This window comes from Gouania willdenowi, chromosome 10, assembly GCF_900634775.1.
Source record: "Gouania willdenowi chromosome 10, fGouWil2.1, whole genome shotgun sequence".
Lineage (NCBI taxonomy): Eukaryota > Metazoa > Chordata > Actinopteri > Blenniiformes > Gobiesocidae > Gouania > Gouania willdenowi.
In genome coordinates, this window is record NC_041053.1 from 9,970,878 (window position 1) to 10,042,966 (window position 72,089).

At 38.7% G+C, this 72,089-nt stretch overlaps 4 protein-coding genes across 6 annotated transcripts in view; all 4 read right to left on the reverse strand.

Moving 5' to 3' along the window:
* Positions 1–23,830, reverse strand: part of pola2 (polymerase (DNA directed), alpha 2) — a 24,210-nt gene extending 380 nt beyond the window's left edge. The window contains exons 1-17 of the mRNA XM_028460252.1: positions 23,628–23,830; positions 21,936–22,060; positions 21,773–21,858; positions 19,090–19,147; positions 18,912–19,021; positions 15,449–15,648; positions 14,595–14,683; positions 14,316–14,468; positions 13,277–13,339; positions 11,453–11,504; positions 11,259–11,377; positions 11,139–11,177; positions 10,986–11,059; positions 8,890–8,998; positions 8,712–8,818; positions 7,024–7,080; positions 6,177–6,303 (exon numbers count right to left, since the gene is read on the reverse strand). Coding sequence (XP_028316053.1) covers positions 6,177–6,303; positions 7,024–7,080; positions 8,712–8,818; positions 8,890–8,998; positions 10,986–11,059; positions 11,139–11,177; positions 11,259–11,377; positions 11,453–11,504; positions 13,277–13,339; positions 14,316–14,468; positions 14,595–14,683; positions 15,449–15,648; positions 18,912–19,021; positions 19,090–19,147; positions 21,773–21,858; positions 21,936–22,060; positions 23,628–23,712 — 1,653 coding nt within the window. The 5' untranslated portion in view covers positions 23,713–23,830. The remainder of the gene's footprint in view (positions 1–6,176; positions 6,304–7,023; positions 7,081–8,711; positions 8,819–8,889; positions 8,999–10,985; positions 11,060–11,138; positions 11,178–11,258; positions 11,378–11,452; positions 11,505–13,276; positions 13,340–14,315; positions 14,469–14,594; positions 14,684–15,448; positions 15,649–18,911; positions 19,022–19,089; positions 19,148–21,772; positions 21,859–21,935; positions 22,061–23,627) is intronic.
* A 2,018-nt stretch (positions 23,831–25,848) lies between these two features.
* top6bl (TOP6B like initiator of meiotic double strand breaks) lies at positions 25,849–45,890 on the reverse strand. Of its 3 annotated transcripts, XM_028460253.1 has the most exons (14): positions 45,816–45,890; positions 45,543–45,645; positions 41,247–41,300; positions 41,055–41,170; positions 40,756–40,839; positions 39,223–39,278; positions 39,058–39,129; positions 37,496–37,691; positions 33,561–33,681; positions 31,562–31,717; positions 31,359–31,480; positions 31,160–31,270; positions 26,626–26,724; positions 25,849–26,552 (listed from the first exon to the last, which is right to left on the reverse strand). In XM_028460253.1, exons 1-14 carry the CDS (start codon positions 45,834–45,836, stop codon positions 26,505–26,507), a joined length of 1,359 nt encoding a protein of 452 aa, XP_028316054.1. In that variant the 5' UTR covers positions 45,837–45,890; the 3' UTR covers positions 25,849–26,504. The 3 variants fall into 3 exon arrangements, with proteins under 3 accessions (XP_028316054.1, XP_028316055.1, XP_028316057.1); XM_028460254.1 differs by lacking the exon at positions 40,756–40,839; XM_028460256.1 differs by lacking the exons at positions 39,058–39,129; positions 39,223–39,278; positions 40,756–40,839 and having other exon boundaries at positions 41,089–41,170.
* A 3,613-nt stretch (positions 45,891–49,503) lies between these two features.
* Positions 49,504–52,538, reverse strand: LOC114471445 (thiosulfate:glutathione sulfurtransferase-like). The gene is made up of 4 exons (XM_028460257.1): positions 52,421–52,538; positions 50,266–50,394; positions 49,910–50,072; positions 49,504–49,709 (listed from the first exon to the last, which is right to left on the reverse strand). The coding sequence occupies exons 1-4, from the start codon at positions 52,431–52,433 to the stop codon at positions 49,655–49,657; spliced, it is 360 nt and encodes a 119-aa protein (XP_028316058.1). The 5' UTR covers positions 52,434–52,538; the 3' UTR covers positions 49,504–49,654.
* Positions 52,539–55,097: 2,559 nt separating this feature from the next.
* Positions 55,098–58,526, reverse strand: LOC114471293 (leucine-rich repeat neuronal protein 4). The gene is made up of 2 exons (XM_028460002.1): positions 58,392–58,526; positions 55,098–56,216 (listed from the first exon to the last, which is right to left on the reverse strand). Exon 2 carries the CDS (start codon positions 56,212–56,214, stop codon positions 55,429–55,431), a length of 786 nt encoding a protein of 261 aa, XP_028315803.1. The 5' UTR covers positions 56,215–56,216; positions 58,392–58,526; the 3' UTR covers positions 55,098–55,428.
* Positions 58,527–72,089: the final 13,563 nt, after the last annotated feature.

Consider the following 72,089-nt stretch of genomic DNA (forward strand, 5'->3'; position numbering starts at 1 on the left):
ACACAAGAAACACAAAAACAACTTCTATTTAGGGGTGTTAAAAAAAATTGATTTCACAATATATTGCGATTTTTTTGGTGCTGATTTTAAAAAAAAAGTTTAATTTAAAAAATTGTTTTTTTTTATATTTAATCAATATTTTTGTGTATTTTTCATATAATCTGTTCAGATCAGTGTTTAAACTGACACAATGGGGTAAATTATATTTTTTTTCTCATTTTTGTGCATTATCAGTAACTCAGGGTGATTTATCCTTAATGTTCTCACTTACAGTTGTTACAATGCTGTCATTATGTTGTCATGGTTACTTTGAGACACAGTTGTTTCAGTGAAAAGAAACTTGTTGCACTTTATTTTATGATGGCAGTGTGTAACACTGCATTTTCTTTTTTTTCAGTGAAAATGTGCAAAAACACTAATAATAAATAATAAATAGGATGTTTTGAAGCAAATAGTTTTGACTCAATTTATCCTCTGAATGATCAATATCTTCTGATGAACATATACTTGATTTTTCATTTCTACGTTTAATTTCGATTAACTGGGTAGAATATTGCAGTATATCGAGATAATATCGTATCGTGACCCAAGTATCGCAATAGGTATCGTATTGCAACGTCCTTGCCAATACTCAGCCCTACTATTTAGTTGGATTTACTCTTTGGACCCAGTGGTTCCCAACCTTTTTGTGTTTGTTGTACTTTGTAGCCAGTATTAGTGCAGAATATGCAAAAGGCTCAGAATTTTTACACTGCATTTTATTTTAATGAGCTAATATCACAGGAGAGGTCGTGCTGTTGTCCTGAAATATCAGCACTGGTGTGATTTGGTCCTAGATAATCACACCAGTGCTGATATTTCAGTACAACAGCATGACCTCTCGTGTGACACTGCTTTTATACAACAGTTCTACATGTGCATTTTATTAGCCAACAGTAATAAATGACAAGAAATGATGATTTGTTTGTTGAACTCATTGAGTGCCATTCATGTCTATTGTGTTTTTTTTCGGCTGTGGTTGCTAGGAGACAGTGTGACGAAGCTCTCCGGTGAATATCTAACATGTACAATGATGTAGTGACCAACTGGTGACATGTAGGTGGCAGCAGCGCACCTTTGGATGAGAGATGACCTGTGATGGTCAGAGCTCAGAGGGAGAGGAAAGGAGTTTACGAGACAGAAAATGGCGCTACGAGAGTTGATGCTGCAGTTCCCACCAGCTCACACTCAACCACAGCATGTGTGGAACTAAGTGGACTATACACTTTTTTGCGGTGACATCATCATCCGGGACATTTGCTTTAGCAACGCCCTTTGCCATTTTAAGAGGGGTTTACATTTGCCTGACAACCGCTATTTACACTATTTACCTCGGCCGACACGAAGGTTTTACTCAATGTTGTACGAATATTTCAGCAGATTAGAGCCAAAGGCCAAGCAGCGACATGAAGGGAAGTTACATCTGGTTGGTTTGGAATCATGTCCATATGAAACACCTCAAGGTTCATAAAAAAACAACCTGACAACATGGCCAGATCTCCAATGGTCTGATATTTATGAGTAGCTCATTAACAGTCCTGGCGTCTACACAATGGAGAAGATGAGGACTTACAAAAGCTTGGATGCATATATTTTCTTGAAGGTAGACTTATATATGTGTTGTTTGTGTCTATATAGGCCTGTGTCATCATGATAAATGGCTCGTTACGTGATGTGGCTATGCTCGGCTAGTGCCGCTAATAATATAATAATAATACAGCCTAAAATAAAACATAAATGGGTATATTAAGCACATTTGTTTATTTAATATACAAGTCAACTTGTTGCATTTTTCTGTTAATTTCACGTTGCTTGTCTTCAAGTTAAACATACGAGCCATAAACATTTCTTTGTAAAATAAGTTGTGAGAAAATCGTATTGAGAACCCTGTATCGTGAATTGAATCGTATCGGGAGTTGAGTGAATCGTTATATACCTCGTCATTATAACTCACAACCTTTTCCTAAATGTCCTAAATCTGAGAACTTAGATGTACACAAGAAAATATTCTCACATCAGAATATAAAATGACTAACTATCTTAAACTGTTCGTAAGAAAAGCTGTCCCCTTTAAAGATACCTCAAACAGAGTAAAAGAAAAACAAAACAAGGTTAAGAACTCCAGAAAGAATAATTATGCACTTCTCATTTTCTAACTCCATCAAGGTATTGATACCCTGAAGCCACACACTGAATTTGGTTATTGTATCTTAAACAGCTTCTGAGAAAAACTGTCCTCTTTAACTCGGACGGACGCATGGAGCTCAAACCTACTGTAAATCCCCCCTTCACACTTTGTGGCGGGATAATAAATAAGAACATTAAATAGATTTTAAATGAATATGAACATTAAACGAGAAGTAAAATCATTATAAATCTCCCTCTCAGTCATACGCAGTAGAGAAAAAGAAACACCTTTAACCTGGATTGAAAAGTGCTCTGGTGCAGTTTGTTCCACGTCTTTGTATTAAAATACAAAAATAATATTGAAACAGTAATGCTTAAAAACTGAGTTTGATTAAAATATTTTTTTTAAAAATACAGTGAAAACATGTTTTTTTTGAAAATGCAAAGCACCAAACACAGCTGCTCACTTCAGTAAAGACAATAAAAAGCAGATGTAGCGATGCTAGTCAGTAGCACACAGAATATTTCAGGGTTTGTGGCTCACATTGTTCTTTAGAAGAACTTCCACACGTACAGTAGGTTGTTCTGAAGATGCTGATAATAAATGTACATGGTCAGGTCAGTGGGTGGAGGAGGGTCTTCTACTTATTATTAGAGGTTGTAAATGAACAGATTAGATCGACACAAAATGCCTCCGCAATCGAAGTATTGTGCACCCCTGCCTTGAAGGATTTGTATATTGATAAACAATTTACAAAGCTTCAAAATGAAGTATTTATTCCCTCTACACACTTTTTCTGATATCTACAAATAACACACTACATCTGGCAATCCATGCCTAATTTTGAAACTTCCTGAAGAAAAAAAAAAAAGATTTACAGTGTTTTGCTGGGTTCGCCTGCCTCAAAAAATGTAATTTCAGGCTTTAAAAAAGTCAATTTTTCCACTTTCCATTTGAAAAGAACCAGGGAGGAGGATCTGGGGAGTATTACAGAGGACATATGGGAGGAAAACCTTAGCTCCATTAATACCAGGGTTCCAACAGCTTTAGTCAAATTAAATTCAATACTTTTTAATACCATTTGAAGTTAAATTTTAGACCTAACATTATTGGGGAAAAAACAGTAATCACACAAAAAATAATCAAAATCCCTCCAAAAACACAAGATGAGTAAAAAAAATAGTCAGAAATCCATAAAAGAACAAAAATATAAAAATAAAAACCATTAAGAAAATTCTTTGTTCAACAGACAATTTTCATTTTTATACATTTTTTTTTTAAAACAAATGTTACCATTTATTTTAAAAAGTGACACTAATTACAATCATACTTATTATATGTTAAGACTTTTGAAACACTGAAATAAGACATTTTAATGACAATTAAAGGCCTTATTTTTAGATTTATGAATTTAATGCCTTTTAAGACTTTAAGGATGCGTGGGAACCCTGAATACCAGGCATCAGTTTTTTTTATTTTACACAGACTTCTTTATTCTAAATCTAAACTTCACAGGATTCTTCCTTCTACTTCTTTATGTGATCTAGTGAAACGACTGAGGGCTCATGGGAACACCTTTCTGTTGGACATGTCCACAGCTGTATAATATTTGGTGTGATAAATTCAACTGGTTTTCTGGAGTGTATGGCTGTGTTTTCAACCCTGACTAGGAGGGTGACGGTATCTCGATACGGCGATATATAGTGATATTTTTTTGCACGATCGATTATCGATATGCTCGCGCTGTCGATTTAAAAAATCTTTTTTTTTTTTATTTTAGATTTATTTTATCATTTTCAAAACTTTTTCTGCTTTTTCACTAAAATGTGCAGGTAGGTTTTTCACAGAAATGTTATCACTGTTTGTTGAAGGAACCAATATATTGTTTACTGGAATATTGCACAATAATGGTGTCGCTTGTAAGAATGACCCCTTTTTTGTTTACAGAAAGCACTATTGGAGATACTCTTTTGTTTACATTGGTATGTTGACACTTATTTACAGAAATATTGCACTAAAATATTGTCACTGTTCATAGGACACTTTTTCAATTTATTGTCTTTCAGAGATATAAAATAAAAATTGTATTTTTTCACTTAATCTTTTTTTTTCTTGTTATGTTATAGATTATCGTAGATTGATTTCTGACCAATATATCAATAATCACAGTATCGTATTGTATGGTGAGGTACCCACCCCTAACCAAGAGAGAGCATTGTTTGGTTATTCCTCATCGTGTCTCACTGACCTCACCAGTGAAATGCACATGGAGAGGATCCCATACGTCATTATGGGCTGTCGTGATACTACGGCTGCCAACTTTGGTCGTTTAGTCGACTAATTGGTCGATGCTGGTCGACCAGCAATGGTATCAGATTCAATACCGTAAAAAAAAAATAAAAAATGCAATGCACTCATATAGGTGCTAAGGATTAAATATCAATATAATGTATTTAATGTCTAAACATGATTCTATGTCCAGCAACAGCTGTGTGTGCTGCGCTGCAAAAAAAGAAAGAAAAAAAAGTTGTGTTTCAGCTGTCAGTGCGTAGAGTGCTGTCCTCAGATCAGATCAGATCAGATCAGAGAGGGAACAAATTAAAACACACAAGCATCCACTGTTAAATCAATCCTATTTCTGCACAAGAACATGGATTATTCTTATATTTGATACGTGGATTATGTAAATAGTTCCACTGCTGTATCTGGCGCTGCGGGCGCACTGCACACCTGTGTTTGATGTGTGTTTGTCTCCTTGTGCGCTGATCTGATGTTGACATCAATTGTTTATTAATAAAAGCAGACTTACCACTAGAACAAATGTAAATATGTCATTAGTATGAGGAAAAAAAGGTTTCAGGTCAGGCTCTGATATAAATACCGTATTTTTCCGACTATATGGTGCACTTAAAATCCTTTAATTTTCTCAAAAATCGACAGTGTGCCTTATAATCAGGTGCGCCTTATGTATGAAGTTAATATGTCAAAATGTTTAGTACAACTTTGGTAAACTTAATGTCTGTCGGAACTGTAGGTTTCACCTTTGCTTTGTCGGGTTCTGGTCAAAGCCTGAATAAGGTTTATATCATAAATGGTCTGTGTTTAAAAGCAAATCTGCACCACAAAAAGCCAAAACTAAATATTTGTCTGTTTTTTTCTCTGCACCTGATCATTCATTCTCTTTTTTTTTGGTCGACTAATCACTATGTGCGCCATAGTCTTGGTCGACCAACCATTTCCTTGGTTGACTACAGCCCTACTTGATACCTTTTCCAACATCTGGCAACCTTTCTTGGACTATCTTGCCCAAATTGATCCTATTTCTGGACAGTGAGACGTGTATACCGCTTACGTTTAAATGCTTGCATTGAGACATAATGTGCTAGTGATGCAGAGTAGTATATGATCTTGATTGTTAGCTCTTTTTTTGGTTTGTTTGTTATATTTGCTTCATGTCTATTGTATGTACTAAAATGTCTGAGCAAATTCAACAAAGATACCGTTTAAAAATAATATATATATATATTAGGGCTGCAAAGTTTATCAATATCAAATTGCAATTGAGGTTTTGACTACTGCAATAACTCTCTGGCGTTTGAGTGATGTTGACCAATCAGAATGGTGGAGCCTTGGGATCTCAGGTTCAGTTAAAACAGATAAAAAGGTCTGAGTTTCCATAAAGCAGATCCTAGTGTTTAAACAGACGCTCTGTGATTCTTCCAGAAGAGGGCGCTGCTCACATTGTTCTAATGTGGGGCACTTGAGCAAGAATATGTTTGACAGTTTACAAGTAACATTACTTCCGTTATTCATCATTTTAGTAGTTTATGCCTTTAAATGCATCAAATATAAAAATCGCAAATCAAATCGCAATATTGGTCCGAAAAAATGTCTATTAGATTTTTAGTCAAAATCGTGCAGCCCTAATATATATACGCACACGCGCACACACACACACACACAGTATATACATAAACAAAATGTCATTGTTCTATATGGTGAACAGCACCTTTACAAAGTATCTCAGCTCTGACGGGACGATGAGGACGTCGGGTGTGAACGGCATCCGACCAAACGACTGAAACTTCTCGTAGTCCATGTTCACATCGTCCACAGGTGGGTACAGAGGGTAGTAGCTGCACACACAGAATTTGAACTTCAACGTAAAACCAAATATGAAGTAAGAAACAACAGATACTGAGACACACATCATAGGCTCGACTTAAATGACTGAATCTATAGTAGGTATTACTGCTGTCAGAGAAAGCAGAACTATTTATATACAAACTCTAAACTAGAGCTGGGCGATATGGGCAAAACTCATATTTCAGTATTTTTTCTCAAAATGGTGCTATACAATATAAATCTTGATAATTTTAAATCAAGTCTGACAAAAAAGACAATTCTGGGTTAAATTTGCTGCTGAAAAATGCTAAACAGGCACATTTATTAACAACCTGCTGCACAATATGAGCCACTTTTGGCTTTTCTCCTATGAGGGACAGCACGTATGAGTGAGTTCTGTAGTGGGGCTTGTTTAGGAGAAGGTCTGGGTTAGAACGCACTCAGAAATCTATCTAACTGTGAAAGCAGCAACTCCTAAAACAAGTATTTTAACACAAAATGAGCTATAAATAATGTGTATATCAATATATCGCCCAGCCCTACTCTAAACATATCAAACAATAAGTGAGTTTACCTTGGTTTTGTTTTAACTTGGAAGAAAAGTAACTAATTACTGAGCTCGACAGACAGCACTGTTATTATCTAACTCTTTAGAACACTTATACTTTCAGCTTATGTACGTGTATGTGCATGTATGTATGGATGAACTTTGGTAGTGTTAGGTTCTCTACCTCCTTTGGGTCAACATGTGCTTCACGATGCGGGAGAACCTGACTGATCCGGTTCCACTGCAACACAGAGAGTGAAAAATCAACCACTAAGCAAGTTTATAATATAACACCTGCTCTGGAAAGTCACACCAAATAACTGTGTGCTGAAACGAAGGAAAGGTGGAGCCTATGATTCTACGGAAAACGCAGAATAGACATTCTGAAACGGAAAAAGTAATGTGAACTTTTTTTTGTCAAATTTAAATTTATTTATTCTTTAAATTGTAAAATGATAGAACTGACAGCTAAACTTGATTTTAAACATATTTGAATAATTATTAACTGTGTGTGTGTGTGCGTGTGTGTGTGTGAGCCATAGAACTCTAACATGGTTCCACAGTTTAATTACATTTTAAATGACAGTTTTTATAGAATTTTAATGCCAATTACGATTACAAAGCTAATTATCTGAACTCAAACACAATTCAATTTCGGTTGCAACAGCAACAATTTTTCCATCTACAATTACAGTTATAATTACATCATAATTGTAATAAAGATCCATTACTTGATTACAATGATAATTAACCCCAACCCTGACAAGGCTCTGGTACAAAGACAGGTTTAGTTGTTGGTGTAATAGTTCAACTGGTGATCATTTTATCTGGTGACTTGTCACAGTAGAAGCTTCTCTAATCACTGAGCGTAGTAATTCAAGGTTAAAGAATGTTTTGGGACCAAATCTCGTCTTTACATGAGATTTCTCCAGTAAAATGAAAATGTGGCGATCGCAGCGTGACACATAAAAATGTTAAATTAATAACTAGTCGACTATTATCCCTATTTAGCATGTGTGATTTTGGAAGTTTAACAGGCAGTAAAGTCATCTAGATCAGTGTTTCCCAACCAGGGGTACGCGTACCCCTGGGGGGAAGTGAGCACATTGCAGGGGGTACGTGGAAATTTAAGAATTAATAAAAAATATTCTCAGTCATTTCATAAGTCCATCAATAAAATGACTTGTTTTTAAAGTTTAAATGCCTGTTTAAAGGGGACATATTTAAACAAGCTTATTTTGTGGTAAATGTCATAAAAGTTATATAAAACACAGGCAGGTTAATTATTTGTTTTGTATATTTATATTACTTATTATTTTAATTTATTCTTATTTTTTTCTAATTTCAACTTTATTATTTTTCTTTAATAACAATATAATCATAATATATTAGTATTAATAATACAGTACTAATAATACAAATGTTTTCTATAATATTATTTCTTATATTTATCATTTTTATTGCCTTGAAGGCAACATAATTTGATGTTTAATTTGAGTTAAATAAGATAATTGCTGAATATTAATTGTTCAATTTAAGAAGATGAAATAAAATGACTTGTGTTGAATATTCAGTTGTTATGTTCTACTTTTGGAAAATCATGAACACGTATGAGTGAGGAGGTTCTCATGGAATGACAAAAAGGCTCAAGGGGTACACAAGACAAGAAAGGTTGGGAACCACTGGTCTAGGTAGAGAAACACAATGAAACGAACACTAAAAGGAACATTTTAAAGTGACGTGGACATTAGTAAACCCTGAAACGGATTTTGGTACATTTTGAAACAGAAAATCATAAATAAAATCAGAGGCTCTAGAGAGGGATACAGGACAAGCGTGTATAGAACATTCCTCCACATGTGAGGTCCTCACCAGCTGATCTCCTCTGCTCCTAAGTGGAACAGGATGTCAGTGGACGTCACACCGACGGTCACGCCGTTGATGAGCATGGTACAGGGATCAGGAGCCAGAGTGACTCTCTGAGCATGAGCAGAAGAAAAACACTCATTCAGCATTTTGTTTGCATGTCAGATGTTTGTAAGTGACTGACCTGGGCCTGGTCCTCGCTGAGGTTTGGTAAGGTGAAGGGTGGCTGTGGGTAGACGAAGTGATGGTGGACGTCTCTCTGTGAAGGCACAAACACCAGTCGACAGCCAACACTGGACAAAGAAAACACCAGGATTCAAACAAACACTCCTTCCTTCCTGCAAACACATGTGTGGGTCTGAAACTTTGATTGTTCACTTTTACACGTTCTAATCGTCTCCGCACAGACTTAAAAAAAAAGCACTGAACCAGAACCAGCAGAACTCAGTGAAAATGTTGTGTGAGCTTGGTGATGCAGTAAATCACTCTTAGAATTCAAACTTTGTTTAGTCTTAAATAGGGATGGGAATTTATAAGAATTTAGCAATTCCAATTCCATTATCGATACTGCTTATTGATTCCATTCCTTACCAACTCTCATTGGGTGAAGGAATTAAATAATACAAATGGATTTGTTTGCTTTAACTATTTATTAGATCATCTTTGTCTCTTTAATTTCCTGCAGGAATATCAACTGTCTTTTAATCCACCAGGTATAGATTGTTTTCACTGGTTAATAATAAATACAACATATGACACTTTGGCTACAAACATTAAAGAATATTTAACTTGATCCAAAACTAATTCATACATAAAACAAATATTTATTCTGTAAAGAAGAACATATTCATTAAAAGTACAGCTGCACTTATAGACTGTGGTAGATTAAGAAAACATCGCATGTTTGCCTTGTCAGGAAGGATATGAGATCATTCAGGGTGTTTCCAGCTGTGGAGAACACCCTTTCAGATGGTGTGGAGGATTCTTGGACACAGAGATATTTCTCAGTTAAAGCTGACACCACTGGCAGTGTGTCTCTCTACATCCACCACCAGAGGGTGGCGCTGTCTTTGATTGGGATGGAAGGAAGGTTTCTATATAGTGGGACTTCTTGATCCAGTCTTTGGACTATGTAGGACCCTATAAAATATCCACATTAACGGAATCGACCAATGAAAACAGAATTTACTGTTGAACACGGAAATGAACGGAATCGGCATGAAACTAGGGGTGAGTATTGGCAAGGATGTTGCAATACGATACTATCGCGATACTTGGGTCACAATACGATATTCTACCCAGTTAATATCAAAATGAAATGTAGAGATGAAAAATCAAATTGCTGTATATGTTCATCAGCAGATATTGATCATTCAGAGGACAAATTGAGTCATAACTATTTGCTTCAAAACATCCTATTTACTATTAGTTTTATTACACATTGAAAGCACTGTAATCACTGAAATATTGCACAAATACACAAAAATATTGAATAACTTACCCAATTCAATTAAAAATATCTTTTTAATTTTTTAAATAAAAAAAAAATCGAAACCCAAAAAAATCCCAATATATCGTGAAATCGCTTTTTTTTCACACCTATACATGAAACACTGTCACCGGAATGTTTTTTTATGGGAAAATAAACCTAAACTGCCAAAAACAACACAAATCATCACTGACTCCTAAATACGGAGCCACCAGTCTATGGTTTAAACGAAACGCTGCTTACGTGTGACGTCATCACGTATTTGCGACGTAAGAGGAACCGATAAGCGGAATTCACAGGCAAGCAAACAGTTCGGTTTCGATTCCCATTCCTAGTCTTAAAGCTGCAGTATGTAAGCTTTTCTTGTCTTCCATAATAATCCAGGTGTTTATATGCAAGTCTCACAATTTACTGCCTACTGCAGCTTTAATTTAAACCAGAGGTATCTAAACGCGGTTCTGGAGGGTCGGTAGTCCACCAGGTCTGCGTCTGAATAGTCCCTCCTATCTCCTTTCCTATCCACTTTTCCTTAACCTCATGGATAACGTCACAGAGTTAAGGAGAGGTGTTAGGAGACTTCCTATGAAATTGTTACATTTATGTATGATATAGGCCTACATAACGTTGTACACAAACACATGTACAACCGCACAAAGCATTCCTAGGTGGATTAAATATGTTTAATAAAATATACTGTGGCTAAAAAAGTCTCTTTTTCTGTGTGCACTGTTTTATGTCATCGTGGGTTCATGTGAACGCTCTGATGAGCGAGTCCCTAACACAAGCTGTACCTTTTGGTGCCGTCCACGATGCTTTTAATGCATCTGTTAAAAATGGCCTCAAACGTCTCGGTCACCTGCATTTTCTGTTTGATACACACATAACTTAATTAATCATACTGATCACATTCAAATCAAGATTTTGTTACGGTGTCGCATTCTTACCTCGATTTGTTCATGTTTGGAGTCCACGAACGGACCCAGCTGGTGTGAACAAAGCAAACACACACACACGTGAGTAGTGTCTGTGAGAGCTGCAGAGTGCAGAAAGGAGGCGGGGCTTACCAGCAGACAGACATCAGGACGGTCCCTGGTGATGACAGAGATGAGGTCGAGCAGAGGGTCAAAGGTCAGGCTGTCAGAGGGAGTGTACGGCCCACACGCCACCAGGACGTTCAGAGGTTCTGAGACGACAGCAGACGGTTAGAGCTTCACATGAACACAGGAGAACAGCAGAAAGGTGTGCTCTGTGCACGTACCTGCATCAGCATCTACTTCTACATCAGATGTGTAAAAAGGCAGAGGAACACCCTGGAGAGGAAAACAACAAGTTTTAACGTAAAAAATGAAGTGTAGGTTGTAGACAGGGTTGGGGTCTATTATGATTGAAATCACATAACTATTCATTAATCAAAATTATGGCATAATGATAATTGTAATTTTAAAAATCTGTTGCTGTCGTAATGAAATTATCATGAAAGTTCAATAAAAACTGTCAACTATAATTTAACGCGAAACTGGGGAACCATGTTACAGTTCTATGTACAGTTCTACACATATGTAGTTAATTATTAAAATATATTTCATATCAAGCTTTCACCACATTTTACCATTTAAAAAAATGGAAATCTAGGGGTATACTGACAAAAAAAAGACGCCCACACTAAAAATTTTAAAACCTATATTTTCATTGATTAGGAAGCCTAACTAGGAAACCAAGAGATAGGAAAGAAATTAGATGATAGATTCATGTTTTTAGCATATTTTACGGCTGATTTAGGTTATCATAAAACAGGGGTGTCAAACTCATTTTAATTTAGGGGCCAAATATGGAGCAGTTTCATCTCATAAGGGCCACAGATTTGCCCCAGTTTGCACTTGTACGTATACATAAATTAAATAATATATAATACAGTGACAAATATAAGTTCCAACACGGTCTTCACTTTAAATTTCCTAAATTTTGTGACCAATTTCTATTTAATTAAGGAAAATGTTATGTAATAATTTGAGGAAAATTAAAAGATTTTGTAAGAATTTTAAAGCTAGGGTAGGCGATTTCCTCCAGATACACTTTTTAAGTTATTGGTTGAAATTGTCTTTATGTCCTGACAGAAATTAAGATCTTATGTGCTCTGAAAAAGGAACAAAGTAAATCCATCATCTGTAGCAGCTGTAAACCTGTAATAACCAATCATGTCTCTCTGTCTCCCTGCTCGTTCTCAATCCCTCACATACACGAGCTCACACTGAAAGCGTGTCACCGCTGACAGAGTTAAAACAGAGTTTTTGGTCACGTTTTTTAACATATATAATGGTAAAGTTTATTGTTTACTTACTGCTGAATGAGACATGAGACAACGACGTTTCTACACAATACAAACAATGAGCTGAGCTCCTCTTCAGCAGCAGCTGTGCGCGTGCATGTGAGTGAGACGGAGCACAGAGGGGAGGGGCAAGGGGGGTAAAGGCGGAGCCATCAGGGAGGCTACATTCAAATTCATGCTAGCTTTTGAAAATCGCCAACCCTATCTTTACGGTTTTTTTCAACAGTTTAACCATTAAAAATGACTGCCATCATTGTGTAAATGATGGCAGTCCTCGAGGGCCGGATTCCTCAGACTTTTAGATGTGTCCCTGCTCCAACACACCTGAATCAAATGAATGGCTCGTTATCATGCTTCTGCAGAGCTTGATCACAGCACATTGGTCTCCACCAGGAGACCCTCGAGGACGGGAGTTTGACACCCCTGATTTACACAATGATTCATGTTTTCTCTGTCATTTTTACTTTCTCATGTGGACCGAATTGGATGCTCCAAAAGACCAGATTTGGCCCCCGGGCCTTGAGTTTGACACAAGTCACAAGAGATGCTTACAGAAAGCTAAGCCAAGAAATTGGTAATTATATTTTAGTAATTGAGAACGTGATTGTAATTGACTTTCTGAGGATAAAAAACTCATTGTACTTTAATTGTAATGGGAAACAATGCTGGTCGCTGTAATTGTAATTGAACATGGGTAACTAAAAATGTAATTGACCCCGACCCTGGTGTGAGGAGGACGATGGACTCAAAGCTGACCTCATAGACTTTGGAGGCCATCAGTTTGTTTCCTGTCGTGTTCATCCCCTCCATCACCAACACCTGCAAACACAACAAAGGAGCTCCACATCAGATCCAAACAGGTTTCACCTCCTCCCTCAGAGGATTCTGCACTGACTGTCAGAGTTCTCGGTCAGACGCAGGCTCCGCCTCCAGCCGCATCCTTGGCACGCTCTGTTACTGTAGGTGGTCGCATAACCTGCAGCGCACGGACCTCAGCGCACAGGCAAAGGAGGAACCACCACACGCCACAACACCACCAACTTACAGACGCTTTCCACCAGGGGAGGAGTCAATTATAATTGTAATCGCGTAATTGGTTATTAATTACAATTATGATGTAATTAGAATTGTACTTGTATTTGAAAAAATCTGTTGCTGTTGTAATCGGAATTGAATTGTAATTGAGTTAAAATAATTGACTTTGTAATTGTAATTGGCATGGAAATTCTATAAAAACTACAACTTAATTAAAACACAAACCTGTGGAACCATGTTACAGTTCTATGGCTTATACATACAGTATGTAGTTAACAATTAATCAAATATGTTTCATGTCAAGTGTTTCCACTTCTTTAAAATAATAAATAAATAAATTCTAGGGGTATACTGACAGAAAAAAGGCTCAGACTCCCACACCAAAATATTAAGTCTAACAAGGTAAACCAATAGATGAAAAACAAATTAGATGATAGATAATATTGTTAGTGTATTTTACAGCTGATTTAATACATGGGTCAAACTGACCTGTTATCAACAAGAGATGCTAACAGAAAGCTAACACAAGAGGAAGGTTGTTTTATAGTGCTGATTTATTAAAGGCTCAGTGATTGTAATCAATTGTAATTGAACTTTAGTCATTGAGAAGGTAATTGTAATTGACTTCCAGGGAAAAATAAGATTTGTAATTTTAATTGTAATTGGAAAGATTTCAGGTACTCGTGAGTTGAAAATGAACATGGGTAATTGAAGACGTAATTGTAATTGACCCCAACCCTGCTTTCCACACACAGCTCACCTGACCAGGAAACAGAGAATACTCGCTGAGCTCTGATAGGTTCACAGGCACCCGCTGAGCGCCTTGTGCAGGCCCCGCCTCCAGCAGGAGTGACTGTGCATTCAGTTTACCATTACCATCACAGCACACCTGACCCAGCACCGTGATGCTGTCCTGAAAGAGAGAGACCACAGGAAACCAGTTGTGGCTGATTTACACACTGTGTTATGACTCAGTTAGAGCAGGGATGGATGATGGATGGATGCAGGTGGATGGATGATGGATGGATGCTGTACCAACCTGTGCAGGCAGAGAGACTGGAGAAAACTCCTCAATGTTAAAGTGAGACCTGAGGCATTCTCCGAGCTCCTCCATCTTCTCTGTCAACACTGGGAGCAGCACAGAGATCAACTAATGTAACCAAGTCTAACAATACGTAATAAACAAAACAAAAAACTACTTTCACAGGATGGAGAACTAGTCTTTCAAAAACAAGTTTAATGCTAAAACATGAAAATAAAAGCAACTAAAACCAGGAACAGCCTGGAGGTAACAATAGCCTTTCTTATATAAATGTATTTCATTTCTATTTATTATTACTACTGTTGTAAATGAGTGTAACATTTCTAGTACGGTCAATTTAAAACTGGAAAAATTTCAGAATATTCAAAAAACTTTTCATGGTAATTATTTAGTGGAATCAAATAAAAATTGGGACCAATGTGAATCAACTAATGCTGATACTTTAGATGAGGTTAAACTATATTTAACATCCCTTTTAAAGGTCAACTTTTAATTGTGTAAATTCCTCATCAAAGTTTACAAATTTGAATAATCCTGATATTTTTCCACCCGAGTTGAACTGTTTTTAAATTGTATTATTGTTGCTTGGATGCAAATACTTGGTCGTTCTTGTTTTTATATGATATAGTTATTTAAAATCGAGTAAATTCCAATAAATAATTCTTAATAAATGATTTATTATTCCTGTGGAAACCCTAGTTATTATGATCCCATTTGTTATAAATCCATTTTCTAATGCGAGATTGTGACAAAGCTGTAAATCTGTTATTTCCTCTAGTTGGAGCAGATGTAAACATTTAAGAGGTCATGGATCAGAATGATTTTGTCTATGATAAGATCTGATCTCTAACCATTGCGGATGTCCCTCAGGCTCTGGAACATGTATTTGTAGCTGCTGTCCAGCGAGTCTTCGGGTTCTTCCAGGAACTCCAGCTGCAGCTGGGGGCGTGGGTCCTTCGGGCCCCGCCAACGCGCTTCCTGCACGTCTCCGTGCTTGACCACCACCTCCCCTTTGCCAAGTCGATGGCTGTACTTCTGAGACGGTGTCGCACTATTTGAAATAGATACAGATAATAATGATGTCACTGGGTCACACCTTTCTATTCCATCCAATGGTTTGAAGCAGTGGTGGAAAACTCTCTCCAATGACTGGTGCTGACATCAGTCAGCTGTGCAGAAAACAAACCAGCACCACAGTCAGGGAGAAGAAAGGCATTGGAAGAATAGAAATAACCCTCCGCTGGTTTAACCAGTGATATGTAGTCAGTGATGCTCAACATGTGTCTTTTTATGTCTTGATTTTAATTATTATTCCCCCAGAAAACCTTAAAAGGGGAAACTTTTTAACCCCTTTTTACCCGTTTCCTTTAGCAATTTAGCAACTTCCTTTGTCCCATTTTTACCCCTGACACTTCTTTCAGACTTTAGCTTCCTTTTGCAAATTATTTTTTCCCTTTTTTGCAAGTTCTTTTTGACACTTATCTAATTTTTGTCCTTTTTTTATTTTTTGGGGCCATTTTTCATCCAAATAAGTCAAATTTTGCCCAATAAATACCATTTGTTTCCTTTTACCCTACATTTTGCCTCTTTCAGTTGCACATTTTTGCCCTTTTTCACTATTGGTTGCAACATTTTGCTCATTTAAGCTACCCTTTGCCATTACATAGCACCTGGTTCCTCGTTATTTGCCCATTTTTTGGCCACTCGTGACTACTTTTTGCCCATTTAATTCACTTTTCATTCTTTTCTTGCCGTATGTCATATATAAATATTGCAATTAACCATGGTTGAATCACATGTATATCGTGCAATTACACGTAAATTAGCGGGTTCTCCTGAGTCCTTGCTACAACACATACATAGGGGATTGAAGGACAGATAGCACTGCAGTTACGCAGCGGTGCAGTTTCTGAGCAGATACGCATCCAGAGGAAATCCAGGGTTCGAGAGCAAAAAATGAGCATGCTTTTCCAGTGCACTAGTGTAACAGAGGTCTGACAGTGTGCCAGGGTTAGGAGCAAAAATGTGGCACAGGGAATGTAAGTTCTGTCCATAACTTATTTATCATATAGCAATATACAATGGAGCAATTGCCTTTGATACCCATTTTGCAATTTTTTTTAAAGGGGACATATCATGGTTTTAAATCCTTTCTTTTTAGATATAAATCATACAGTTGTGGTCTATAGAAAGCGGAACTGCAATGCTTGAGTCTGAATTCCTCATTATTATAGCTCCACCCCTTTTCTACCCCTCTTCTGATGTGCTTCAGAGAGCAACTCGTTTTGGTGCGGTCTCTTTAAATGCAAATGAGACACTTCATATCCCGCCCCCTCTTCAGGTGACACTCGGTTCAACTCCACCCTGTTCGGCCATTTTTGTAGTTTGATAGAAGAGATATGGCTATGTAGTGGCGCATAAACTCTTTATTCAGAGATTATTTACAAAATGTCAACAACAGAAGACTTGTCCATCCAGCCTTACATGTTCGAGCCAGAGTCTGACCCAGTGGAGCGAGATGAAAATGAAGATAATGAACCTGCAGAACCCTAACAAGTGAGCTAACACAAGCACCGAGCTAACGCTAGCGCCAAGCTAACGTCACAAAATGCATTTTAATACAGTCTTTTCAAAGACAAAAACGACAAAATGAAATGACTAATGAAAACTTTAGACTTAAATTAAATCACGTAGGCCACATCATCAAGAATCTAAAACGAGCACACAGCGCTAACATATGAAGACGGTGCAACTGCTAATGCTAACAAAACAATGACAGGGACGTCTTATCATCACACTTTTTAGCCTTATTTACAGCTTACCGAAGTGCTCTGTTCGTCGTCTCCAAAGATAGAAGGAATTGAACCCTCAATCAGACAAAGTCTTTTGGTAAATCCTTCTTTATACTGGCGGAGGTTGCTGAAGCAGACGTCCTTGAAGTGCTTCACGCACACAAAAATGACCTTACCCACAGATGTGGGTACATTTCCATAAAAAATAAAACTCAACCAGGCACTTTGAAAAGGTTCTGATGCTGGGAGACGGTGTAATGAAGCGTGTGGGTTACTACATCCAACAACTGAACATTTTGACTTGTCCTCTCGTAGCTTCGGCTTGCACTACAAAATCGCAGCGAGAAATAAAAATGGCGGATTGCTCGAAGTGAGTCGATGTCCTAATTTGGCAGTTCCGCTGCAAATACTGTGATGTAATAGTTCAAAAAACGTAATAGAGAATAGAAAAATCGAAACAGATTGAAAAATATGACCAAAACAGAATATAAAGATATCTACGGAGCACCTGAAGAAACTAATTTGATTTTTTCTGTACTTCTAAGCATTTAAGGGCTAAAAAAGTGGATTTAGCATGATATGTCCCCTTTAAATAACGATTGATCAGCTATTGAATGTAACATTAAAATACAACTAACTAAGTGCTACCATGTTTAATTATATGATTATAAGATTACAATTTAAATTTGCAGAAATGTATTAAAAATGATGTACAACACAGGGACTTGCTTAATGTTCCATCGTAATAGCAGATGTTGGATTTTAAACATTAAAATAAAATAAGCTATAATACAAAACAGTTAAAGGTATAGAGGAGGATTCTCCCCACGTTTAGAAAAGAAACACCCTCTCCACTTTTTTGAAAAAAAAAAATGCACATGCGCAACACTCTAACTGCTCCCAAGAGGGAACGCCTACGTGTGTGAGAGCACGTGCACGAGCCCAGTTTTCCTCGTAAATAGCTCAGTTTACAAGTTGGTGTCGGCATCTCTCATGAAAGCTCACTTTCCAAAAGAAGATTTGCACTTTTCCCACTATGTCAGACTCACCACCGGAAAGTGAAAATCTACGAGACACATAAACACTTCAAGTGCACATGCGCAGCAAGCAAAAACTAGCGAGGGACGTGCACGTACGACGGCCTTACGTAAACATATCACCAGAATGATTGACAATTAGGACCAATAGTTTTGATGATCCATCCGGCATTTGAAGCCAAAATAACATTTTCCACAATGCCTTTAAATTATTCCATGACTTTTCAAGACTGGAAAATCGGTTTTTCAAATTCCATTAACTTTTACAGGAATTTAATGACCATGGGGACCCTGGTAAAAACTTAAGAAAAAAAGGGAAGGTTTTGTGACATTTTTTACAATTTTTGTGTTAAACTGGTCTATCTGTGGCCACTGATCAGACAGTAGTTTAAAATCCCTTTGCAAAAGCACCAGGAAACATACATTAGTGCTACAGGCATGTAAAGACAGGCCTACATTGATGATCCACTGGTTACTGTCTGTACCTGGGAGAGAAGCTGGATGGAGACAGCAGCAGGCTGGGGCTGGACATCAGAGCTGCACTCCTCTTGGACTGGGGATGCTCTGGAGTGGTTAGTGCACGTTTCTGAGAGCCCTGTCACACAATCACAGGGTTTAGGATGCATGCTCATGCATCACACACAGGCTGAGGATGCTACTTGCCTTTGGTGGACTAGAATAAGAGTCCAGAAGATTCTCCTCCTCTTCCTCAGCTTTGATTCTGAGAAACTCTGTTAAAGTTTGTAATGCAGTATAAAGATCAACTCTGGATCTCATCAATAGTACTCTGGGTGTTCCCACCTTATACGTCGAGGTGCTATTGTACATATTATTAAGGGCAATACTTCCTGCATTTTTTTTATGATTTTTCCACAAAAAATACGTAAAACTATTGTGAAAATTTCTTCTACCTACAGTAATTTAAACCGGAATATGTCACAAAAAATACAAACCTTTACGCAAATAAAATACAAAGTGCAACTAAATATGCAACAAAACTTGTAACTATACAAACCTTTAACGTTTAAATTATAAAGTGCAACTGTAGCCCTAGAGATAAATATAAATATTTCTTAATTTAAACTGAACAGCATCCATCTCTACAAACTATAGCAACAATATAACGTCTGCCACACATTATAATATATATTAATGTTGTAGATCTACCTCATAGGAGACACATAACATCTGTAAATAAAAGAAACACATGAGCTTCTTGTAGATCCTTCACTGGATCCAACAAACTGCACCAAACTACTGATAATATGCAAAATGAACTCTGGACAATTCACAGATTCATTGCAAACCTGTGCAGTTTATGGTGCAAATGTTATTTTATTTTAACAGCTGGTAATTAGCTTAACCAGTGTGCTGTGTGAATTTAAAAACCACCTGCAGCCCAAAGGAGTTCATATTTAGCTTTTTATTGTTCCGTGTGTGCTTGTTGAACAAGTGGAGTAATAAATAACTTATTAACTATAAACACTATTTTTCACTCTTTTACTTATACGTGTACGACCTCCGTCTACAATATTTACACGACGAATTACTTGCTTTTGTTGGCTATTAACGACGTTACTTTTCCACTGTTAATGTTAAAATGCTTGTTTACAATATTCTCATCAACATTTGGCTCTAATTTGCCATTATTAACCAACATTAGGCTTTACAGCATTGTCAATGATCACATCGTATATGACAATATTGATTATAATAATTAAATTAAAGCCACACCGTGGGCTTTGTGACCTAAAGAGTTGACGCATGTGAGTTATTTTAAATGATTCCTCTTGAAATACCGCCCATGTAAGTTTGGAGAAGACGGGCCATCTTTGGCCATGTCATGTGACCTGGAGAACGTTTACGGCAGTCACGTGACCACAGGCTCTGATATACTCATGGAGCTAAGGCTTTTGCAACTATTTTTCACTAAGTGGTGCTTTTTGGTCACTCCATCACTTTATCGCTCCACTGACGCGATGACCAGGGAACAGTGTGTGTGTGGAGAGAGAGAGAGAGAGAGAGAGAGAGAGATCTGATCACTTCCTTTCCTTCTTCTACGGCCGTATGTTTACAGCACTTATCATAGACAGCTCCACTTTTACAGTTTAAATAATCCACTAACTAGTTACTAAAGGATGAGTTCACTCAGAATGTAGGCGTATTCAAGAAGGTAACCGCATTACTTTTGCCCTGATAAAATGAGGAAGTGTAGTACAGTCGCCTCCGCTCTACAGACAGCGAAGGATGTGAGAGTTATCTCTTGAAGTCACTTAAAAAGTTTAAATTTTTCAACTTTGAGCGACGAGGTCGTGCTTGACCTAGTCGCTCAAATCACGCAAGTCACGTCGCTTAAGGGGAGATAACTTGATGTTGTCCCCTTTACATTGATTTTAATGTAATCTAGTCGCTTCAGTCGCGTTGGGTGCGAACGCACTCAATCATTTTGAGATTCCTACTGACCTAATCATGAGTCGATGATCTCTCTTCAACCAACAGGTCAACTACTGTCTGCAAACACAAGCAAAAGACAAGGGAGGCTGGACCGACTGACTGACTGTTGATTTTTGCGACAGTGCTGCAACTCTTGTGGCCACTCGAGGCACTTGACGTGAAAGGTCTAGCGCCCCCAGTGGCCAAAAGTTACACAGCGTTGCTTTAAGTATTAAATCTCAGTGTTTTGTTGTATAGTAATTAGTCTTATTTAGAATAAGCTCCACAGCCTTGACTCTCTTGGACTTCACACTTAGAAACCCAAAGTATATTAATCAATTAATTAAAAAAAGTAGGTAATGAAGTTACTTTATTCACTGAGCAACTTAAAATCCTGCAGAACACCAGTGTACATTTTGAAATAGCTCCCCTAACGTTCATTCAAATCAGCATTTAAATAATGATCAATCTCAACATTTGTCATTTTTATATAGTTACGTTGTTTAATTTTGTGTGTATTTCTCTCATTTTACGTGTTTCAGGTGTCGACTTATGTTTCCTTCTCATTTTGTGTACTTTTGTTGAATTTTTTTTTAATTTTTTGTTATCATTTAGTGTATTTGCTCCCATTTTGTGTTCAAAATTTTGCGTGTGTGTATTTTTGTATATTTACTTTTGGGCGCGGCCAGTTACCCTTGTCTGGTATAGACTCTACCGTGGGCTCTTATTGTGAAGAGCTCAAAGTTAGTGATGGTGTTCCATTGGTTCAACTTGGATTTCCTTTTCTATCTTACATGCATTTATAAGAAGTAGCAGCTCCAGGAATTAGGAGGATATGACTGCATGTAAGTAATATTGATGATGATTAATGGCTACTGTTGCTGGGTCAGTGAATGGGTTTAGTTCAGGATACATATCTTGTATTGTGTGCACATCTCTGGTCTGTTGGAATTCTTCTTTTCTGAGGCTTTTTTTGGATTGAACCCTCTTGTTTAACATCTGTCATAGAAAAAAATGTGGTAAATATAAAAGCAGTGCAGTGATGGATAGAGTTTACTGTTAAATATTCCTGTTACCTCATGTTCAAAGTGCTCCAGGGCGTCCAAGGTGAGTTTCAGGTGGTTGTTGGAGACGCTGTAGGCGTACCACTCAGTCACCATCTCCCCTGCCAGCATCCTCTGACAAATGCACTGCTCCACCACTGAAGAGAAGATTTACTGAGTCAACAAAAGGTGTTATAGCACTGTAATGCACCGATTCAGATAGTTTTTTTTATACTGCATTTTATTTTAACTAGATTTATATTTAAGAAAGTGAAAGTATTGAAATAAAATAGTTTGAGATTGTGTGTGGTGTTTTAATTTGAAGAATAATTATTATTGATCTATGAGCTTTCTTCCTCTTCCTGCACTGTTCATCTATTTCTGTGATATTATGTATTGTTTTTTAATTGTGCAAAATAGATACATTTAAAAAAATATTGTTTTAGTTAGTAATTTTTTTTAAAATTTTGATTATTATTAGATGTTTCAGGAGACCCCAAGGTTGAAAAACCATGTCCTAGACTAGACCAGTGTTTCTCAAATGGGGGTACGCAACGGCACTAGAGGGGGTAGTTGAAAGAGACAGAGGGGAAAAAAGAAATGAAAGCATTAAAAATATGAGGTTTTATAATACTTAATTTTAGTTAAAGATGATGATACTAAATACTACTAGCAACTCACAAAAACACACAATGAGAGAAGAATATACTGATAATAAAAAGTATGATACTTTAGTACTATAATTTGTCCAAAAAAATACATTGCACAATATAATATCATGTTTGTACAATATATTAGGGATTTCCTGATACAACTTTTTCCTTTCCGATATGATACCGATATTGCAGCTTTGCGTATTGGCCGATACCGATATTAATCCGATATCAACATGAATCATACATTTATTTATTTAATAAAAAATAATAATTACTTATTTTGTTGTGTAGAATGTTAGAAAAGGTTCAATCAAGTGATGTTACTCAAACAGAAAACAATAGTCAGCAACAGTAGGTGTGAGGAAAACTGACTTAATTATTATTAACCAATTGGTTACATACATTTTAACCTTTAACATAATATCTACAGTATTCTACAAATGAATAAAATAAATTAAAAAATTAAATATATCGGTAAATCTGGATAATTTGCATCCGATACCTGATATTCGTTTTCAGGCTAATATCGGCCTGATATCAATATCGGATCGGGACACCCCTACAATATATACAATGTTTTTAAAAATATTATATTAATGAGTTTTTATTTTGTTTTCATTAGACATTTCAGGCAACCCCACTTTATTTCCAAGCGACCCCACATAGGGTCACGACCCCAAGATTGATCAACTTGGTCCTAGATCATTTTAGACATTAACTATGATGAAGCAGCTCTTTTTATCAGTTCTCCTAAGAATACACTAGTCCAGTAACACTGACATGTGATTATTACACAAAGATCAGCAGCAGGTGTTTTCAGCTCTTTTGTTTCTCCTGTTGCTCAGTCTGTGATAATGTCTATAGTTGAACCAGCAACAAGTTCACACTCTAATGTGGTCTACAATTATTAAAAAGCTATAATTTACGTACTCTGGACAAGTCTTGGCTTCCACAATAAACACATTAAGAGCAGATGGTTTGGTTTAATAAAGAGTAGCGACAGTGACGATAAGACAAACCCAGCTCAGCAGATTTCTAGTAAAAATTAAGCTCAGCTAGTTTCACTCACATTTGTCCAGCACTTGGTCTTCATCACAGACGATGTCAAAGAGTTCTAGTTCATACCTGACGCTCTCTGCCGTTACTGTAGCCATTGTGCTAACTTAGCGCAAAGCTCCAGCAGTGGAGTTCATCTGAAGGTTCTAACTACTACTGCTGGTCTTTCTGCGGCCATTCCATTTTACCGCGAAAACAACAAGCAGCGGCGTTGATGGCGCCCGGAAAATGCGTCACATCCGGGTCCGTGGGCGGAGATTCAGCAGCAGTAGCAGTACTACAAAATAAGAGCAGCTTGCTTCTTTAATGTTGCACAAAAAACAAATGCTTAAAAGTTTTATAACGTGGCAGAAAAAAATAACGCATATTACATTTATTTATTTAATTTCACTTTACCCTATATGTTTTGTTTTTCCCCCCTAACGATTACCTTAATGTTCAGGTGTAAAGAGTACTGATATATTACTCAAGTAGAAGTACTGTTACTGTACTTGATTGAAATTGTACTCAAATACAAGTAAGTCATGCATAAACTCAAGTACAAGTAAAAAATAGCTCAATTAAATAGTACTCAAAGTAAAAGTTACTCTTTACTTTCACCCCCCACGTTTTTGGTAATAAATCTTGCCAAGGTTCCCTTCATGCATACAGTAAACATCTCACATATAAACTTAAACAAGAAGAGACCAAATCTTGAACAATTTGGAACTTGAAAACATGATCAAAACGTACAAAAATAAAATAACACCAATAATTAGTTAATATATATATATATATATATATATATATATATATATATATATATATATATATATATATATATATATATGTCATATATGTCATGCTCTAAGTCAGCGGTTCTCAAACGTTTATGGCTCTGGTACCCCTCTTTTGTCTGACTACAACCCTTTGCTCAGAATTCTCTGAAAAAACAACTATAGATCTAATGATGGAGCGATTAAATTAAAACGAACATTTAAAAAATGAAATTTTTGTAAACAAGAGAATGAAACAGTATTTAGTTCATCCAGAATAGATTTATATAGTTTTTTTTTTTATCATTTCCGGTCATCTCCCTCCTGCTGTGAGACCAAGACTGACACTTGTATTTTTAGTTCATGTCTTAATCAAGATCATTTACATCATATCATTGTGATTATGATTTTTAACTAAAAATATATTTTTGAATGCTTTCATTTGTTAAATTTTCCACTCTCACTCTTTCTCAAGTAGCCCCTGTAGTGCCATTACTTACCCCTAGAAGTACACGTACCCCAATTTGAGAAATACTGCTATTAGCTATATTAATGAACTCTAAAACTGAGATAATAAAGTCCTGTTAATCTGATATGTTGGCGTGATGCATTTGATTGTTGTCTGGTTATTTCATTTTTTGTTTCACAATGTCCCTTGATGATTTAAAAAAAACAAAAAAATAAAATAACTCATTAATAGTTTGGTGTAGAAATTTAACTAGTTACTTTACTTAATTTAAAACATACTTACAGTAAGTACAAAAAAATTACTTATTTAGATTTAGAAATAAACTCAAAAAAGTACAAGTACCCATAAAAGCAACTGAAATACAGTAATGCGAGTACTTGTAATCCATTAATTTCATCTCTGCTCATGTTGTTTATTATTATCCTTGCAGTGCCATTTGTGATTGTATAAACATTCTATATTTTCAACTCTTCATTCTGAAGCTTAAATTAAGTTATATATAAATATAATACAAAAAAGATTAAAGGATTCATTCATCCAAAAAAATTAAATAAAACCCTTTACTGCTGCACTTCCACCATCTACTGGAGTGATTTAACTCTGATTTTTGCAGAGGTCGAGGCTGATATGAGAATATGAGCCACTGGAAAACATCAAACACTGCAGAATTTTATTCATTGACAAATAAAGTTAAAGCGGTGCATTTCAAAACTATAAATCATATTTATTTGTTCAAAAAACAAACAATCAAAACAACATTCTGTACATTATGTGAAAAGGAAATAGAATCCATAACTATATAAATATTTTGTCACTACTCCTTCACTAACATTGTCTGCAAGGACACAGAAAAGTACTAAAAAACCAGCAAAAAAGACATTTAGGGAAATCAACCATCTTTGGACCATTGTTTTGTAGGAAAACTGCAGACAAACCACAGGAGAAGCAGCCATAGATGCTCTGACCAAGTAAACAGTCACAACAATGTACTTATCAAACAAAATGTACTTCTTTAATAAGAAATGTTTTTCTAAAGCCAACTTGAACAAAATGTGCTGCCAATAAAGGTGTTCTCCCCTTAATAGTTTAAAGGCCCATTTGTGTCTGAAACACACTGTGTTAAAGGTCAAATATATGAAAACAGCATGTTACCACCATCACTGATACTTTTACAAACTTAAGAACAGCTTCAAACGGCAAGATCAGAAAAATAGAGAAGACTAAATAATCATTTGTGCAAAAATGTTTCATCATAAATGGGATCGTAACAATTTAAGACGCTAAAATAAAACCCTGTCTACACGCTGCTATACATCACATGCAATGACAAAATAATAACTACTACATTTCCTGTAAAGTAAAAAAGCCATCAAACAACAGCATAAATCAGTTCAAGTTCCCCACTTATCTTCTGTTTCTGTTTAATGCTCACAAAGACAATATCAGCCTCATTATTACCATTCAACTAATAACTTGGGCTTTTTTAAGTATTACATTTTGCCAGATATACAAAAACATTTCTTAAATTATTTTGAATCAGGAGTTTAAACCTTTTTTTTCTTTTTTTTAACATGTATGAGAAATAAAGGAGTGTGGTTTCAACACCTTAAATCACAAACACACATTTCGATGTTAGGATTCTGTCTGACAACAACGTGAGAAACATCTACATCTCTGCTCTGATCAGATCATCACACTCTGAATGTTCTTTCATCTGTTGAAAAGTGGAAATGACAACATATTAGTACTAAACCCGACACATGGCGATAAGCAAACATCCCTCTCACCTTAGCAGAATAGCAACTGTGTCTGGGGACACATTTCCATGACGTCACCCTCCTCAGAGATTCCCCAAACGCTGCTGATAATTCCTGTGTGTCTCGCACCTGACAATCAACACACAAACCTCTGCCCCATTAATTCTGTTTACAAAACTTGTTATACATTCAGAGCACATACAGTATGTCAAACTCAAGGCCCGGGGGCCACATGCGACCCTCGGTCTAGTATTGTGCGGCACGCCAACGTAAAATACACAAAACGATGGGAATTCACCCAAATGAGAAAGCACCTTGTCCTCCCTCCCGCAGCATCTTGCTGGTCTCTGTAGATCCTCTCCCTCCAGAGTCTCCCGTGCACCTTGTCCTCCAGCAGTGCCTGATAAGCCATTGTGTGTCTTTACGCATTGTGGACGTGTTCCTTTTATAACAGCTACAGGTGTTGCGGCCAATTGATCAGCAGTTTTGCACAATGTTCATGTGATTTTAATTAATTATTATTATAAAACTGAATTTGTAGGTGCGCGCACATCACCTGCAGTATAATTTTTTCTTCCTTCATTTTTGCAAATATATCCTTCATATATATGTGTTATGAAACGAGCAATGTTCGATTATTTCACACAAATGTCATCAGAGAGCTGTCATTAATATCATTCTTCTCCTGTTGGGGGCGGAGTTTCCCGTTTCGCATGATGTTGTGCGTACGGCAGGGTCAGAGCTGCTGTGGAGGTGCGCACATTATCAAGTCCCAAACGTTGCTTATAAATGAGGCCCCTGAAGAACGGTTCTGTTACTTGTAAATGTCTGCACTGACACAAGCACTATGAGCTCTCATAATTTCATTAAGCCTTTTTTTGAAGGTTTTCTTTGATGTTTATGCACAATTTATGCATAATCAATGGAATCTGTTCATTAGACAGTTTGTTTTAAATGCATAGATGCATACAAAGTTTTAGACATTCCACCTAGAATATTTTATAGGCTTTATATAACATACTGTATGCATTTCTTGCTTTCAGAGGTGTTTTATTGGATTCTCTGACACATTGAATGTATTGACACAAGCACTTACCTCATAGAATTGACATCCTTGATTTTTATTTTATTTACCCAGGTTAGCCACCACATCTTGTTGTCATGCACATTACTTTGAAATGGTGCTCTTTAATAATAATAATACTAATAAAAAAAGAACCTAGTTTCATCTTTATACAGGTTTTTGTACTTTTTTATTGCATGGCAGAGATGCCCCCCCCAAGTAACTTTTACTCTGAGTACATTTTAAGTGATCTACTTTTTACTTTTACTCGAGTAGATTTTTTACACTACTTTACTTCTACTTACTTATACTCCTTCCACCCCTGTGTGTTGGGCATTCTGCCTGATAATTTGTTTGATAAAGATTGCAGCAACTTGGTAGCAAAAACAGACAATCACAGCTTCATGGATGAATCCACAACCCTCCAGTATAATACAATGGAGACACTGAATCATAAAGCTAAGCTAAGCATCATGGAAAAGATTACAACAAGACTGCAATTGAAGATAAGAAAATTTGAGAAAATGTGGGAACAAATTTTGCTAAAACTTCTATTTAGATGTTTTTTTGTTTTTAAATGTATGCTATCTATAATTCCATTAATCTGTTCTGTTTTGAATAAACATAAAGATTTTCAAAAAATAATTAAAAAAATTGCTTGTTTTCCCTCCTAAAACCAAAGCTCGACATCAAACTGGTCCGTATTTGGTCCCTGAAATGAGTATGATAGCCTGACTCAGATCCTTATCTAATGTAGCTGTAAAGCATTGAGCATGTTTCAGACAGCAGTGGCGTTTAGGGGCCAGAGGGGCTTGGCCCCACCAGATGTCGCTGTTGTGCAGAGGAGAATTATGCTCATATGAATTAGACGATCATGTTGTTCAGCAAAACTCAAGTTAGCAAACTGAACTTTGTTCACCAAATAAAACGTTAAAAGATTTAATTTGCAGTGTATTTCTTGTCTAGACTTGTTTGTAATGTTGTTCATGTTTCCTCTCTATAGTGACACAACAGAGCTGGCCCTCCCTGCAGCACTCAACGCATTGGGGCCATTGGGGGCTCAGAGCCAGGACCCCAGACGCTTTCCTATTGGTCCATTTGGTGTGAGGCGGGCGCTAGGCATTGCTAGCTTGTGCTCCTATGGACCCCTTAAAGGAGACATATCATGCTTTTAAATCCTTTTCACATATAAATCATACAGTTGTGGTCTATATAAAGCGGAACTGCAATGCTTGGGTCTGAATTCCTCATTATTATAGCTCCACCCCTTTTCTACCCCTTTTCTGATGTGCTTCTGAGAGCAACTCGTTTTGGTGAGGTCTCTTTAAATGCAAATGAGACACTTCATACCCCGCCCCCTCTCCAGGTTACAGAGGTGACACTTGGTTCAACTCCACCTTGTTCGGCCATTTTTGTAGTTTGATAGAAGAGATACGATTATTTAGCGGCGCAGAAAATGTTTATTCACACGTTATTTACAAAATGTCAACAACAGAAGACTTGTCCATCCAGCCTTACATGTTTGAGCCAGAGTCTGACCCAGCGGAGCGAGATGAAAATTAAGATGATGAACCTGCAGAACCCTAACAAGTGAGCTAACACAAGCACCGAGCTAACGCTAGCGCCAAGCTAACATCACGAAATGCATTTTAATACAGTCTTTTCGGAGACAAAAACAGAAAAATGAAATGACTAATGAAAACTTTAGACTTTAATTAAATCACGTAGGTCATATCATCAAGGATCTAAAACGAGCACACAGCGCTAACATATGAAGACGGTGCAACTGCTAATGCTAACAAAACAATGACAGGGACGTCTTATCATCACACTTTTTAGCGTTATTTACAGCTTACCGAAGTGCTCTGTTCATCGTCTCCAAAGATAGAAGGAATTGAACCCTCAATCAGACAAAGTCTTTCGGTAAATCTTTCTTTATACTGGCGGAGGTTGCTGAAGCAGTCGTCCTTGAAGTGCTTCGCGCACACAAAAATGACCTTACCCACAGATGTGGGTACATTTCCGTGAAAAATAAAACTCAACCAGGCGCTTTGAAAAGGTTCTGATGCTGGGAGACGGTGTAATGAAGCGTGTGGGTTACTACATTCAACAACTGAACATTTTGACTTATCCTCTCGTAACTTCGGTGTCCTTGAGCTTGGACTACAAAATAAAAGCGAGAAATAAAAATGATGGATTGCTCAAAGTGTTGGGCCTGGAGTCGTACTAATTTGGCAGTTCCGCTGCAAATACTGTGACGTTATTGTTCAAAAAACATTATAGAGAATAAAAAAATCGAAACAGATTGAAAAATATGACCAAAACAGAATATAAAGATATCAACGGAGCACCTGAAGAGACTAATTTGAACTTTTGTGTAATTCTAAACACTCTAAATATACAACAAAATGCATTTAAGGGCTAAAAAAAGTGGATTTAGCATGATATGTCCCCTTTAATGGCCAACATCACAAGCTAGAGGCAAAAACAGGAAACACCACTGGCTCAAGCATAGATATATATAAACACTAGATGACGCAAGCGGGATTCACCAGCATAGCTCAACGGTGGCCATCTTACCTCAGACAAGTGACGTTCTGACATGCTCTACAATAGCTAGTAGTTAAGGGTATTTAGACAAAAATATCCTTAACTCAATGAAATCTTGAGAAATTTACACACTGTTTGCCGTATTACAAAGCTTATTATACGTAGGCATGACATAGGATGCTTGTACATGTTCGCTTGCCATTTGAAAATTGAGCAAGTTAGGGCGGCCGCTACGTCGCTCCCCATTGTCTAACAGTGTGGGTAAGTCATCTAGTGTTTATATATATCTCCTACAGGCTAAGCCCCGCCCAACAAAATACGTCACAATGTTTACAAACAATCAAAGGGTCTATTGGCTGTGTGCTGTTTACTCCTCTACATTGAGTCGTTATCATCACGTTGTTGTTTGATTATTGATTATTTGACCTTTCATTTGCTTTAACAGTACCACTGTTATATGTTGGTGGTGTAAATATGGTAATAGGCTATTATTAGGTCTGATGGTTATGTGATTCTACGGCATTACAGAGCTGGGATTTTATCATCAAATGTGTTGTGATCTTCTCTCTTACTGCACTTTATGTGTTTTGACGATAACATTTACCCATCCACTCATATATGCCGGTTTCCTGTTTTTTTTTTTTTTTTTTTTACTGTTCTTTCTTTTTTCTGATTTGTATTTTTTTGTTTTCTTCCCTGTATTTGCTGTTGTTGCTGTTTTACTGTAACTTGTAAAAGTGTCTTAGAATTTCTAGAAAAGAGCTTTTAAATAAAATGTGTTTATTATTATTAGGATTATTATATAGAATGATAATATGTTTGGAATGCACCAGATTTTCTTGCATCAATATAGTGAGGCCTTACCAGAAATTCCAAACCATAAACGCCACTGTCAGACAGAATGTGAGGAGGATTAAAATGTGAAAAAGTGCACGTGATCTTGTTCCGCACCTTCATCCGGTTGAGACAGTCTCGTCTGAAGTCCAGGTTGCTGCTGCAGCTCACAATGCTGATGGATGAGCTGAGAATCACCTCAGCAGCCGAATTCAGCTTCTCTTTAATCTACAGAAACACTCATTACTACAACATCTCTTTAACCTGGTAACAATGATCTAACTGTACAGAAATAACTCAGATCGTGCACGCTTGCCTTTTTCCTGCAGTTGTGAGCTTTCAGGGTGTTTCTCAGCTCAGACTGCAGAGCGACAGTCATTGCGTGCCGATTATTGTTTAAGATATCCTCCAGGTGGCGCTCTATCAACACTTCTGTAGCTTTGATTGGATCACAAACATTTAAACACAATTTAAACATATTCAACTCATCAGATAAGAGAGAAGAGAAGCTGTTCTAACCCATGACATCAGTGAGCTGAGAGGTGAAAGGATCCGTGAGCTGCAGGAAGAGGAAAACCAGTACACGCTGCCACACTGCACTGGTTTCCTGCTGTGGACCAGAGCAGCTGGGAGGCTCTGATGTGTAGGTGGAGGTTCCACACAGCTGCTGCACATCTGTTACAGCAAAACAAATAAACAAGAGGCTTACTATCAAAACATCTACCTACCTCAGGGGTGTCAAACTCGTTTTAGTTCAGGGGCCAAATACGGAGCAGTTTGATCTCAATTGGGCCACAGATTTTATACATGAAAACATTATTGTGCCCTAGTTTGCACTTCTATGTATGCATAAAATATAAAATATGTAAGAAACAGAAAATATCCAAGCAAAGAGTGACAAATATCAGTCACAACAGGATCTTTACTTTAAATTTCCTAGATTTTGTGACCAATTTCTATTCAATTAAGCGAAATGTTACGTAATAATTTGAGGAAAATTAAAGGATACTGTAAGAATTTATTTTATTTCTACTTTCTCCTGCGGGCTGAATTGAATGATCCAAAGGTCTTGAGTTTGACACATATGGTCTACCTAATATTGGTGAAGACACACCTTTAGTTACAGTCAATACTTCTTTATAGTTTTGGTCTGGGTTGGGGTCAATCACCATATAATTGTGATCACGTAATTGATAATTAATTACCATTATGACGTATAATATAATTGTTTTTTTTAAAAATCTGTTGAGTGTCATAATCATAATTAATATGTAATTGTAACTGCCATGAAAATTCTATAAAAACTGTCAATTATGATTTAAAGAGTAACTAAACCCCAAACCCACTTATTTGTGTATTAAGTAGTGATTATTTAGAGCAACCAAAAGCTGCACAAACAGGCTTTTTTACTGAAAAAGCTGCTAAATGATCTAAAAATCAGACTATGAGATGTTTAAAGGCAGTGGGGCCGTGTGACATCATCAATCATGTGATTTCAAGATGGCCCATTTTTAAAAGTTAATAAAATGAATATGGTGCAAAGGAATGGGTTTAATTAGTCATAGATCTTCTAATAAATACATTTTAAAGGTTTTAGGCAACATTTGTAAAAACAGCAGACGAGGATTCCTTTAAAGACAATTTCCATCCAAAATCTCTATTGATAAAATATTCTCTAATGGAATGGTTCTTAAACTTTTTTGTTATGCCCTCCTTCCCACTCCACCCTCTTTATAAAATGAAAATACCATTTCAAATACATTTCAACAAAAAAGGTCAAAAAATGTCCCCTCTATTAAAAAAGTAAATATTGTGAATATTCTTGTTCTTTAGATAAGATGGAATGGAATGTCTTCATTACACATATAATTAAAGCGAATTTCAGACCTTAGGATAAAAGCCTTTGAAAGAATAAAAAGAAATAAAAACAGGGGAATAAATTAAACAAAACTCTAAGATATAATATTTGACTTCTTTCATCCCTACTATCAGATGGTATTGGACCAGCTAACACTAGTATAACAAGCATTCAATAACTGAGCTTGGCTGCCTGTTGAAAAAGTAAATAAATCTCCATAAATGCCTGTGGTGCATTCTATCCCCATGTGCGCTCACTTAAGATAATTTGTTACACTGTTGTCTCGCTTTTTGTTTTTGAGTTTTATTACCTCTGCTTACAATTTGAGGCTTGTCATTTCCCATAAAGGCTTTATCAGCAGCTTCGTGCTGGGGCGATGAGCACATCCTCTCACAAACACTCACAGCTGCTACAAATTAGTTTAGATTAACTAAAACCAAGCAAAACAAGAGGAAACCAACCCAGGAACAGTTTGTTTTCTTTTAAACACAGGATTAAGGATCTCTGTCATCAACAGTCACCAGGTTGACTTCATCATCAGTGAAAAATAAAGAACAACAAAAAGACGTAAACTTTGTCATGTTTGTCCATTTAAACACAGGTTTAGTGCTACTGCTCCGACAGAAGGACACGCTGGGTTTCACTGTGGTTGTTTTCTACCTTTAGAGGAGCAGTGAAGTGTGTCCACGCCCAGGTCCTCAAAGTCCAGAAAAGCCGGGAGAGTTTGAAAGAATCTGGGAACCTTGAGGACCGGAACTCTGCTTGGGTTGAACACCATCAGCTGGACGTTACGTGTCAAGGCAGGGCAAAGAAAATCTCAATTTTACTTGACATTAAATCGTAAAAGTTAGCCTTTGACATCTCCTTTAGTAAGGCTATCTGCCCCAGTCCAGAGCTAAGGTCCAACATTTCCAGTAAAACATTATGTTAAGTTCAAACTTAAAGCTGCAGTATGTAGAACAAAGGACAAGAACTGGATAAAACAATATATATCATGCGTTAAATCATGAATTAAACCACACCGTACAATGATCGCAACCTTCCTAATGTGACTGAGTGACGCACACACCACTACATGCATGCGAGAGAGAGGGAGGGAGGGAGAGTGACCTAAAAATCTTGTTTTCAGATATATAGAATAATTGTGCATTTATCAGTAGTTTTAAAGGGGACATATGCTAAATCCACTTTTTTTAGCCCTTAAATGCATTTTGTTGTATATTTAGAGTGTTTAGAAGTACAGAAAAGTTCAAATTAGTCTCTTCAGGTGCTCCGTAGATATCTTTATATTCTGTTTTGGTCATATTTTTCAATCTGTTTTGATTTTTCTATTCTCTATTACGTTTTTTGAACAATAACGTCATAGTATTTGCAGCGGAACTGCCAAATTAGGACATCGACTCCAGGCCCAACACTTCGAGCAATCCGCCATTTTTATTTCTCGCTTTTATTTTGTAGTCCAAGCTCAAGGATGCTGAAGTTATGAGAGGATAAGTCAAAATGTTGGGTTGTTGGATGTAGTAACCCACACGCTTCATTACACCGTCTCCCAGCATCAGAACCTTTTCAAAGTGCCTGGTGGAGTTTTATTTTTTATGGAAATGTACCCACATCTGTGGGTAAGGTCATTTTTGTGTGCGCGAAGCACTTCAAGGATGACTGCTTCAGCAACCTCCACCAGTATAAAGAAGGATTTGCCGAAAGACTTTGTCTGATTGAGGGTTCAATTCCTTCTATCTTTGGAGACGATGAACAGAACACTTCGGTAAGCTGTAAATAACGCTAAAAAGTGTGATAAGACGTCCCTGTCATTGTTTTGTTAGCATTAGCAGTTGCACCGTCTTCATATGTTAGCGCTGTGTGCTCGTTTTAGATACTTGATGATATGGCCTACGTGATTTAATTTAAGTCTAAAGTTTTCATTAGTCATTTCATTTTGCCGTTTTTGTCTCTGAAAAAAATTATTAAAATGCATTTTGTGACGTTAGCTTGGCGCTAGTGTTAGCTCGGCGCTTGTGTTAGCTCACTTGTTAACATCCATATGAAAACGTTGTTCTGCAGGTTCATCTTCATTTTCATCTCGCTCCGCCGGGTCCGACTCTGGCTCGAACATGTAAGGCTGGATGGATAAGTCTTCTGTTGTTGACATTTTGTAAATGACGTGTGAATAAAAAGTTTCTGCGCCGCTACATAATCGTATCTCTTCTATCAAACTACAAAAATGGCCGAACAAGGTGGAGTTGAACCGAGTGTCACCTCTGTATCCTGGAGAGGGGGCGGGGTATGAAGTGTCTCATTTGCATTTAAAGAGACCGCACCAAAACAAGTTGCTCTCAGAAGCACATCAGAAAAGGGGTAGAAAAGGGGTGGAGCTATAATAATGAGGAATTCAGACCCAAGCATTGCAGTTCCACTTTATATAGACCACAACTGTATGATTTATATGTAAAAAGGATGGATTTCAAAGCATGATATGTCTCCTTTAATACACATGAGTTTATTTTTTCCAAGGGTTCAATTATACCAATTTATTTTGTGCAGTTGAGAGTTTTAAGTGTTCTGTACATAAAAAAACTAATGTTTTCCATTTGAAAGAAACTAAAGATACAATGTTATTTAACTGTTGAACCTTTTCATGTTTTAAAGATTATTTCTTTTTATGGTCCGGTCTTGGTGTGAATTTGGTCTCGGTTCCCAAAACTCTTGGTATTGTCTTGGTCTCGGGCAAGTCTTGTGGTCTTGAGCACAACATTACCCCTCGGGGTTAATAAAGTTTTTTTCTGATTCTGATTATGAAAATGTAATTCAATTTGTGTATTAATTTGAAGATATCTACAACTGAATTAGTTTGTAATTTACACAAAAATTCATGGTTTCTCTGACTTTTTTGCTTGCCGCCTTGGGCCGAATTGGATGCTCTAAAGGGCCAGATTTGGCCCCCGGGCCTTGAGTTTGACACCTGTGATTTAGAGACTCTGGCATAAATGCATGTATCACTGTAGTTACTGCCCTGAGCAGCCGTGAGCTCCTCCCCGGCCACCAGCTCACACAGCTATGCAGGGCCGACCCACACCACTCCACATCCAGACTGCTTCTGTTCTCTCCAACTTGGATAAGATTCTCTCAGGTTTACACACATTTTATCCCATCTGTTCTCACTCTCCTTCAGACACAAGTATGTGAGTCCGGTCTGCCTGAGTATGTTTGTGCCTTTAAACTGTTGTAGGGTCCTATAAAATCCACGTTAACAGAATGGCAGATGGAATCACGGAATCGACTAATGAAAATGGAATCCACTGTTGAGCTTGGGAATTGACAAAATCAGGATGAAACGTCGTCACCGTGAGGCGAAGAACGTTCTTTTATGGAGAAATGTTTCCGGGGGCCGCTCTATAGGTGCACCGCCCTCTTATCCTGGCCGCTTCTAACAGCATCTGAACCACCCCAAACACTGTCTAAACTGCCAAAAAAGTACGCAACTCATCACTCAATCCTAAATACAGTGCCCACCAGTTCCCGCTTAACTTTGCTGTGCCTGTGAAGCTCCGCCCGTTTCTCGTTACCATGTAACTGTTGTGTCTAACGCCACGATGAGGACTGCCTGCAGTTCTGAGATTAAACACTTTTAAAAGCAAATTGAAAACTCTACTTTTTAGAACATGCCTGCTTTCCGTGTGTGTTTGTTTGTGTGCATGTGTTGTGTGATCTACTTTATGTGGATCATTTTTATGTACATGCTGAGCTTTTATTCTGAATTTGTATATTGTATTTTTAATTTGCAAGTCATCGTTGAGATGCGCATCAACTTTATTCAGGCAGCCAATAGTTACAGTAACACGCCAAAAACAGCTCATGGAGCACACTGTTTATAGAAAAATCTCAGAATGGCTGGAAGGTAGCATCACGCTCCTGTATTTCTGAACTTCATATTAAGAGCCAAGAGAAGCTGCAAAATTACACTGTCCTACCAGAACACTTTGGATTAAGATATGCTCAAAGGTGATTATGGATTTTTGACCAAATGACAGCAAAAAAACTTACATACTGCAGCTCTAAGGCCTGGAACATAGTGGTATGTTTTTAGGATCTCCTCTACTTCTACTTTCCTGACAAATGGACAGCGCTGCCCTTCGGACATTACCAGCCATTTTCTGCTCTGATTGTCCAGTTATGCAGAGGGAGAATTCACTGTCTATTTGCTTTGCTTGCACAACTCAGTCAGCACTTTTCTTTGGCGCTGCATGCATGAAAGACTTCTAGTCATTCCCAAACTGAAACAATACACAGACTCCCTTCATACATAGCTATCATTTCTTTTCCCTGTTCCCGCCACATCAGAGCGAGACTGCTGGGAAAGGCTATAAACCAGATTCCAGAGAAGGTCAGATCAGTGGCCTAATAAACCAGTTCTGGTTCAAGCACAACATGACCTTTACTCTGAATCAAGATATGAAACCAAACTCCAAGATACTCAATGCTTTAATCAGCGCAAACAAAGCCCAATATCCTGATCTCAGGCAGGAACTATTTCCACTCGTTAGGCTTCACCAGTTAAACCATGAAAGCACAAGCATGACACAGTCATCAAAGGATACTTGTATGTTGGAGATATGTGTTGCCAGGTTGGGGTACTGCAGCACACAGGGACTCAGGAGGGTAACAAACTGGATGCTGAGGTCCCCAAAGAGGCCTTGATCCATGGCGTGTGGTGGGATGCTAACATGTAGCCTGCTTCCACACACCGGGTGTCCTCCAAGGCACCAGCATCGCTCCTTACCATATATGGCAGGCCTTTGGGACAAAAAATTATTTTCAGCATGGAATTCACACATTATAGTCAAAAATCACCAAAAAAAACTAACATTATAGGCCACCGATTTTCAGTGATCACGGAAAACAGACAGAAAAAAAACAATATTTTTACATTCTGAAGCAGAAAAAGCAATCTGACTTCTTTTTTGTTTTGTTTCTGTTTTTGTTCTGTATTTAAAAATCAAGTTCCAACATGTTTTGGAACAACATCACGCATTTACACATTTTTTTTCTGACCAGAAAGCAGGTGATTAAATGTCCATAATCCTGTTCAAACTCTCGCACTACGTGTTATGGTTCGACTAGTGATCATGTTATCCTGTGATTGAAAATGAATGCAGAGCTTCATCGAAGTGAGTTTTTATCGTAATGTGACGGATAAGCGACGACGATGAAATTTGAAAAGGGAATAGCGCAAAGACAGCTTTAGCTCTCGGTGTATCAGTTGAACTGGTGGACATTTTACTTGGTGACAAGTCACAGCAGAAGGATCATTAATCACATGGCTGTGTGGGGTTTTGGGTGAAACCTGAAGAGTTTTCGCCAGTTGGCGGTAACTAATTAAAGTTTACACAAATAACATTTTGTGACCGTAATCACACATTTCAATGGGATTTACGATGAAAAAAATCACTTTATAATGGTTTTGCTACAGTGATATACATCCCTTTAGCCTCATTCAGAGGGACAAAGATGAAAAAGTTCTGTTTCCTCCTCCCTTGTTATTCCACATTTTGTTAAAAGTCAGCTCCACTACTTTTTCTACTACTGATCGTGTTGGGAGTCACTGCTTGGAGCCACGAACCCATTGTTTACACACATCAGCTGTTAGCACTCCATGCTAATGCTACACCAGCCTGTGCAGGCAAGACCCGGTGTAGTTTACGGATTCGTGGCTCACAGCGCTAACAATGGACTCGGTTGTGGAAATGGACGGTTTACGTGTTGACGGATGACGGAGAGCGGTAAGAAGAGAGTCTGGCTGTGTTTGTGTGCAATGCGCACACACTTTTCCGACTCAAAATCACTGCACATTGTTTGATTGACGCTATTATTATTATTATTGCTTTTAACTCACAAAACCGAAGGCCGAATGTTGTTTTTTTTGCACCGAATATTCGGTGCATCTCTAAACAGTAGTTGACACTATTAACCCTATTTAACATCTTTGGTACAATTTTGGGAAGTTTAATACCCGGTAAACTCATCTAAACAGGGAAAGATGATGAAACGGAAACACAACAAAAAAAGGTAAAATGACGCAGGAATAAGTCAACCCAGAAACAGAATTTGAAAGATTTTGAAAGAGAAAATCTGAGGCCATAATTCTAGAAGCAATACTGACTGTGTGTTACACGTCACATCAAGCTTCAGGGGTACAGGAGAGAACAGTTTCAGTTTCTTCTTCACCTTGGCTCTGCAATAATAGAAAGAAATGATCAAGATTTATACACATATTTAATGAATGTTACGTAAACAGGCCAAATGTTCAAAAACAGAGCCGTCGTACCCAAATGCGTACTGTACTGTGTGCTGATCCACTTTCACTGTGAGATGGATGTTTATCTGTGAACAATTCAAAAAAGTCAACTTTCTGTTTTCTCTCATAACCAGTGATGATTAACTTGATTACTTTTTCCACTTAACAAGTAAAGTAAGGGATTATAATTGAAAAAACAATAATTTGATTACAGTTATTTTATATTGCACCAAGCAGGCTGCTTTACTGTGTAACAAACTTAAACCATCTCGCTACCGTTTGTTGGGCGTCTCGCGTTTTCTAGTGCATTATAACCCAGTCTTTTTTTCTTTTTTGCATTATAACCCAGTCAGCCACCGTAGTCTCAAGCCAATGATGTAAGCAACATCATTGGTAAACAACATACACAAAAATGTAGCGAGAGAGGAAGAGCAGCATTTAATCCAGGAAGTACCTACATTACTTTGTCGTAAAAGACGACAAAAACATTAGTGTCCGCTGTGCACTCTGGGTCGGAAGAAAACATATCTTCATCGAAGAATTCCACCTCAAATCTGAGCAAGCATTGAGCAATCCAGCACAGGAATGTAAAAGTCACTGAGAAAGCCCCAGATCAGATCAGATTTAAGAGCGACAGGAGTTGATGCTCCTGAACTGGCGAAGCTTGTCACTGGCTATATGATCGAGGACGTGTTACCAATTTACACTGTAGACTTTGAATCAGTCCGACTTATTGTAGAAAAAAATAACGGCCAAAAACGGTGTCAAGCAGCCACAGAGAAAGTCAGAAATATAAGTTAATAGAAGAAAGAGTTGTTTTATTTTATTAAAATTTGGTGGAATGTGCAGTAAATAAGTTTAAATGTTCAACAATTTCCTTTGAGTCAGAAACTGTTGCATTTCATTTCATTTTAGCTTGATGCAATGTGCATAGTGTTAAAAATAAAACAAGATTTAAAAAAGACTTTCATTTAAAGGTCATATATCATGCAAATCAACTTTTTTGAGCTTTTAACCTTGTTAAAATGTTAATTCCTTATCAAAAACACCCCCAAAGTATTATTGGGTTTCCTTCCTGCATCTGAAAAACCCTCAATAATCCTGCTCTCTGAGCTGCTTCTCTGCTCTCTTCTGAAAAACGAGCAGTTCAAAAGCTTGTGACATCACTAGCATTCTGAACAGCCCCCTCCAGGAAGTGCCTGCTGCCAGTGCCGTGCCTCCACGGCTAAAACTCTGGAAAACAGGCAAGTTTGGGAAAATAAACCTCAAATACTATTTTTTTGGGGTTCTTCAAACAAATGGAGATGGGTGGAAAATGCATGATATTGGACCTTTAATAACATTTTTAATGTGGAACATACCAAAAGAATAGAATTAGGCAGAAAGGTCTACTGATTAATATTTTGTACATCACATTTTTTAAATGTAACTTCATTACATAAGTAATTAAATTACCTCGTTGTAGATTATTTCCTTGGAGGAGTAATCACTATTTACTATTTCCAACACTGGTCATAATACCAACACACTGGACTTGAGAGAGAAAGTGAAATGTGCACAAACCTCAGCGTTAACTAAGCTGAACGAGCGTAGGAATGCCTCCATGTGGGCTGACCACTCTGGAAATAAATGCCTCATGTCTTTCATCTGCATGAAAAACAAAACAATAAGAGGTGGTATTTTTAAATGTTGGCTCAGTTGATTCTATGCATTTGAGTTGAATTACAGGATCCAATCAAGAGCAGAATTTATAGGAAAGAAGTTATTTGCTTCACTACAAAATGTTCCACACATGTTTTGTGCTCTCGCTTTGTTTTAATGACTTCTTTAATCCCTATTAACAGGTTTGCTAGATCATTTACCTGAAAAGACAGTTTGAACTTGAGTGGACCGTACAGCTCAGTGAAGGCCCTCAGCTCCTCAGGATCAGGACAAGACGAGAAGGATGAAAACAGGCTCACCTTCAAATCTGTGAGGACTGATGAGGCAAAGAAGAGTTGGCGTGAGAGACTGGAGATGAAGGTGAGTGAACGTGTTAGTGTGTGTGTGTGTACCGTAGTGAAAGGCTTTCATTTCAATGTGTGCACACCAGGGGCCAGCAGCTGCAACTGCAACACATCAGGGCCCACATTTACAGGTTAGGTGCTGATTATAAACAGTTTAACTGAAAAACAGGTTATTATGAGTGAATGATAAAAGCTACAAAGGTACAACAATTTACATAAGCTACACTGGTTTTTACCCCCCTACCCATCATACCATGTTAATTCACGCACTCTGATTATTAAGTTCTTATAGCTATTAGGATGACCTTTTACTTAAATATTTTCCACAATTTTTTTTTTGCTATAAACTGGTTATACATTGTTGACCACTGTCATCTGAAGTAAATATTGTGCTTTTTCTCTCTAACACGGCTTCTGCAAATGAGTGAGACTGCAGTGGATGTGGTGTGTCTGGTCTGAGTCTATGGGGGGGGGGCAATAATCAAAGCCAGGGAAACTCCATCAGGGTTACGAGTGGAAAAAGCTCTGATGGAAAAAAACTAAATTCTTGTTCTGAAACAAAAAAAGCAATCAGACCTTATTTTTCACTCTTTATTTAAAACAAGTACAGTGCCTGTCGGAAGTACGTATTAATGTGGTAACTTGAGTAGAGTTGTCAATTATGGGCAAATGAGTATGTGTTGGATGTACAAAGGTGTGTACATACTCAGTAATCCGTCGTGTTATAAAGGGGTTTATTTGCGGGTGCAAGGTAAAATAGCGTGTGCAATTTCTCTGGTTGAATTCTATGGGACATGTGCATGATAAATTGATAAATGAAGTTTGCACCAATGCGGTGGTTTAGGTAGAATCTGATAAAACACATAAATTTGTACAAATAAAAGTATTTATTTAGCATTTAACATTTCTTAGTGCAGGGGTGTGTGTGTGTGTGTGTGATTATGGCTAGTGCTGTTTATTGTAGGTGTTAAGGTGCTGTAAAAATGTTTCCTCTTTGTGGTTGTGGTACACCTTAGAAAAAACAGGCCAGCACTCTCACACATGCATGAGCATCAGCCGTGTGTACGCATGTGTGTGAGTGTGTGTGTATATCGCTACCTGTCCGTGGGCGCAGTCTCACTCACATGCACGCGCACACTCACCCTTGCGCGAAACAAACGATAATCATCGTGTAGTCGTGTTATGGACCCATCTGCTCACAAAAAAAGTTACATTCCTCTGTCTGAAGAACCAAACAGTTTGTGATATGGTCGGCTATTGGCTGTCAACAACTTCCAGGAACTATTTGAAACTTTCAGGCACTCTTCTGTTGTCGCAACTTTCTAAACGGCTCTGTGTGCGTTCAGCATGTACTGTATATCCAAGGTGCGCATTAGGTTAATATTAAATAACTATGAAATATTAACTTAAATAACTTTTAGCAGTACAAAAACATTTTTAATATTGACCTTTTTTAAACCCAAACAAACTGCGACACAGTGACGTCATGAACCGGTGAACCGGAAGTAGCGCGCTCATTACCGCGCTCAATACAGAGAGGGAGCCGTAATCTTAAAATAAAATTAAAATGAACATTTTGCAACACCAAATTACTCCAAAATAACGGATGCACACACTCGGGCTATGTGGAAGCTGTTCAAAACGTTTCAGGTCAAATATACACTCGTGTCGGGAAGAAATTCAAGGAGATATTGGTGACCACTGTTTACCAGGATAAGCAATGAAGTGACAGATATATTTGAGCAGTTAACAACCAATCGCCTATAGCAATCACCTCGTTTGAACTCAAGTGGGCCGGATCAGAATAATCCATGAAATAAATAAATTTATTTAATTGCAATAATAAAATATGCATTGCTGTTAAAAGATTGCACTTCTTGTAGTGTTAACCTTCGACAGCATGTGCAGACAAGGTAAAAAAAAAAAAATAGAATAATCCATGTTTTTTGAAAGAAAAAGCACAAATTCAAACCAAATCCTGGATGTAAAGCAATTGATAAAAATTCCGTCACTTTGGAAAAAAAATTCGTGAAATTTGCTAAGTAATTTGCCAGAATTCTGTGGGACAATTTGTGAAAATTTTCCAGGTTTTTAAAAATAATTGCGATTTAACATTAATGTATATAATGTAGTAATGCAACATCCATTGTATTTTATTTACAACTTATCTGGTAATTTACAAAAAATCCTGTTTTTGCCATAATTTGTACTTTGAACAAACTCTTCCTGCGGGCCGGACAAGATGCTCTTGTGGACCGAACTCGGGCCTTCAGTTTGACATTTGTGACCTGAACAATATGCCATCATTAATCATTCTATTACTTTTGGTCGATTAAAGAAAAGTTTACTTATTTAACATTTGCTATGTTTTCATCTTTTTAAATGTTTTCTTCAGTATTTTCTGTCAGACACTGCTGCTGCTGCCAATAGAAACATCTGGATAAAACCTTTATTATTAATATATGATAATAGGCAGATTGGCTCATTGGTTTATTTTAGATGACGATGCTCAGATATTGCAGTGGTTCATAACCTTTATTAAATCGTGACCCCATTTTGTCCTAAACATCATAGATTAATGATAACTTCTGATGCTGTAAAATATTCTGTCCCCTCGTGGTGAAATAACTGATGCATCCCTGTGTCCATTTATTTTTGTGTGATCATTACAATCTGGAATGATGTCATCAAGATAATTTAAATTAGGTTAATTTAAGTCAAAATGTAAACAATAAACCTGCTCAGAATCAGTAAACGACCATGGGCCACCGTGGCTCAGGTGGTAGTGGGTCATCTTCTGATCGAGAGGTTGGGGGTTCGATCCCAGTACCTGACTATGTGTCGAAGTGTCCTTGGGCAAGACACTGAACCCTAAGTTGCTCCCAGTGGTCGATTAGCGCCTTGCATGGCAGTCCTGTCCCACTGGTGTGTGAATGTGAGAGTGATTGGGTGAATGAGCTGATATGTAAAGCGCTTTGAGACTGCTTCAGTGTGGTGATAAAGCGTTATATAAATCAAGTCCATTTACCATTTAAACCATTGATCCCTGAGGGTGAATATGGTGATATTAATGCTGTTCTCATACATCTTTATATGAAATAAATAATTAAAAAGGAGCACTCAGAATAATCCATGTCAGTGCAACTTATATCTACCTTTTAATTTTATCTTACTTTATATTTGCTTAATTATGGGTTTTTTATTTAAAAGTATTTTTTTTTCTCACTGGAGTAAAAAATTATTTTTTTCTAAAAAAAAAAAATGTATTAACATTTCTAAAAAAAAACGTATGTATCAAAAATGTATGTGGAAAACACGGAATTTGAAAAAGATAAAATAAAACAGATTTTATAGGGCCCTACATATGGAATATCCCGGTTTGATGACACACGGATACAGATGTCAGTACAGACACACAGACAACTTTGTTTACAAATCCTAATTCTACACACACAGATAAAGGTACAGACACACAGATTGTATCACGCACACACAAATAGCATCGTCACAATAATGGCCCACATACATTTTAATTTAACTAGATTTATATTTGAGAAAGTAAAAATATAGAATACAGTTGTTTAAGTTTGTGTGGTGTAGGGCTGGGCAAAAAAAATAATTTTTTTTCATTTATCAAATTTGTAGAGGAAAACCAGCCACCTCCTTGTTAACATGTGTTTACCCTTTGAGTAGGCTAAGTGTGTGCCACATGCATGCTTCATTTTTTATTCACACTATGTTGAGATGCTATGGGATTATGAGTTTATTATTTTTTTAATTGTAATGTTATATATTATAAAATATGTAGTTATCTGATTTCTTAATCAGAAAATTGAAGCTACTGTGAAGTAGCTGTTACACATTTGCTTAAACCTGGGTTAAAGCTTGAAATTGTTGAATGACGGAGCCTCATTTACTTTATATTTTGGGATTGTTCTATGCATTTTAACTCTTGAGGACAATCACAGCAATAAAGTTGCACTTTTGACAATATATCTGATGTTTGCAGTCATTTTTAAGTGCATTAAAAAAAAAATAAAAAAATAAAAATCGAATCGAAACTTGAATTTTTCTTTAAAAAAAAAAAAAAAAAAAAAAATCGGATTTTTTTGTCTTCAGGCCAAATCGCCCAGCCCTATGTGGTGTTATAAATGACAAAGAATAATTCAATTACTAGCCATTTCAGGTGATCCTACTTGAATTCCAGCTGACCCCACATGGTTGTAAAACAGTAATTGCATATTTTAGTATTGGCAGATAAAGCTTTATTTGTGTAAACTTTGTAAAGTAAAGCCCTGCATGTGATTGATTTGACTGAGCAGGCCGAGCTTTCTTCACTCTTACCGGTGCAGTTGATGATCTGAGCAGGTGTAGTGGTGTCAGACCACAGCATCAGTAGTAGTCCTCCTTTCTTCTGCTCTGCCATCAGCTGGATCAGCCGCAGCACCTGCTCAGGTTAGTGTGCACGTTCGCTAAACAAGCACCTCACTGCAGCATCGATGCTAGGCTAGTTAGCTTCAATTTGTCCGTCATCCGGACAATCTGACTATTTGCAAATCAAATCTACAACAAAGTTAATCTGTAAACAAGCTTATTTTCACACTTGCAAACACTTACCTGCGGTATTTGTCGTAACATTCCTGCTTTGGAAAGAGAAGGCGGAGGGATATCAATGCGTGGTGCTGCACACCTGCGCTGCGCTGTATCACTGCGTTATGTACGGTTCACACGCGCTGAATACCTTAGTGCTTAGTCTATATATTCTTTTTATTTAACAAGTGTTAATGATAGCGTTTCCAAAGTAAGGAAAAATTGTTTCTGTGTTTGTTTAAAAAAAAAACAAAAACAACTTGAACCAGTAAATTATTTATATGACTTTTAAAGGCTCTATTTGTTTTGTTGATAAGCATCAGAAAAGGCGGGAACGCTCCTAAATTAGAAACTGGGCAGAATTACTCAAAATATCACAAATAATTAAATGAAATACAATAAGAAAATGTGGGAACCAGGTTTGCTAAAACTGAATGTGCCCTTTTCTTCTATTTAGATGTATGATTATAAATTTAGGTAATGTGTATTTGTCCAGTACAACTCACGGTTTTGAATGATAAATGTTCTGAATATATGAAAAGTTCAACAACAAAAGAATATAAGAACAGCAAGAAAAAAATCTCTATCTTTTTGGGATGACAACATAACATAATAGATGATAATGAGCTCACGATAACAGCATTTTAGAAAGAGAAAAACACATCAATTGCGATTGCAAAAATAATGACGCTTTTATTTGTCTCCGGACTTACTTCCATTCTTACTTTGGGTATGACCCTGTTCACTCAATAGGAATATTTAAAACTAAAATAAACAAAAACATAATAGTGCAAAAAGTGCCACTGCAAATAGAACGCTAAAACTGAGACTGATGTTTCATGCTATAGTTTAATAGATCTTGTGAGGTTTTAAAGCAGAACTAAGTCACTTTTTCACCTTAATAAATCCTTCTCGTAGCGTAGTCCCTGTGAGAATAATACAAGTGTTTATGGGGCAATTGGGGGGTCTTTATTCCCCTCCTGCCGTGTCTGGCCAGAAAACTACAATTGCAACTTTCCTGCCTCTGACCTGGTGGAAAGACGTACTACTTTAAAGCAGCCTAATACAAACTAATGCTAGATTATGCACATGGTTGTCTACAAATTCACTTTTCTCAAACTCATGTCATGGCGGAGCCAGCAAAAAAAAGGCAGAGAAGACCTTTGTCTGAGGTGTAGAGGTGAGAACCATGGATTTAAATCTCAGTAATGACCTGGCACCTTTTTGTGTGTCGTTGCATGTTCTCTCTTAATAATGAAGTTTAAAAAGTGAGAAGAAGAAAATCATGCAAAAATAAGAAAGAGAAACTTCAGAATTGATATGCAACTAGAAAATATTTTTTTCAGAATGAAATCTAGATTAAATTGCAGTCAGAATTTTATGGTACACTACTATTTTGCACATGATACTAACTATACCATTCCTTGTGTCAATTGTTAAGCATCGTTTGGCTTATAACAAGTTTTTTGTTAATGTAAGGCACTTTAACTGTAAAAAGCTTTAGAACTGGACTGGGAGAAAAATTCAGCCCTAGCATTTTCTGTGCATACCAGCCCACGACATTATCAGTGACACCACGTAGAAGCCATTATTAAGTCAGTGATGCTCAACATGTGGTTCTTTATTTCATTTTACTTATTTCTTTTGGCCATTTTGCTAGTTCCCAGTTCTGACTTTTTTTTTTTTTTACTTTAGCTGCCTTTTGCCAATAAATATCCCTGTGTTCCTATATTTCTTTGTTGTCAATTTTTGCAAGTTCTTTTTGGCACTTTTATCAAGTTTTTGTCCTTAATTTTATTTGGCCACTTTTTTTTTAATCAAAATAAGCATACTGCTGACTAAATACCACTTGTGTCCTATTTTCCTGACATTTTTCCTCTTTTTGTTCCACATTTTTGCCCTTTTTCACTATTGTTTGCCACATTTTGCTCATTTAAGCTACCTTTTACCATTACATAGCACCTGTTTCCTCGTTTTTTTTTCCATGTTTTGGCCACACTTGACCGCTTTTAGTACATTTTAGTCACTTTTCACTCTTTTCTTGCCACTTTTGGACAATTTTTGGCCACCCGTTACCATGTCTTATGTAATGTTGGCACTCCACAGGGCTGTGTCCTCAGCCCCGTCCTCTACCTGTTCACTCACGACTGTGTCGCCTCCCACAAGGACAACACCATCCTGAAGTTCACAGACGACGGTGATAGGATGTACCACTGGCGGAGACGAAGCCGCGTACAGGAGGGAGGTGGCCAGTCTGATGACATGGTGTGAGGAGAACAACCTCACCCTCAACACGGACAAGATGAAGGAGATGATAGTAAACATGAGGAAGGAGCGGAGCTCTCATCAGCCACTGTCTATCCATGAACAGGAAGTGGAGAGGGTGAGCAGTATAAAATACCTGGGGGTCAGTGAGGACTTCACCTGTTCCCTCAACATCACACAGCCGGTGAAGAAGGCGCAACAGCGGCTGTATTGCCTGAGGAGGCTGAGGAAATTTGACATGCTACCCAAAGTCCTCACCAACTTTTATTGAATCAATCCTCACCAGCTGTATCACCGTGTGATACGGCAACCCCACGGCCATGGACCGTAAACGCCTGCAGAAAGTGGTGAATGGTAAATGGTAAATGGACTTGATTTTATATAATATATAGATATATATATCACCACACTGAAGCAGTCTCAAAGCGCTTTACATATCAGCTCATTCACCCAATCACTCTCACATTCACACACCAGTGGGACAGGACTGCCATGCAAGGCGCTAGTCGACCACTGGGAGCAACTTAGGGTTCAGTGTCTTGCCCAAGGACACTTCGACACATAGTCAGGTACTGGGATTGAACCCCCAACCTCTCGATCAGAAGACGACCCACTACCACCTGAGCCACGGTCGCCCCGTGAAGACAGCATCAAAGATCACCAGGACTCCACTCCCCTCTCTGTGAGCTACAAGTCCAGAGCTCACAGGAGAGCTGGCCCCATCGTTTAAGACCCCACACACCCCCAACACGGACTGTTCACACTTCTACCCTCAGGACGGAGGTACAGAAGTGAGAAATGCAGGACCACCACACTGAGAAACTCCTTCTTTCCCTCTGCCATCAGACTCCTCTTTGTAGCACCCAGTGTGGACAGAAAAGTAAGAATTTCATTGTACTATACCTGTAAACATGTTTCCTTACTGTGCACATGATAATAAACACTTTGAATGCCTCCACTTGCTCATCAAAAACCTAAAAAAACCATAGCTGACCAGACAGGCCCAATTTGGGTCTATGGCCCACCGGGATGATGCTCGGTATGCCAGATGGCCTGTCCACCCCTGGGTTTGGCAATTCAGCATGCCGCGTGATTTTCACATGCCATTTGGTGTTGATTAGCAGAAACATGTTCTCAGTTCACCTTCTGCACAGTGCATTAAAAAAAAATGTTTATAAAACCGCTGCTCACCCTCCCTGCTGTTTATTGATAACCAATAATTTTGTTCAAGTATGAGTAAAACTTTGATTTCAATTCCAGTAAAAACAAATATAAGAACGGTAACGACGAGCCAGTTAGTGGTTATCAAGCGGCCTCAAGCTTTTAATAGGGTACATGTTGTTGTCATGTGTTAAGTTTAAAAATGGACTGAAAAAAACAAACAAATGAGTGCAGCACAAGTAAGCTGGGAAAACAGGATAAAGGGTAGAGGGGATGGACGCACACTACATTTTTAAGTGAACACAATTGTTTATTTGTCTAACTATTCATATCAAATACATAACTGTACTTTGTAGAAACAATATTTTTTAAAAAATGCCACAAATATCAGGAATAGCTGCTTTTCATGTGTTTTTTTCAATTGTGTCCTTTAAAACGGATCATTTTCCTTCTTTCCCAGACCACTCTCTGTACCCACCGGCATAGTTCTGTGCACTGAAACAAAGACAGAGTGATGAGAAATGAGTGCTGTAATCACCATATCACAATTTGTTCTCCATATATATCTCGACAAAAAATGGGTTGGATTGCTTTTTGTTTGAGAACGTGTGTTGTTTTTTCAGTCGGTTTTCCACGATAAAGGAAAATCAGACTCCCTAGCTGTATGACACTGTGTTCTGTATTCTTAATCATACCTGATAAAACCCAGTTCCAATGCAGTGTGTGTGGCTGAGGCACCACGTTTGCCCATCTGGCAGTGAAACACCACATTTGGTGAATCCGGTAGAGGCTTAGTTACCCCATACTTGGCCTTGAATTCTTCTGGATCCATTGACAGAGCAGCCGCTACTGTATCAACTAAAGAAACAAAATAGAAAAAACACAATAGCAACACAAATAAAATGATTATACAACATGAAAAGCAAAGATAAACCCATGAGAAAACAAAGGGTCACTATGAGAAAGTGTATTTATATTAAACACATTAATTAAAGCATGTATATTTTTAGTATTGTTTGAGATAAAAAATTAAAAAAAAACCCATAACAACCTGGAATGTGAACTGATCCTGGAATACGTCCTTTGTCCACTTCCTCTTTAGTGCGAACATCAACCAGAAAGAGATTCTGGCTTTTTTCCATAAGTGCTTTTAGGTCCTCATAGGATATTTCCTTGATGTCTAGCAATAATAGAATAAAAAAAAACACATTGACAGCTTAGACTTTACGTTTTAAATGAAGTCAAAGGTTAAAGTTAATGCCTACTCCCATTTTACAGGTAGTCAAAAATCAGTGATTTTACTTGAGAATTTCAGATTGAGTACAACTAAGTAAATGGGAATTAACTGTAATTCAAGTACCAATATAAAAAAAAACAAGTGGTACGTTTATTATCAAACTGTTGAATTACATTTTTCTAAAAAGTTTAACTTCTGCCCCTTAAAAAGTAACAACATACATCTATAAAAGTGTCCAGTATGTTTTATGTTTGATATGCTATCAACTTCCAAGCTAAAATGCATTAAGGAGTTTAACAAGGTCCGTGACCGGGCATTTACATGCTATGCATATGTTAGCGTTAAAAACATGATGAAAAAAATCTGGACATAATTAGGATTGATAAGAAAATAGCACTATGAAATATCGTGATATATCGGCAAATCGATTTTTTCTTACACCCTTAAGGTGCGTTCACACCGACCGTAGCGCTGCATTCACTTAAATCGCCCCTGATGCGTCGCTTGCACATAGTGGTGCTTTTTGGTCACTCCATTACTTCATGGCTCCAGTGACACGATCACCAGGGAACAGTGTGTGTGTGTGTGTGTGTGTGTGTGTTGAGCCAGTGACAGGGTAGAGAGAAAGCGAGAGGGTTGATCTCTTCTTTTACTTCTTGCTCCGCTTTCACAGTTGAAATGATCAATTTACGGAGATCAAAGGATGAGTTCACTCAGAATGTGTTACGATCAGTTGTTTTTAAGAAGTTAACTGCTTTAATTTTGCCCCGATAAATTGAGGAAGTTGTACAGGCCTCTGCTGCAGCTGTCTGCACTGTAACAGGAAGGAGCAAGGAGTGGCTGCAGCCTCCGCTCTACAGACAGTGAAGGACGAGGGATTTTTCACTGGAAGTCGCTTAAAAAGTTCAAATTTTTCAACTTTGAGCGACAAGGTTGCACTTGACCTCATTGCTCAAATCACACAAGTCACGTCGCTTGAGGGGAGATAACTTGAGGTTGGGTCCTTTACATTGATTTTAATGTTATCTAATCACTTCAGCCACTTCAATTGCATTTGGTGTAAAAGCATCTTTAGAGTTGATTATTATTTTAATAAAATTAAATAATAAATACTGGCAAATAACAATGTATTGATTTAAGTAAAAAAAAAAGAAAAAAAAGAGAGACATTAAAATGAAGTTAAAGACAAAAAAACTCAAGATGACTTTAAAGAACAAATAAACACCTGATCAATGCAGATGTATTTTGATTGGACTATGACTTATTTATGTGTCTCTCACAGGGTTACATTCAGAATATAGGACTGTTGAACATATGACATACAATTAAAAAAAAAAAAAAAAAAGAAAAGAAAAGTGTTTTCCCAGTCATATGTGTACCATAACATCCAATTTGCTTAAATTATTATTATTATTTACTTATTTATCTTGGGACATCAGGATCTGATTTACAAGAAAACCAAATTACAAACATAAATTTTTGTTGAAGTTTTACAAAATCATAAACCCAACAGTTAAATACATCTGGAACCACAGGACAGAAAAAACCTTGACTTCCAACTCCAATCAACATTCCTCGAAAATCGCTCCCTCATGTTGGCACTGTGTGTGTGTGTGTGTGTGTGTGTGTGTGTGTGTGTGTGTGTGTGTGTGTGTGTGTGTGTGTGTGTGTGTGTGTGTGTGTGTAATATGAGAAACGCTATAAAAACTATTTAATTAGCCTCTAGAATGGTTTGAGTTCTGTTTCCTTAGTAACTAGAAAGCTGAGCGCCATGTGTTTTTTTTTTTCTTTTTTTTTTTTACGCTGTGACCATATTTGGACATCCTGTCCGCCTGCTGAGTCATTCTTTCTAGTACACACGGAGAATTTACAATTGCCAATAAACTCTTTAAAGTAAACAACTCTGCGGTCAGATACTATTTAAACTCAACGACAATAAACTATAAAGGAGATCCTACGTCACACTAACCTTGTTGTGCCATCCTGAACAGGTGAGCTTCGATATACTTCCCTGTTCTAACCGATAAAGCTCCGTCTTCCTCAAACAACGGAGATTAACCAATGGCTCGGTCAGAACCTGCGAGTAGGCGGGACTAATAATAGGTAGCCAATCAAGTTAACTTCTTCATGTTTTTCAAGTTTAAATTTTCAAAATAAAAGTAGAAGTTACAGGATTTTGGTAATGGGTAGAGCAGTGCCGAGTTGGGGTCAATTATAATTGTAGTTGCGTAATTGATAAATAATTACATATATGTCGTAATTGTAATTGTAATTCAAGAAATACGTTGCTGTCATAATCGTAATTATAATCAAATTGTTATTGAGTTTAGAAAATGTACATTGTAATTGTAATTGCATGAAAATTATATTTTAAAAAAACGTCAGTTACAATTTAACGCAAAACTGGGGAACCATGCTACATTTCTATGTACAGTTCTACACATATGTAGTTGATTATAAAAATATGTTTCATATCAAGCTTTCCCACATTTTACCATTTAAAAAAATTGAGGAGTAAAGTGACACAAAAAAGAAAATCTATATTTGCATTGATTAGGAAGCATAACAAGGAAACCAATAGATAGGAAAGAAATTAGAAATTAGATTTAGGACTTGTTATCATAAAATATACTAACACAAGAGGAAGGTTAACATTAATTATGTTCTTTTTTTCAGGCTCAGTATCTGTGATTATTTGTAATTGAACTTTAGTAATTGAGAACATAATTGTAATTGACTTTCTGGGGATAAAAAATAATTGTAATTTACTTGTAATTTTTAAAAATGCCGGTCACTGTAATTATAATATAATTATAATTGAACATGGCTAATTGAAAACGTAATTGTAACTAAAAAATGTATTGAAAATCAAAACACATTATATTTGAAGGGCACAACTAGTCAAAGACTAAAAGCCTTGGATTGACATGTTTGTCATTTTTTGTGTGTGTCGCATTTAGGTTTCATTTTTGAAGAAAATCCTTTAATACAGGAACCGTCCACTGTCTAATGTCGTTTTCAGCCATCAGTGAACAGCAGCAAACGGAGTAAAAACTATTAGGTCTCTGTTACTTTACTTTTTACTTTCTACATCCAGACACGCTCTCAGAACAAGCCAAGATAGAATCCCTCTGAGCTCATGTTATTCACAAATGACCTTGTGACCCGATTACGAAAGGGTCTATTGTCTCTAAATTGTATAAATTTGTCTGTACTAATGTCTGTCATTGTGCTATTTTTTGGTCTCTCTTTTGTAAATTGGCTCTGTGATCAAATAGAAACCGCAGTCCATTCTGCCTTTCAACCCGAGTAAACTAGAATAGGTTCTTAAAGCTGCAGTTTGTAGAATGGTGAATGGCTAAATGAACCTCACCGGTCTTCTTCTGAACTCTTGTGTGCACGTGCACACTGTGAAACTCTTTGTGACTGTTTTCTCCATAGATGGTAGTAAAAAATGTAGGGATTTTTTCTTGTGTTATTGCAGAGTTTTTTGATGTTTTAGAGACATGAAAGCACAAATCACTCAGTGCTTTGAGGACAGTAAGAGGTCAGAGCCGTTCCTCACACAAACAGCCGTGCTCGGTTGATCAGAGGCACACTCTACATTCAGACTGCAGATGAAATCCCGTCTGTTCTCTCCAACTTTTAGATAATGTTTCTCATAGGGTTTACAAGCTATTTATCCCGTCTGTTAACAAGATCTCTTTCTGACTCTGGGTTGAGTGCACTGACTGAAAGCGGATCTCGCGCAGCCTGCCGCACGTACAGAGTCAGACTCCTGAAGATGTTTGTGCCTTTATTCTGTTGCTTCTCCACCTCGGTCTTTCTTTTTCCTCCAATATTCCTGTATTTCTAAAGCTCATTTACAAAGCCAGGAGAAGGAGATTAGATTAAATGTCACTCAGAACACTTTGGATTACAATATGCTCAAAGATGATTATGGATTTTTTACCAAATAACACCAAAAAAAAAAAAGCAACTTACAAACAGCAGCTTTAACCTTAGAATGAGACAAAAGGACAAAATTCAAGCGCTTTGCCAAAGTTTTAATAAAATAGCTTTTTTACAAAATATCAATCAGTAGCAATATTTCTAGAATAATTATTATGTACAACTGTTTAAAAAAAAAAAAATTAAACCCTACAGAGTTAAACTTGCCAGCAAATGAACCTGTAGTTTTCCAACATAGAATAATATCATCAACCATTTGTTAGTTATTCCATTAGCCCTTTGTAGCACTAAGTATGAAATTCCTTGAAAAGAGAGTTAGACAAAGTCACTCCAGAGCTATGAGACTTGTTCATTGTACCCAGAAATTGGTAACAATTTACTTGAAGTTTTATACATATAAGGCTGACATTACTCTGTCATTTTGACATGACACCTGTCATTAGCATAAATAAAGTGTCATGGAGGCTGTTATTAAGTGTTGTTCATTACCCTAACCCTTGGTTACCCTAACCCCTAACTCCTAATAATACGTAACCCTAACTCTAACCCTTCGTTACCCTAACCCCACTAGATCCCTCCACCTAACCCAAAAAATGCCAACATAGCTCCAAGGGTGTGATAATTTAGTAAAAGGTGTCATAATTTACCAAACAACACTTAATGATTCAATTCAACTTTATTTATATAGCGCAAATTACGACATAGTCATCTCAAAGCGCTATCAAAATATAAAATATTAAGAAAAATAAATAACCCCAAAAATTCACCCGGCACCTTATTAATGCTAATGCCAGACACTGACAGCGTGATGTCAGCCTCATGTACAGTATATTCTATAACCCTACAGAGTTAAACTTGCCAGCAAATGAACCTGTAGTTTTCCAACATAGAATAAAATCATCAACCATTTGTTAGTTATTCCAATGGCACCTCTTTGTACCCCTATGTAAAACAAAGACAAAGCCACTCCACAGCTATGAGACTTGTTGATTGTACACAGGAATGAGTTTGTTAATGTCCCTGAGATCACAGTGTTCCCTCTCTGCTGTATGAAGGATTTCCCAGTCCATCTGCCGAGTCCGTTTTTACTCTTTGACAAACTTTACATTTCCATAGTATCACAGCTACTGCGATCAGAAGCAAAAGGACAACCCCACCACAAAAAACCCAGGCCAATACATGGTGGTGTTCAGAGGAAGCTGGAGGGTCGTAGCGCTGACAGGAGAACTCTGAGGACGTGCTGTGGCCGGCGTTGTTCACTGCCTCCACGCACACTTGAGTTCCCACCTCCAAAGGTCCCACCAAACCTCTCCGTGAGGCATCCCTGAAATGTAGGGCGTCCTCTTCCCGTCCCTCCACCACCACTTTGTACAAAGTCACCACTGAAGATGGCGCGCACCACTGCACCTCCACCTGCCCCCTGCCCTCGCCGTCACTGGCCAGCTGCAGGGCTTGGATACGGGGAGGGTGAGGGGGTACATTGGCTTCACTAATCCCAGGACAGAGGCATCCGTTCTTAGCAGACAAGGATGCACAGGGCTCCTGACTCTCCAAGCAGGGGTTGTACTGACAGAGCTGATGTTCCTGCTGAAGCAGAGGTGTCCTCCTGGAGGCCTGCACCACGGGAGGGTCGGTGTGGGTGTCAGCATAGTCTCCATCATAGTCATCATCTGAGTCAAAGCTGGTCACGAATATGATCCGGTGATGTGTGACGGGTGGAGAGGTGGAGGCAGCGTGAGCGACGAGGCGTGAGTGCATGAGAGGAAAGAGAAAAATGAGAAGTGGTGCCAGGTTTCTGCATGCTGACGTCATCTCTGTGGATAGAACAGACGGACATGAGAACAGCGGTCATCACGCCACAATTTAAAAAAAGTTAATGATCCAGTAAAGTAGGGTGACCACATTTTGATTCCCAAAATAGAGCACACTTGGTCCGACCTCTGCAAAGTACTCAACATTTTTCTTGAATATACCATGTAACAGCAAAGTTAAAAATAAATAAATGGATATGTTGTTATTGTCCATACGGTTTAAAAAGTAATGTATCTCTTTATAACAAAGATCTGAAATCAGTGGTGACTCAAGTCAATCACCTTTATTATGCATTATAACAATTTGTTCTTCAAAAATCTCATATAAACCTTCTTAAAATCTCTCAGACATTGAAACAATGAGAATCTATTTTTTTTTCTCAGATAAATTAAAACTATAACAAAAACAAAATTCTTACAGAACTATAAATAATCATTTAATATACACTTAAATTAATTACCTTTTTAATTAAATTAACCCCTTTTTGGTGTCTTTTAATTTCTCTCTTTCTCTTGGACTTGGGCCTGTTTCTCTTTTTGTCGTGTGTGACAATTTTATCAAAGCAAAGCGGCATCTTTAATGATTCTGTCAGGTGTGATTAAAATGACCATAGGGAACTACATTGGCTTTGAAGAGCAACCCCCTTGCTTTCAGAAACTGGTGGAATTTCTTAGATAGAGCAAACATTAGAGAGGTTTACGGTCTTTTAAATTCATGTGTTCCCCAAGATGAGTTCAAGGTCCCTTGGAAACCGGGAAAATTTCATTAATTTGTAAAATATCTCCGGATAGCAACAACAAGACGTGAAAAACATACGTGGCCACACGTTCGGGTAAAACCAGACGTATGGTCACCCTATTGAAATTCTCTTTCATCTAACCCAGTAGTTTCCAAACTGTTCACAGTCCCGTACCCCTTCAGACCTTTAACCTAAAGCCACGTACCCTCTACATGATAACATAATAATGTAATGTCATATACAGGGGTGTCAAACTCATTTTAAGTCAGGTGCCAAATATGCAGCAGTTTGGTCTCAAGTAAGTCGTAGATTTTATGCAGGAAAACAAGTAATTTCAACATTATTAGACCCTAGTTTGCACTTCTACGTATACATAAAATAAACTAAACATGTAAGAAATCAACAACATCCAAGCAATAAGTGACAGACATCAGTCCCAACAGGGTCTTCACTTTAAATTTCCTAGATTTTGTGACCAATTTCTATTTAATTAAGGGAAATATTATGTAATAATTTAAGGAAAATTTAAGGATTTTAGAAAAAGAGAAGAGTTTTTTCAACAGTTTAACAATCGATTTCTTTATAGAAAAAGAAATCTAACAAACATTTGTTGATTGAACATATACCACTAATAGAAAATATTCATCACCCTGAAACTGTGAAATACAACTTTCTACAACTTTAATGAGGATGAGAGGATGAACAGAACTCTGTAATGTTTGGCTGAATTTGAGTCTTAAATCTTTCTCCATGCTAAGTCACTTTGCTTGAAGTTTTATACATACAGGCTGACATTACGCTGTCATTATTATGACATGGCACCTGTCATTAACATGAATAAAGTGTCATAAAGCTCCAAAGGTGTCATCATTTCAGCAAACAACAGCTTCACGTAACACGTTTCCATTTGTATTCACGTACCCTTTATGACAATTTGCGTACCCCTGGAAGTACCTGTACCCCACTTTGGGAACCTAGGATCTAAGTTGATATTGAAACCAGAACAGAAAGAGTGGAAAATAACTTGTTACTTTGACCAAACTCAGCCCACAAGAATGCTCCGTACTGCACTGCACAGCTAAACAATGTTTTTTTTAGTGTAGTCACACAATAACAACGCTCAAGTTTCTATCCTATAAACATGGCTGGATAAACAGTGGATGAGTGCTGGAGAAAGAAACACATGTTGGGGTAACTTCATCTGCACACACTCTTTGGCAGCTGGCTGGATTCGTTCTGTGGGAACCCATAAAACCCCCCCCAACAACCTCCCTCACAGTTAATGCTAATACTTTAATGATCAGTGACAACAGAAGCGTATTCTTTCATTAGCATATGACTAACTCGTATACCCACGTAAACCCACTCTGTTGATCAACTCTAACGTATGAGTACAGCATTAAGGATGAAGAAAACATGTGGAAAGCTTGTGCTCTACCTGTGAGGTGATGATGGATGTCTCAGGGCTGTATTCTCTATCCGCTCCCACTGCAGAACCCTCTGTGTGTGCTCACAGGTCTCCTAAGTTCTCACGTCTTAAGTTGTTTCACTCAGACTCCCCTCTTCCTCCTCCTCTTCCTCCTCCTCTCCCTCCCCTCATCACTCTTTTATGCTCTGTCTTTTTTCACTCCTGCAGTCCTCTCTTTCCCAACGATTACTTCCCCCCACCAACTTTTTTTTTCTCAGTTGTCTGGATGTTTTGTGTAATTGTGGGACAAGGAGGGGGTGGGAGTCCCCATGTGTCTGTGTTCAGCATAATAATGTGCTGTGTAACAGCGGTAAGGCATGCTTGTGCTTGTTGTAGTATGTGTTTGGGTACGTAGGCAGAGATGAGATGTGTGTTTTTGATCACTATATTACACTTCCTGCGTGCTATGCAGGTGCTCATGTGCTGACAAACAGGACACGAGGTCAATTCCAGTGTGTGTTTATGCAAGCCTTTGAGAGTAGGGGGTGAGGAATGCACACATGTATTTATCACGGACCCCCTTCACCTCACAGAGTCCCCATTGTGACAGGATGGAGGGCGGGGGGTACAGGAGGGCCTCTCTTTGCTTTACCCTTTTATGGAGGAAGGCTGGCAAAGATTGTGCATTTTCTTCTCTGCTGTGCTGCCACTGGGGCACAGACCAGAGGTAGAGAATGGGGACCAAAAGCAAAGTGCTCCGTTACGCAAGATTTACTCCACATGCCCCCCAGACATTTCTCAAAGGCCGCTGGAGCCTCCAGTCCTCGGTGTGTGTTTAAATCAAACGACCCATTTTATAGAGTGTAAGAATGTGTTACACAAACAGCTCAACTAAAATACAAGATAACAGCATACGCAGAGAATCTGTGTTCTGTTCGTTCCTTGGTTATTCCGTTTTAAAACCAAATCAAATTAACAAATAAACAGTGTGGTTACTTTGTTTTACTGACTTAAAACCTGAACAGAAATACAGAAAAATCCAAAACTAGACAAACAGCGTTTTTCTATTTTAAAATTAAATCTTGCCTGTTTGTGTGACATTTGGATATTTAAAGGGAAACTAGGACGAGAGCTTCATGTTTTAATCTCACCACACAGAGTGGACCCACAGACGGGGATGGACTTTTGCTTTAGACAAAAAAAGGAGCAACCCATTAGTCACATTACTGATGAACTGGTGAATAGAAACGTTATTAATGCATAAATAAATAATTTTTAAAATGGATGCTATGAAAAGCAAGCACATAATATGTGATTTATGGAACCAGATGTGATGTAATGAATCTACTGGTGCTCCTCGTTTCTTGTGATCAATTTTTCTGTGTGTTGACGGCTGCTGTTAGTGGCTAGTGGTATTATAACGTGCATAATACATCTTTTTACTGCCCTCAAAAAAGCTGTGTAATTCTTTTTCCAAAAGTGTCAAATCGTAAGTTCTAACATCTATTGTTCCTCACCCCAGCCTCAGTCAATAGTCAGTCACCTCTTTATTTGGACCATAACACCATAAAAAAAACATTTTTTACTTTCTTTATTGCTTTTACGTAATTACATATTAGTCCAGACAGAATATTATATATATATATATATATATATATATATACAGTATATATATATATATACAGTATATATACAGTATATATACAGTATATCCCTTAGCACATGTTAACAAATTTGGCAATAATAAGTAAATTTAAAAAAATTACAGGGTTTTGCAGACTCGGTACTCTAGATCAAAGATGACAGTTCGTGCTTTTGACAAATGACAAAAAGAGGTTTCAAGTTTTTGCTAAGGACATTTCAGGTCCAAATAGGGTTAACCTGATTTTTTTCCCCCTTTTTTTTTTTTCTTTGTTTTTTGACATTTGCATTATTATCACAGAGGTACAAATCACAGTTTGCCTCAGTCACAACCTTCTTTTATTGATTTAGAGCACACTAGTGTTCCCTGAATGCGTGATCCTGTCACAAAGGATAAATATGTTGTCTTTCATTTGTTGCCAAGTATGAAAATAAACCAACAGATCAGTGAGGCTGTGAGACAAGGCACTGACTGAATGTTGTTTGTATTAAAGTAAAAAAAAACAAAAAACTTGTTTACATATGATCAAAGTCGCCGGGTAAGAAGATGGAACTGAATCAGGAAATGTTTAAAATTGGAAATTTGTACAAATTAAACCACAAAAATCATTATGATGAATAAGGAACGGCAAAATGACTCATTTTAAATGGAATTGTTATTAAAAACAGTTGTTCTTGAATCTAAAAATATAACCAACTCATGGGGAATTTAGTCATAGTAACTCCTCTAATCTAAATATGAATTGGCAACAGTGACAAAGCTGATTATTTCCCATTTTCATTCTGGTATTTTAAGCATGTACTAGATGTTCAGTGAGCTGGAATGGAATTTTGACGCATGGCTTGGGAAATGAAAATCTCTTTTTAATAACATTTTCTGGCATGGGATTCTCAGTAAGAAACTGCATTGCACACTAAGGTCTTATTGTTTCACAGAAGGCACGTAAAACCGAAAACGATCTGCTTTTCCCTCTCGCTGACATGTAGGCGTTTAGTGTGGAGCTCCACATCTGTGAAATCTGAATAAAAAAAAACACACTTCCTGTTAACAAAGCTTTTTACCAGATCAGAGTCCCAGATGATGATCTCACGCCTTACATCACATTTAAATAAAAAGATCCGAGGTGGAGTCATTTAGTGGTGGATTCTTCCCCTTTGTTCTTTTAGTTTACTTTCAAAATGTATACTTTTACATGGGTTTAACATGTTGTACAGCTTCATTGTGTTTCCTTCATTGATCATGAAAAAGCTGTAAGAGGGTGTGGAACATGTTTTAAAAGTCCCAAGTGTATGACGGTTGCAGAGATTACACATTATTATTGATGAGTTATCTTTGATGCTTTTAGACTTCAAATCAACAGCCTTCATTTTAAATTGTGATGAAATCCTGTTGAATGGATCAACTGGTCTTGTCTCGGATTTGACAGCATTTTTTTTATCCGTCTTGTCTCAGTCTCGGACTGGTGCGACTCAGGATTTTCCATCAAGACCAGTCGAGATCAGAAACAAACTGGGTTGACAGAAACAAACTAATTTTAAATGTTGAAAAAAATACAAGTATTGTGATTGGAACTAATCATTCACTAAGAGCTAAACCTCAGCTTGATCTCTGAATACAAATTGTTACTATCAAACAGTCAGAGAAGGTGAAGCTACTAGGAGTTCTTATTGACATTAAACTGTCCTGGGACCATCAAACTAACAGTGTTGTCTCCAAAATGGGTCACAGCCTTGTAGTTATTAAAAGATGTTCCAAATATTTACCTAAACAGTTAATTCCATATGTCATTCAGAGTCTTGTTCTGTCTCACTTGGACTATTGTTCAGTCAGTTGGTCGTACACTTCATTAAAAAAATGTGAAAAAGATACAATTAGTGCAAAACCAAGCTGCACGAGTCGAGTGGCTCTAAAATGTGATTTCAGAACAAGTGTAGAAAAAAGAGAGATGGTTGTGTACAATAAGTAACTTTCTAAGAAGTATTATTGCTACACAAACACCTTTTATGTTTTACCAAAAGTTGCCTTTTAATAGAAACACACATTGTTACTCAACAAGACACTCAGAACGTCAGTGTTTCACTTTACCAATATGCAAGTCTAGTCTCTAGTGCAGGGGTCACCAACGCGGTGCCCGCGGGCACCAGGTCGCCCGTAAGGACCAGATGAGTCGCCCACTGGCCTGTTCTAAAAATAGCTCAAATAGCAGCACTTACCAGTGAGCTTTTATATATATAGATTTATTTATTTAGCTATTCTTGTTTAAATCACACTTAGAAATGACAATACATATATATAAACACTTAAAATGTAAAGTGTTTTTTGTGTTTAATACATACTTGCCAACCCTCCCGATTTTCTCCTGATTTCTGCCCGACATTGTCCGGGCGGACCATCCTTCACTGAGCGTCGTTTCCAGCCGGACAATAATAACGATTACACCGCATAAGAAGAGGAAGAAGACTCTTCTTCCTCTTCTTATGCGGTGTAATTATATTGTTGTAATAATAATATTGTTGTAATAATAATAACGATTACACCGCATAAGAAGAGGTGTAATCGTTATTATTGTCTGGCCGGAAACGACGCTCAGTGAAGGATTGTCCGCCCGGACAATGTCAGTGAGGAAATCAGGAGAAAATCAAATCCAACCATGTGTAGGGAAGTGTTTCTGTTATGGTTATAGCCGATTGTTGTATAGGCTATGTTTAATTTTCCTTTTGTTGATTATTTTTATTTCAAGCATACATTGCATAGATTGATGGATAATTTATGCAATGTATGCCTTTTTTGTTTAATTTTATGTTATTTATTTTATTTATTCTATTACTACCACCATTTACTGTGGAATTTGTTCTTTACTTTATATGTGTTTTTCAAATAAAAGAACACTGTGAAATTTAATTATTTCATCATTTTCTCTTTAAAAAGCAAACTACCTCCCCCCCCCCCCCCCACACTCTTTTGAAAATCTCCCTAATTATTATTTAAGTGTGTATCAAACTGGTAGCCCTTCGCATTAATCAGTACCCAAGAAGTAGCTCTTGGTTTCAAAAAGGTTGGTGACCCCTGCTCTAGTGTTTCTAGCCAGGCAGGAATGGAATTACTTACCACATTATATGAAAGAGACCTTGTTAAACGGGAATAAGCGGGTATGAAAATGGATGGATGGATGGATGGATGGGATAAATATGAAGGTAGTAGCTTGTAGATGTGATGTGAGCTTGTGTATAAAAGATTCACACACGTGAAATACATTTAATGTCACAAATGATAGGAGAAAATGTGAACGTGTAGAAAATATTCACACGCGTGATCTGAATGTGAAGTGGGGAATTTCTACAAACACAAATCTGTTTTGCTACAGACGTCTCACAAAATGTGTTGCAAAACTCAAGCAGCGCCGATTCGCGCGAGAAAAGTTTGTGCATCTGTAGCGGTAGATTCGTGAAGTTCTAACCGGGGAGTTGTGGTTGTAAAGTAATTAAAAAACATGCAAATTAATGTTGGATTACAAGTTTGCAGCTGTTTTTTATTTGTGAAAATATCAGTCTATGCATTTGTGAGTAAGTTTTTCTGACTTCATGTGAGAAGACTGTTTAATGTGATCAACATGGCACAGAACTCTAAAAAGAAATAAATAATCTTGTCACTCGATGCAGAAAAAGCATTTGATAGAGTAAACTGGTCATTCCTCCTAACTGTCCTTGGCAAATTTGGCTTCGGAGAATCATTCATACAATGGATCTCCACCCTGTACAATAAACCTAAGGCCTCAGTAACCACAAACAAAATAACATCCCAAAGCTTCACACTGCAGAGGGGAACCAGACAAGGCTGTCCACTCTCACCTTTGCTTTTTGCAATATTCGTTGAACCTCTCGCAGCAGCTGTACGTCAGAACTCTGTTATTAAAGGAATCCACTCATCCATCTCAGAACACAAAATTAATCTTTACGCGGATGACATTTTACTCTATTTGGAAGAACCGCAATCCTCTTTAGAGGAAGTATTTAATCTAATAAACAGCTTCTCTAAATTATCAGACTATTCCATTAACTGGACAAAATCATCAATCCTCCCTTTGACAAAAAACTCTTGGAATCCTGAACACCAAAATCCACAACACCCCTCCACCACCAATACAATTAAATATCTAGGCTTAAATATATCACCAAACTTAAATGAATTAATTAAACTAAATCATGATCCGATGTTGGACAAAGTCACAGAAGATCTGCGGAGATGGAACAATCTCCCCATCTCACTACTTGGCAGGATAGCCTCAGTTAAAATGAAAATCTTACCAAAAATAAACTACTTGTTCTCAATGATACCACTGAAACCACCAAAACAATGGTTTCAAAGATTAGATTCTACAACTACAAAATTCTATACTAGAAATAAAAAACCTAAAATAAGCCTTTCTACCCTTCAAAAAAACAAAGACGAGGGTGGTTTAGAAGCCCCTAATTTCATGCATTATTACTTAGCAAACCAAATACTATATTTAACAGAATGGCTAAATCCAAAAGAATACTACAACACCTGGCTAGAAATAGAACAGTTAGACTGCAAACACATTAAACTCTCTGATCTCCCTTTTATCACTGCGACCCTCAAACATCACAACTGCTTTAAAAACCCACTAATTGCCTCCACACTGACTGCATGGTGGAAAGCCCTGGACATCACAAATGGCCAATTAAAAACTAGTATACTGTCTCCAATCTGGCACAACCCCGACTTTAAAAATAAAAAAACACCACTCTATCTGAAGACATGGGAAGAGAGTGGAATCACTCATCTCCAAGACCTTTTTGAAAATGACAAGATCAGGTCATATAACAATCTAACCCAAGCATTCGATATAAATAAAAGTAACTTTCTACAGTACTTACAAGTAACTGAGACAATAAAGAAAACCACTCCACTAGACTTAACTACGTTACAACCTCCAGAACTGGCTATATATATGAAAAAAATCTCAACAAAATCAAAAAAACTCTCAAAAATATACAGAGCGCTTTCGAACACTAACTGTAATTACTTACCAATCGCGAAGTGGGAGGCCGAACTCTCAATCACCCCGAGCACTGATTTCTGGGCAGAAATTTGTTGTAATACTTTTAAGATGACAAAAAACACAAACCTTCAGCTAATTCAATACAAGGTCCTCCACAGATCCCACATTACCCAACAGAAAATGCATAAAATGGGCTTCTCAGCAACAGACATCTGCTCTCAGTGCACCCAGAATACAGCGGATTCCTATTTACATGCCTTATGGCTTTGCTCCCCAGTTCAACACTTTTGGATTCTAATCACTGAAAAACTGTCCTCCATTTTGGACTACAGGATTCCTTTATCTCCAAATCTTTGTTTGATTGGAGACCTGACAATGCTTCAACCTCCAGCAAACCAATCACAATCAATCCTTGCGGCACTAGCCATAGCAAAAAAAACAATATTACTAAATTGGAAAGACAAAAAATCCTTAAACATAAACCAATGGCAAAATCTCCTCACAGAATTTATTTCCATGGAAAAGATGTCTGCTCTCAGAAAACAAAAAAAAATAACGTGCTTTGAGGAGCGTTGGACTCCTTTTTTAATTGCATTAAATCTAAATTTTTAAAAGCCTGATGATCTAGCCTGCAAGCGACTGCCAGCACCACTCTTTACTAACGCACTAGCCCAACTGTAGGCCGGGGCCGCCTTGGGCCTCTGGGGTGGTCTTGGTCAGGATGGCTGGGGTGGGTTGCCGGGGTGCCTTGTTGCCTCAGCACGGGTGTGCATTCCTTCTGGGTGTTCACGGGGTCCCGGGGCTGTTTGATTTGGCGCCGTTGCCCCTTGCATGCGCATCTGGTTGGTCTCTGGGGCTGGGGCCCTGCGTGCTCCCCTGCCGCTCCTCCCCCTTGCTCCCTGTCCCCCTGTCTCGTCCTCCCCCCCTCCTCCTCCTTTGCTCTTGCGCCCGCCATCCTGTGGGGTTGGGTTTGGGGGGCTCCCGTTGGCCTGGGGCACTGGTGGGGGGGCTGTGGCTCCCGCCTGGGGGACGGGCGGTGCCGTGCCGGGTGGGTTGGCTGGGGGGTGGTCTCGTTGGGGGGCCTGGGGTGGTGGGGTCCTTGGCTCCGGTCCGGGGGGATCCGGGGTGGGGGTAGCTTTGGGGGTGGCTGCTGCCCGGGGTCGGCGATTGCCTCCTGGGTTGCTGGGTGGCGGGGTGTGGCTGTGGGTTGCTCCGTCGGCCCTTGCGGGTCCTTGGCTTGGCTCCCTGGGGCGCACCTTTGCCAGGGATGTCGCTTGCGCGACGAGCCAGGCGGGGCCCCCTCGGGGGCTTTTTGTACGACCGCAATGGCCGGGGTGTGGACGTTATGGCTAGAGGGGTGGGGTGGGGGGTGCTATGGGGCCTCCCCGGGGGTCGTATTGGGCGGGTGTGCGGGGGCGCGGCGCGTGGTTCCTGGCCCGGTGGATCCGCGTTGGGATTGGCTGGTCTGCTGGCTGGGTGCACCGGGCGCCGTGGGCGCGATTCCGGGGCGGGGGTGCCCCGGGGGCGGATCCTTGGGCTACGTGTCCGGAGAGGTGCTCTCTGGCCATCTGCCCGGGGACCGGCCGCGGCTCGTGGCGGCGCTGCGCAGCCTTGGGCGGGGCGGGGCTGGTGGCCTTGGGCCCGCTGTTGTTCGGGGTGTGCTGGCGTCGGGGGGGTGTCTCGTGCCGGTGCGTGGGTCGTCGGGGATTGCCTCCGTGGGGGGGGGGGGGGGGGGGGGGGGGGGGGGGGGGGGGGGGGGGGGGGGGGGGGGGGGCTCTATTGGCGCCGTTGGTGTGGGGGGGCGGTTCCGGGCTGGGGGTGCTTCGGTACTCTGGCTTGCCGGTCCGTGGCTGGCGGGATGGCCCTGCTTGGCGGTGGATGGCGTCCTCTCTCGTCGGGGGGGCCGGGGCCGCCTCCCGGTGGAGAGTGTTGTATCGTGGCGCCGGGTGGGCCTGTGCTGGCCCTGGTGTGGGCATGGGCCTCCCCCCTGCTCGGCGGCTCCTCTTGGTGGCGGGGTGGCGTTGCTCCGGGCCGGCGGGCGGCGGGGGTCGCCCCCTGGGGCGCCGGGGGATGGGGTTGGTGCCTGGCTGTGCCCGGGGGTGGGGGGTGTCGCCGTGCTCCGCGGGGCTGGCGCGGTCTGGGGGGTGCCGTGGGGGGGGTCTCCGACTGTGCTGTTCCGGGGCCCGCAGTGCCACTTGCCCGTCTGCGCCATCTACCCTCTCGCGTGGCCCGCCACGCGGACGGGCCCGGCTCACACTGGACAGGCCTCCTACATGTTCACTTCACCCCACTCCCAGCTGGTCTGGCTCACTCACAAAATGCACCACACACCGATACCCAACCCTTGGGGGGCTGGATGGTGGGGTTGGGGGTGGAGGGGGCCGCCACCTGTGTTACTATGTAGTGGCGTGGGGGCGGCCCTCCCACCTCTAGTTGCCCTACTAATCCCTCCAATTTTAATCGCATCTCAACATGCCACCCCCCGGAGGGTGTATCATCATTTACACCCTCCGGCCTATTACACCACATACACATAAATCCACAGAGGCTGGAGGGGGAGCACCGCTCCCCTCCATCCCCCTTCTTTTAATTACACCCCATACATTCACCAAACACACACATTCACACAGGGGATCGGGAAGTGCCTCTCCATTGGGGAATGGAGAGGCACCATAACAGGGTGGTGGGTTGATACACATATTTGGGCCTCTCCGGTGGGGGCCTGGCCCCTCTGTTGGTGGCTGGGCCACTGCATAGAGTAAAAGTACATCAAGATGGTGCGGTCGGGCGTGGCGGTGGGTCTCGGGGGGGCTTTGCCGGGGTCTCTCCTTGCGGGGTCTTTCCGGGCTGTGTCGGCCGGGTGGGGCGCGGGGGTGCCTCTCCCCCTTGGGTGTGGCTTGGTGCTTGCTTTGTCTCCTGGTGGCCTTGGGGGCGGGCCCCGCGGTGTGCGGGCCCGGGGCGGCCTGCCTCGCCGGTTTGGGGGGTGGGTGTGCTGGGGGGGTGCTGGTGTCCTCACCGGGGTTGGGGCAGGGTTGTTTGGCGCCTCGGGATGATGCTGTTTACTGGGGGGGCGGCGTTAGCTGTTCCGGTGGTTGAGGTTGCTTTCGGCCGCCTGGTGGGTGTGTCCTGCCATCTGCGGACTGGTGGGTGGGTCCGGGGCATCTTTGGCTGGGGGCTGCTGTCCCGCGCTGGATGTGTGCCGTTGGGGTGCCTCCGTCCCCGCGGTGGGGGTCGCCGGTTGCTCGCGGGCCGGCGGGGGGCGCTGCCCCGTGGCTTGCGCTGTCCGGGGGGCAGCGGGCCCTGGGCTGCTGGCCTTGTGCCGTCTGGGGCTGTGCGGTCCTGCTGGGCTGTGGCCGGGACCTGGGCTGGGGTGGGGGGCGCGTCCCGGGGGGCTTGGCCCGGGGGCTTGCCCTTGGGGGGTCCTGGTCCCTGGGGGTGCTCCTGGGGCCCGGGGTGCTTGGCCGGCTGGCCGGGCCGGTCCTGGCGGGGGTCTTCTGGGGCGGGTGGCGCGTGCCGCGCCCTTGCATACCTTCTGGTGCGGCCCCTGCTTGGGCAATCCCCCGTGAGGCAGGGTGTCGGTGGCGTGGTGCGCTGGGTCCTTGGATCCTTGGGGGCTTTTCGGGTGTGTATGGGGGGGGCAATGGCAGCCTCTCGGCTTGGGACCTTGGGGGCGTTCGGGGGGCTGCTTGGCCGTGGGGTGGTCGCCGGGGGCCCCTAGATCTCTCGCTCTTTCTGCTGGCCCGACTGCTTCTTCGGGCCCGGGGGCGGCTCATGGGTTTTGCAGTAGCGGCTCTTGGAATCACATTTGTCATGGACGCACTGGCCTCGGGCTGTGGGATAACACTCATACTGGGCTCAACCATAGACACGTTGTTCCCAAATACCTGTTTTATGTAACTTCCACTCACTTCCTCCTCTGCTCACAGCCACCACCATTATTCCTAAGCCGCACACTGGTCACCAGACTGGCTTGATAACACAACAATAAGCACAATATACACAACCACAATTTCACATCACATCACTTGAAACTTATTGACTATTCCCCACCCATTCGTTTTCCTATCTTGTATCCCTCCTCCCTGTTAACTCCCCCCCCCCCCACCCCCCTCACCCTGGTGTAACACTGCCCTCTCTTTTTTACATCCTCCCTTTAATAAAGTATTTACCCTTCCCTAGGGAGGGCTGGTGATGGTCACAATTATGCAATGAAATAAATTCATTTATTTAATTGCAATAATAAAATATGCATTGCTGTTAAAAGATTGCACTTCTTGTAGTGTTAACCTTCAACAGCATGTGCAGACAAGGTGAGAAAAAAAATAAAAAATAAAACTATGGGATTTTATAATATTATTTTTTTGTTAAAAATGATAATCATACTGAATTTTACCAGCAACTACAAAATGACAGCAAAAACACAGAAAATAAGAGACAACAATACTGAATAATAAAGGGAACAGACAAACAACAACAAAATACAGAAAATGACACCAAAAAACACACACACTAAGAGAGAAAAATACTTAACATTACCAGCAAAATGACAATAAAAACACACTAAATGAGAAAAACACACAAGATCACTACAAAATGTGCAAAAATAACAGAGAAACATATAAAACAACATAAGAAACAACCAAATGACACCAAAAACACACACACGGAGATAGAATAATTTAAATAATACCAACAACACACAAAAACAAATACAAAAAATGTACAAAATAAGAGACAAATATACTGAATAATTTGGAACACGTACGGAGTAATAGGCTCCATTTATATATTGGTATGTGCCAATGATTCGGTACCACCAACCTTCGTAATATTTAAAATAAGTGAGAAATCAACTTTCATTTTGTTTTTCTTTTGGGGCCCCTTGGGGCCCCCCTGAGCCCCAAATCAAAAATCAGGCTCTGAGCATCGATGCGTACGCAACCATAGATCATAGCTACCAAATTTCAGTCTGATCCGTTCATGAATAACAGAGGAGCGGCAATTTTAACTAGTGTGCACAACAAGAAAAAGAAGAAGAAGAAAGAACAAAGAAGAAGAAGAACAAAGTGAGTTTTGAGTCCGGTATCCCGGCCTAATAACTAAGATTAATAAAAACAAATAAAATAATATTCAAATCAAATCCTATGTATGTAATAAGTAGAGGTCAAATGTGCTAGGTCATTTCATGGGAACATTATGCAATTTTATTGTACATGGATTAAAAGAGTTTTTCTTCCTATGAGATAGTTGTTATCCTGTGATCTTTTATAGCTTATATACTGTATATATCTCCTATCCCCCTCATATGTTTGTATCACACTGTCTATAGTTTCTAAACCATGAGGTAAAGTTAACAGTTAAGGCAGATCTTTTCTAATTCTTGAACGTTTTTTGGGTTTTGACTACATTTCTCTGTCCCTTTGCTGTAACGTCATGAGCTGATAAGTTTCACTCGCTGCCAGTAACGGAGTGGTACGTGTTTCTGTCTCTATCTCAGAATGGGATGATTCATATTGGCCTTCATTCTTGACTGACAAAACCTTTTGGGTCTTTTGGGAACTCTGAGAACCTTGAAAAAGAATGTTGTATTTTTGTTGTTGTTCTCATTTGGGTCTCTATTCCTCCTAACAAAATATTTACAAGATCGATTTCATTTAAAACCAAGTCCAAAACAAGAACCAGTGTTATTGTTAAAATGAAACGTCGCTCAGTCAAATGTAAGCCAATGCCACACTTGGATACAAACATACAGACACAGAGATACTTTGAGATGCTGATGTGTTTACGTGGATGTGTGAGTTCATATTTACACCAGAGCACAAAGCAGAGACTTTCTTGTTCAAATTACAAAATATTGGCTTTGTAAAGAAAACAGACCCTGGACACCGTGATGTATGTTATGTAATATACTGTATAGCATATGGTATGCAACTTTGTATCCCTTAGTCTTCCATATTGCAAACATATAGGCCAGTGTTTCTCAAATGGAGGTACACGATGGCACTCCAGGGGGTACTTGAAAGAGAGACAGGAAAATGTACAATTAAAGCATTAAAACTATAGGGTTTTATAATGTTTATTTTTAGTTAAAAATGATAATCATACTTAGCAACTACAAAACAACAACAAAAACACACAAAATAAGAGAAAAATATACTCAATGACAAAAATACACAAAGAATACACAAATGGCACAAAAAACACACACAAAGAAAAATACGTACTATTACCAACAACAAAAAACAAGAACAAGGGCACGCGAAATGAGAGAAAGATACATAAGATCACTACAAAATATGCAAAATGACATAAGAAACAACCAAACGGCAACAAAAACACACTGAGAAAGAATAATTTAAATGATACCAACAACACACAAAAATGACAAAAACACAAAATGCACAAAATAAGAGTCAAATATACTGAATAATAATAAGAACAGACAAAATAATGATACAAATGATCTCGATTAATTATTAATTGTTGCTAATGCTACAGTCTTTTTAAGACTGTAGTCTTTTTACTTTTTACAAAGTAAAAAGACTGGGACTAAAATGACTTGTCAGCCTTTTTGTTTGATGTTAATTGTACTAGAAACCAGTTTGATGAATTGCTTACATACAATTAAAAAAAAAAGATAATTACCTTGTCCTAAATGATCTTTTATTCCTTTTTTCCATTTAAAGTGATGATTTTAAGAAGGTGATTTGGTTTGTTTTATTGGTAAATAACTTTAAAATAGTCTAAATGATTTGAATGAAAAAAATTGTGATAAAATCGTGATCGTGATTTCACAAAAAAAAAAAAATGTAATATGATATTGTTCCCATATCGCCCACCCCTAATGTACAGGTATATAATCTATGTTATTTTAAAGGCCCCACACTGGATACAAGGCTATGACTAATGGATATATCCTATGGTGCAATAGGGCTGAGTATTATCAGTACAATGCAGATTCATTGATAAAAGTCTAGACTCTCAGGTAAACCACAGGAGAGACTCACAGCACAGAACAGATTGTACCGCTGATATAAAAACAGTTGTTTTGACTTCCAACAAG

Bases quoted from the DNA above. Each gene is read 5' to 3' on its own strand.
- LOC114471293 (XM_028460002.1), bottom strand. From the start codon at position 56,214: ATGACGTCAGCATGCAGAAACCTGGCACCACTTCTCATTTTTCTCTTT.
- LOC114471445 (XM_028460257.1), bottom strand. The intron at 50,073-50,265 runs GTTGTTATGGGT...TTGTTTCTTTAG, and splicing joins AGGATCAGTTCACATTCCAG to TTGATACAGTAGCGGCTGCT. The intron at 49,710-49,909 runs GTATGATTAAGA...TCTTTGTTTCAG, and splicing joins TTGGAACTGGGTTTTATCAG to TGCACAGAACTATGCCGGTG.
- top6bl (XM_028460253.1), bottom strand. From the start codon at position 45,836: ATGTTACGACAAATACCGCAG. The intron at 41,171-41,246 runs GTACACACACAC...TTGCCTCATCAG, and splicing joins AATGAAAGCCTTTCACTACG to TCCTCACAGATTTGAAGGTG. The intron at 26,553-26,625 runs GTGAGAGGGATG...ACTTTTCAACAG, and splicing joins ACAGTTGCTATTCTGCTAAG to ATGAAAGAACATTCAGAGTG.